The sequence below is a fragment of the Protopterus annectens genome, chromosome 6.part0 (genome assembly GCF_019279795.1).
Source record: "Protopterus annectens isolate FY-2018-M chromosome 6.part0, PAN1.0, whole genome shotgun sequence".
NCBI lineage: Eukaryota > Metazoa > Chordata > Ceratodontiformes > Protopteridae > Protopterus > Protopterus annectens.
In genome coordinates, this window is record NC_056737.1 from 545,973,797 (window position 1) to 546,045,885 (window position 72,089).

The window sequence follows — 72,089 nt, forward strand, 5'->3', positions numbered from 1 at the left end:
ATGTTTTTGTTGAGAACCACCGCATATGTAGGAGTGTCTTGTATAGATGTGGGTGGTGTTAGAGGTATGGTTTTCATAGTGTTTGTGCAGACAACCTTCTCAGTGCCAGATGCACTGGCTTGTGACTGAGACAGCAAGGATTCTAGGTTCTTAATGTAATTGGATCTCTCACATATTGCGTTCCTAGGTGGTAGTAGTAAAGGGTTGTCTGTGTACATAAGACAGTTGCTAGACTGTCTCAGGATGCCCATATCAATCAGACTAACAAGAGAAACCATAGGAAATTTTCTGTCCATGGTTATCAGAATCTGTGGAAGAGAGGTCAGGAATAGTAAAGTGGATACTATCTGAGGAGAGTACCTATAGGTGTGAGTAGGGCCGAATAAAATCAATATTGTAGCTGCAGGTGAGGGCCTCACTTACACAGGAGTGCTGCTAAGGGAAAATATGTAATTGAAATACCTCACAAAAGGTTAAAACAGCAGAGCGGCAGTGCATGATGGACAAACAAGCACAAACCCATGTAAATGCTGGGTTTAAATACCACAAAAATGAAAGTAAAATAGAAACACTAGAATTGACCAACCAACCCTTGTCCCTGAGCTCTTAGCTGAACACCCTATGCAAGACCAGTTCCAACCAGTTTACTTAATCCCACTAAGTGAAGGCAGGCCCTGGCTGACACAAAATGGTGTAGCAGGAAACACTGGAATCACACAAACAGATCTGAATACAGCAAAACCTGTAACTAGACTATGCTAAAGATATTTAAACTCTCTTTAGGTCGATTTAACACAGGAGAACAGATACACACTTAAATATAACAGTAGCAAACAAGATCAAACTGATTTAAACAAATTAACCAATTAACCAATAAACAGCTCAAAATTGAGCCCTATTCCAGCAGTCTTCAATCATACAAGTTCTAACTGCACACTCCTGCCACTAGGGTGCAGGGAAACCCTCTCCAAAAAAAAGATGGCCTCGTCTAGTGCTCAGGTTATACAAACAGAGCTAAATTTAGCAGGTCTCAATCTAGTCTATGCAAAGCTAACAATGCACACCAATTTCAGAAAGAAACAATCCAAACAAGAAGGCACAATAAGCCTTCAACCAGCAATTCCCAGCTCAGAAGGGCAGAATCTACCATCTCCTTCTACAAGAGTGCAAACCACAAACCTTCATAATGTAAAATAACTGGCCTGAAGCCCAAGGGCTTAAACTAGAACTAAGACACTTTTAGAATAACAAACACTAAGGCTACAACCAGCAATTCCCAACTTAGAAGGCTGTAAGTTACCTCGCCTGTCAAAGGAGTGTAGACCACAAACCTTCTTAATGTAAAACAACTGGCCTGAAGCCAAAGTGCTTAAACCAAAATGCTTAATCAGGCTACTAGCAAGCACTAATAAATGCAGCAGAATAAATGCAATTGAGTATTTTTAAGAACAAGCAGCAAAAGCAAAATAAAGTAGGAAGAAATGCAAATACAGTTAAAGCAGATTAATAAAGTGCATTTTTGTAGGTTAAGTGGGAAGAGATGAAACATGATAATTGCAGGTTGAAAAACTAAGGGGGTGAGCCTTCCCAAATGATCTCTCACTACTCAGTCGAATAAGCTGATGAGGTGGAAATGGGAGGAGTATCCAAAATGAGATTTATAGTAGGAGTGGGCAACTCAAAAGCCACCAAATTTAAGAACACAACAAGTACTGGGTGGGTGGGAAGGGGAACTCTTAAAACTCCAAAAGAACAGAAAACTTAAAACAAAACAAATGTAGATACAAAATAGAAGTGATCAAAACTTAAATAAAGAGTTTCAAATCAAAATTAAATGCAGAGATAAGTGATATTCAGAGCAATGCAGACCACACCAACATTTCAGCTAACTACATATATTTCTAAATAAAAGAGCAATGCTCAAGAAAATATAAATACTTCACAATGGTTAGCTGCACAAAACCAAACAGTCAACAGGTAAAAAACAAGCATAGTGCAGTTCCACGGATGATAAAAGATGAAATTCCAAATCCAATGTAGTCAAAAAGTTTAATAAAAAAGATGAACGCTTTCACAATTCAAACAATTGATGTGATCTGAAGAAGCAATTGTTTGAATTGTGAAAGCGCTCATCTTTTTTATTAAACTTTTTGATTACATTGGATTTGGAATTTCATCTTTTTAGCGTTGTTGTCTCACACCAAGAGGTTCTCCCATTCGATTCTCGGCTGGAGCGCCTTCTGTGTGGAGTCTGCAGGTCCTCCCCATGGTCGAATGGCATTCGAATAACATGTGTAGAATGGGCATGCCTTTGTTGAAGGTTGGGCATTGAGCTGGCACCTTGGCACCATAAAAATCTACTGCCAATCAGTAGCGGACTGGAGTTCTTCTGTGGCGACCCCTAGCCGGGAAAAGCCAAAAGAGGAACATCAGCAGTGGAACTGCACTTTGATTGTTTTTTACCTAAAAGAGCAATGCAGTTTTTCAGCTCCCCCAACTAATTAACTGATGCTATTCATAGTTTTCAAAGGAATTATTTGGTAACTATTTTAACTGACCATAGCCAAGAACTCTTAAAATTCCAACAGAACAGAAAACTAAAAAAAAAACAAACAAAAAAATGTAATACCAGACTAAGATACAAAATAGAAGTGATGAAACCTTAAATAAAGAGCTTCAAATCCAAGTTAAATGCAGAGATGAGTGATATTCAGAGCAATACAGACCACACAAACACTTCAGCTAACTACATCCATTGCTTTCCTTCTACTGGCTCCAGGCTTTATAGCACATGAATCTTGCCCATCATGCTGCCTTCATAGATTACATTTCTATTAGCTTGATGTGCACCATTGTACTTCTGTCACTCTGACAATCCTGTCTTATTATCTCTTTTAGCCATCCCCTCATTGCCTTCCTTCCACTGCCCTGGGTTCCATCTGCATTGCTTTCTTCCTCCCTGTTTCCCAAGAAAATTCAGTGCTACTATCACATAGTCCAAAACACCGTAGTCAAAAATGTCAGCTTAACCTCTTCTCTCACTGCCATATAAGCTGTCAAAGTGCTATCCAGCCTACAAGTCTTTCAACATTTATTTCTCATCCCCATCTTTCCTGACAAATATCAACCCATCTGTTGATTTCTGTTTAGTCCTTTAACAATCCTTGGCTGCTATTATGGATGTCAACATCACAAATTTCCTCTTGACCTCCAACCCCAATACAGTTGAAATCTGCCACCCAAGGATTTGGTGCCCTTCACCTGCCAGGTTCCTCACTACTTGAATGCAATACAGCAATACCTTATCTCTCTTCTTGGTTGTCCATAATATGATACTAAATCCATGCCTACTCCTTTACTACCAAATCTTCTTAATACCCACTTTGTGTCCCTACTGCCTCTATACTCTTTACCTCCAAACAGAGTTTGTCTTAAATCTGAAACCCTGCCTCCTGTTTCTCCAGCATAGGAAATTCCCAACAATTTAATTTCTCCATTCTACAACATCCTTGTCTCTCACAACTTCTTGTTTATTTCTTTTAACAAACCCACTGACACAATGTCCCTCTTTATCTAATCTAGACATCCTTTTTTGTAGTATTTCCACTGAAATTTTAAAGACAGGAACAGACACAATAACATAATTAAATAGGTACAAGTATATCTATAAACATATCACAGGACATAGGTCAATACCTAACCTTTTAATCACATGATCAGAGTAAATACAAGGCAGTTGAGTCTTGTGATCATTTATACCTTGCCCCTACCCACTGTCTCATACTGAACCTCCTCTCAAAATCAGAACCAGGTCAGTAAAGCAGGGGTGAATTTGTGAATATCCATCCAAACATCCACTTTATATCTATAGAAGACAAATAATATATCATACTGCTTAATTTGCAGTGGACGTCTATTACACAGAAAGCCATACCTGGCTCATCTAGCAGACAGAGACATTCTCTAAGATGATGCCCTGTATCTACAGCTCTTCATTTGAAGAGCACTCCATATTCTAGCCACCAGATTCCCAGCCTCTCCCCTCACCTCTTCATTGGAAGAGCAAAAAAAAAAAAAAAAAAGAAAATAAAGTCTGCTCTGTATTAAGCATCATAAGAAAAAAAAGACTTTTTCCCTTTTTAAACCAATACACTCAGTTGACTTTTACTGACATTTAGAAATGCCATGACACACTTCAAGATTGCATCCCCTAAACACCTTGACCCAGGATTACTGCCTCCTCCACCCCACCCTAGCTATGCTTCTGATTCCAGAGGTGGCAATGATTCTGCCTCTTTGTCTTGTTTTATTTATGTGCTGATAAAGATTTCAGTCTTATTCTGGTATTCCTGGAACTATTCAGTTTGTGAATATTAAAGATCTTGGACCACTGGATCCCAAATGTCATAGAAAGTGAGGCATACATCTCCCCTCGGTAGTCTATAAGGGACTGAAAAAAGGGCAGTGCTTCTAGTCTTTTCAGGTAGCTTAAGATTTGTAAGCCAGTGATGATCTTAGGTTGGAGTCTCTGGAGCCTTTCTATTTCCTTGATATATGCAGTGAAGTACATCCCAAAATAGCATTGCAATAAATAATTAGTATAACCAATGCTGAATATAGTGGGAAAATGACCAGTCTGGATTTGGAGGATAGCCATATGGTGAGCAGTTGTGCTAAATAAAATGATTTCCTAACTACTGTTGTTAAGTGATAATCAAAAGAGAGGTAGTCAACAACCCAAGAACAGAGGTCTCCTACCACTTTTTTCATTTTGGAGGGAGGTGTTTTCTATGTAATATGCTGGAACAGGGATGGTTTACCAAATGCTACTATATTACACTTTTTAGCATTTAATTTAAGGCAGTTGTTAACACATAAGCTGTTTACAAGTTCTGCTTATAAGGCTTGGGTGTCAGAGGGATACTTGACAATGAATACCAGTTTGCAATCATCCACAAACATGGCTAGCCAATGATTTGGTTTGTGGTCTGAGAGTCGGATAAGTAAAGGCAAAAGAAAAAAGGTTCCATCATGGAGCTTGACAGAACAATACTGATTAATTTCATACTCTTTGATGAGGCACCAGCTCATACATGCACTATTACTGTCCTTTAGCCAATTTCCAGTCAATATTTCCTCACAGAGAATTGTTTGTAATGCATTTGACTTACTAGCTATACTAGCAAGGATTATAATGTTAAAGGCCTTGACCAGGTTGAGATAGACTGTTCATACAGCATGGCAACTGTCAACAGCTTGTGTTACACTTACTAAGAAGTTAACTAGGTTTATTAGACAGTATTAGGTTAACAAAGACCAACTGCTGCATGACTAGCCATATGAGATTTTTAATGCAATAATTAATAAGGTCAGTTATAATATGCTATAAGGCTTTTTTCAGAAACAAGTCATCGAGCTAATGTTCCAGTAATTATAAGGATCAATGGTTGGGCCGCTATTACAAGTGGCATCACCACTGTTGTGCCCAAACTTCAGGGATGAAGCCACTGGCTAAACTCAAGTTATATAATTTAAAGATGGACTCTACCAAGATTTTCTTAATACAGTTTAATAAACAGCCAGGTATTTTATCAGGTCCCATGAAGGAAGGAGTTTTAGTGCTTGACAGCAACTTTAGTACATGATCTTTGGTTATGATAGGGGATCTGAGGACTTCGGGGGATAAGAGGGCTTGGAATAGTCATTTCCAGGGTGAAGCTACAACTGAATTTCTTAGTATGTTGGCAATGTCTACTGGGTCAAAGTAGGTTGTGTCAAGTTAAATGCATTCTGAGCAATGTCAGGCATTATCTCTAAAATCCTACCATAACTAAAGAAAGATTTGTAGTTGTCCTTAGCTTTAAATCTTAAACTCAGTTAATAAGCTGATCTAGAAATCTTAATAATTTTTTATAAGATTTTGGCAACTAATGTTGCCATTGATTTGAAGGTCCTTAGTTCTGCTATATAGTCTTAAGGATTTTGTTATCCTTTTATTGTACAGTTTAATAAGTTCAATTTCATTGAATAATTATATTTTGTGATTATTTTGTGTATTTCTATCTTAATAATAAACATTTATTTTGACACACAACTTTGACTGTATATATGAATTATGTAAATAAAGACAGAACTTCAATTTCCAGATCTTTGTTTACTTTCTGGTTATTGCTAATAAGCCCCAGAGAACTGAAAATTCAGATTTGAGTAGATATCCAGGACCTGGAAAATATCACCATAAGTTTTGTTAATATAAATTTATCAGACCATAGTGTTTGCAGGGAACATCATTTTTTTAAAAGATTGTTGGACTTCATAATCATAAACTATGAGATACAAATTTGCTTTGATCAAGGATTTACACTTCCAACAATTAATATGTACCTTTTTGTTGATAATTTCAATTCTGTGCAGAGTAACAGATGAATTATTTCAGTTCTATGTGCAGCAATAACTGATCTATGTAGACTTTTCCAATATAATCTATAAAATAAAGATGATGCAGTATTTTTGAGGATATTAAAATATGTTTTATTGCAGTTAAAGATTAATAGCTCAGATGGAGACCATCATACCAATAATATTTTTAATGCAAGATTTGAAGTTCTTAATTATATTGTACATTTTGAATAAATATAATTTCTCTGTCTTACCATTTCTTTCAAGATTGTTTAGAATCAAATAAACAAATTGAACTTCTGGGTAGTGGAATGTTATAGCCAACGACGCTATGCCACCTGCCCTCAGGTGGGCTATATATATATATATATATATATATATATATATATATATATATATATATATATATATATATATATATACAGAGAGAGAGAGAGAATAGAACAAGAAACATCTTTATAAAATTATCACTTATGACATTGGCAATCATATATTTATATAAATAAAAACAAATAAACAAGTTCAAGAGGAAAAGTGCTCACGCCAAAACCAATAAACAAAAAAAGAGCACTGGATAACTGTTTCCACCAAGGATCTCTTCTTCTTCTGGCATTTTTCTGGTTTGGGGCCGCCACAGTGGATCACCTGTCCGCTCATGATTGGCAGTGGAGTTTTACGGTGACGAGTTGCCAGCCCGGCGCCCAACCTTCCACAGAAGGCACACACATGCACGCACTCACACCTAGGGCCAATTTAGAGTGTCCAATCCACCTACAGCATGTCTTTGGGATGTGGGAGGAAACCGGAGCACCCGGAGGAAACCCACGCGACCACAGGGAGGACATGCAGACTCCGCACAGAAGGCACCCCAAGTGAGGATCGAACACGAGAACCTCTTGCTGTGAGGTGGCAACCCTAACTACTGCACCACAGTGGCCACCCTACAGTTTATTATTGCACAGCAAGCCACAGCACAAGAAACAGGATTAACGCTGACAAACAACCAGTTTGTTTTCATCTCACCACTTCATCAGATAAAACAAACCCTACACCTTTCTCTTATATAGCCTTATCAAAGAACAATTGAACAATTAAACAATTAAAAATAAAACTCTCTAGTTCATTTAACCCTCCATTGACCTAATTACAGTATTGCGCATGTAAAAAGTTCCTAACATTCACTTTGTAATATTAAAATACATACAAATACATCAAATAAGTGTTGTAAATATTTTAAATAAATATGTAATGTAAATAAATAATACATTTAAAATATTTAAAATATATAAATTACCTATATAAATAAATAGATGCAATCATATTGTTAAAAATGTTAAAATGTTAAAAATGGATGCAGCATGTGACTAAAACACAGGGGTATTATATATAAGTCTAAAGCTTAGCTGCTCTTAACCTCAAGAAAGGGGTGAGGGAGATCATTTCATTCAAGCCCAGCCACTTACTGGCTTCTAACACCAGTTGCCAGTACACCTCTTGGTATTCCAACTTAGTCTCCCAGGGTCCACCCCTTTTATCCACAGGCACCTCATCCACCACAAAAAAATGTAGAAAAAGCAGCTTCACATGTCTGGGTATGTTTGTTTAAGGCATTTTTAATGTAACCCCTCTTAATATCATGAGGTGTTCATATATCCTTCTCTTTAAACTCCTTTTGGTTTTACCTATGTAAAATGCCTCACAATTCCTGCACATTGCAGTGTAGACAAGGCTTTTACTATCACAACTGTAATGTGACTTAGATTATATATATTTGCCCCTGCTACTAATAAATATTTCTGAAACATTAGATATAAAAGGACACTGTTGGCATGCTCCGCACGTGAAAGTCCCAACCTTTTTGTTGACTAACTCCAAATGTTTATTCTCTAAAAGTTCCTTGATATTTCTACCTTTCCTATAAATACATTTCAGAGGAAAATCAAATCTTAAGTTCAGGTCCAATAACTTGGAAAAGTTATCCCATTCCTTTTGAACTAAATCCCTAATAATATGGGAATCCCCACTGTAATCTGAAATAAAGGCATTCACATATTCACCATCTACACTGATGTCAGTATTCCCCTTTTCTACTGTGACTGAATCTTTTGAACATAAAATAGGTGCAAATCTGTCATTTCTATACAAAAGCACTTCATCCTGAATTCTACATATTAAAAATTCCAGATACCCTCTTTCTAAAAACATTTGTTTTAACAAGTCTCATTCATCTTTTCTACAGATTTCATCTTACTACCTCAAACATACTGACCTTTCACTATACCTTTCTTCTGGTAAAATGGATGGGCACTCCTAAAAGGTAAAAAGAATTACAGTATGTCTCCTTTCTATGCATCTTACATTCAAATCCATTCTCCCCTTTCCGAATGTTAACATCAAGGTAGTCAATATTTCCATAACCTATCTTTATGTAAAGCTCATGAATCCAGTACTGTTAGAAATGTATTCAAAAAATTCCAATAGACTCTCCTCACTATCAGTCCAAAACAGACACATATCATCCAGGAAATGCCTGTAGAGTTCCCAGTTATTTTTGAATCTTCCGTTAAACACATATTTCTCCTCCCACCAGGCCATCACAAGGTTGGCATATGTAGGAGCACACATGGCCCCCATAGCCACCCCTTTTGTTTACCGAAAGAACTCACCTTCATAATAAAGGAAATTATTATTCAAAACTAGCTCCATAATGACCAAAAATACATAAATCTCCTTCTTTGTAAATTTATTCTCTTTACTTAAAATTTCTTCAAAAATATCCCAACCAGCCCTATGAGGGATGGAGGTAAAAAGGTCAACTACGTCAATAGTAATAAAAATAATGTTATTTGTCATCTTTGTATCCCTTACACTTCTTAAAAAATCCCAGGAATCCTTAAGTACATTACAAGCACCCACAGACATACTTTTTAACTTAAAATTCAAGCATTTAGCTATGGGTGCAGTAACAGACTGACTAGCTGCTACAATTGGCCTTAAGAGTGGGGGGGGGGGGTTCACATTCTTATGGACCTTGGAATTCCTGAAAATGGATGGTACCCTAGGCTCTTTATTGTGCAAGAATCTGAATGTCTCAGGATCTAAACAGCCTTCAAGCACTAAATCATTTAGCATCACATATATTTTCTTATAAGCTATGTGTGCCTCATTAATAGAAACCCTCACATATTTAGTTTCATCCAACAGTAAATCCATCATCTTACCTTCATACGTAATGGAGTCCATAAGGACTGTACCCCCTCCCTTGTCTGGCTTAATTACCCTTACATACTTATTCTTCCTAATACTGTCCAAAAGTAGTCTTTCTTCTTTGTTCAAATTAGATCTAACCTTATTCCCAAGGACCCTTTCTCTTAATTCATTTTTTAAAACATTTAAAAAAATTTTCAGCTGGGAATGTAATGGGGGATTCCAAGTGATTTTCCTTTTTAATTGATCACATGCCTCATTGTGTCCATTTAATAAAAGCTCAAAATTTTTCTTGCAAACAAACATCTTCAAATCTATTAAAACCTTACTTAACTCAAATTTAGTGTTAGGAACAAATTTAAAACCTTTCGAAAATAGGTAAAAATAGTGGTTGTAACACACAAACTACTATAGTTGAAAATGGTGTGACCTTGACAAGTTAACATAGGCCCTCCCTCATTTATACTCATGTCAGGTTACAAATGACACCCTAAATTACTATCTAGATTTGTGGCATCACCTATCTGCCCCCATTGTTGTTCCACCCCCTCCAGCCGCCCTGATAATAATTTGTTGTAGCCTTGTTCTTCAGCTTCTTGGATCTCCGGGGGGGGGGATAATTTAAAGGTTACCATAACCATTAAATGAAGTTATTTCTACAGAATTAACATTTATATGTTCCACATGGTTAAGATGTCTATAACCTTGTTCTATCAGGCCACCATCATTCTTATTTTTACCAAAATTCACAAAACCCTTTGGTTTGGGGTATTGAATGTTTTGATCATACTCATATACATCCCTGTTTATTTTCCTTTTCTTCCTGTTAGCAATCAATGTCACCTTCTCATCAGTTTCTGTCCTTAAATTAAAATATTTATTTTTCTCTTCATCCACAGTAAACAACAAATCATTCATTAAACAGGTATTAATATGATTAATTCTATCATTTAAAGTCTCTAGAACCCCTTCATTGTGTTTAATAATAGCCCTTAAAATGTCTAAACCACATGCATCAAAAATTTTTATCAGTTCCATATGAAATTCAGAAGCTTCCTCGAAGTTATTAGGGTATCTATATACCCACAGACCTTTAGGTACAATCTTTAAATTAATGCACTCTCCCAAATATGCATTATCAGCATTAAGTGTTTTAAATTTAAAAAGCAAATCATGCAATTTCGTTAAATTATTATTGTATGTGTCAGACTCATCATTAGATACCACAAATCTATCAAACGAAAAATTTTTGTTAAGCCAAGTGTCCAAATTACACTGATTAATTTCAGTGCAATTTAAATAGTTAATAAACAAAAAAAAGAGCACTGGATACCCGTTTCCACCACAAATACAGTTTATTATTGCACAGCAAGCCACAGCACAAGAAACATGATTAATGCTGACACACAACCAGTTCATTTTCATTTCACCACTTTATCACATAAAACAAACCCTGCACCTTACTCTTATATATCCTTACAAGCAAACAACTGAACAATTAAACAATTAAAAATAAAACCCTCTAGCTCATTTAACCCTTCATTGACCTAATTACAGTGTTACACATGTAAAAAGTTCCTAACATTCACTTTGTAATATTAAAATACATACAAATACATCCAATAAGTGTTTTAAATATTTTAAATAAATATGTAATGTAAATAAATAATACATTTAAAATATTTAAAATATATAAATTACCTACATAAATAAATAGATGCAAGCGTATTGTTAAAAATGTTAAAATGTTAAAAATGGATGCAGCATGTGTCTAAAACACAGGATTATAATATATAATTTATTGGTTTTGGCATGGGCACTTTTCCTCTTGAACTTGTTTAGGGGTTTTAACAGAGGATGGAAGGGCTTTTTGTTTCCACGGAGGCTGCTTCAGGTGGAAGCAGCAGTGACAAAGCAATTTCGGACTTACTGAGCAAGGTTTCACAGCTAGTGGAAATGATGACACCAATATGTCAATCATTGCTTAAACCCGCCCATTCAAAGTCACTTCCCAGTAACCAGGAAGTGGAGGCATTGGTGAGGCAAGGAGATGGCATGTTTTCTAATCGTCCTGTTAACCTAGAGAACACTGGACACAGCTCCCTGGTTTTTGGTGGCTTAAAGACACCGGAGGTGCTGCGAGCTAGCAGAATGCAGAACAAATGTAACAGTACTGTTAATTCTGATGTTGGGCAAAGAAAAACTACTCAAGTTGACTGTATTAACTATTTAAATTGTTCTGAAGTTAATCAGTGTAATAAATAATAAATTTGGGGTATATAATGATGGGTCTGATACATACATTAATTATTTAACGAAATTGCATGATTTGCTTTTTAAATTTAAAACACTTAACGCTGATAATGCATATTTGAGAGAGTGCAATAATTTAAAAATTGTACCTAAATGTCTGCGGGTATATAGATACCCTAATAACGTCGAGGAAGGTTCTGAATTTCATATGGAACTGATAAAAATTTTTGATGCATGTGGTTTAGACATTTTAAGGGCTATTATTAAACACAACGAAGGGATTCTAGAGACTTTAAATGATACAATTAATCATATTAATACTTGTTTAATGAATGATTTGTTTTTTACTGTGGATGAAGAGAAAAAGAAATATTTTAATTTAAGGACAGAAACTAATGAGAACGTGACATTGATTGTTAACAGGAAGAAAAGGAAAATAAATAGGGATGTATATGAGTATGAACAAAACATTCAATACCCCAAACCAAAGGGTTTTGTGAATTTTGGTAAAAATAAGAATGATAGTGGACTGATACAACAAGGCTATAGACATCCTAACCATGTGGAACATATAAATGTTAATTCTGAAGAAAGAACTTCATTTAATGATTATGATGACCCTTTAGATTATCCCCCCTTCAACAGATCCGAGAGACTGAAGAGCAAGGCTACAACAAATTATCAGGGCAGCTGGAGAGGGTGGAACAACAATGGGTGCAGATAGGTAATGCCACAAATCTACATAGTAATTTAGGATGTAATTCAGAACCTGATGTGAGTATAAAAGATGTAGGGCCTATGTTAACTTGTCAAGGTTACACCATTTTCAACTATAGTAGTTTGTGTGTTACGACCACTTTTTTGACGTATTTTCAAAAGGTTTTAAATTTGTTCCTAACACTAAATGCGAGTTAAGTATTCAATGGACACAATGAGGCATGTGATCAATTAAAAAGGAAAAGTACTTGGAATCCCCCATTACATCCCCATTTTAAAAATTTTGAAAATGTTTTAGAAAATGAATTAAGAGAAAGGGTCATTAGGAGCAAGGCTAGATCTAATTTGAACAAAGAAGAAAGACTACTTTTGGACAGTATTAAGTAGAATAAGTATGTAAGGGTGATGAAGCCAGACAAGGGAAGGGGTACAGTCCTTATGGCCTCCATTACTTATGAAGGTAAGATGATGAATTTACTGTTGGATGAAATGAAATATGTGAGGGTTTCTATTAATGAGGCACACATAGCTTATAAGAAAATATATGGGATGCTGAATGATTTAGTGCTTGAAGGCTGTTTAGATCCTGAGACCTTCAGATTTTTGCATAATAAAGAACCTAGGATACTGTCCATTTTCAGCATTCCCAAGGTCCATAAGGCCTCTTAAGGCCGATTGTGGCAGCTAGTCAGTCTGTTACTGCACCCATAGCTAGATATTTGGATTTTAAGTTAAAAATATGTGTGTGTGTGCTTGTAATGTACTTAAGGATTCCTGGGATTTTTTAAGATGTGTAAGGCATACAAAGATGACAAATAACATTATTTTTATTACTATCAACATATTTAACCCAGAAAGGGAATAAATTTACAGAGAATGAGATTTATGTATTTTGGCCCTTATGGAGCTAGTTTTGAACAATAATTTCCTTTATTTTGAAGGTGAGTTCTTTCGGCAAACAAAAGGGGTGGCTATGGGTGCCATGTGTGCTCCTACATATGCCAACCTTGTGATGGCCTGGTGGGAGGAGAAATTTGTGCTTAACTCAAGATTCAAAAACAGCTGAGCACTCTACAGGTGTTTCCTGGATGATATCTGACTGATTTGGACTGTTAGTGAGAAGAGTTTTTTTGGAATTTTTTAATACATTTCTAACAGTACTGGATTCCTGAGCTTTACATACAAGATAGGTTATGAAAATATCAACTACCTTGATGTTAACATTCGGAAAGGGGAGAATGGATTTGAATCTAAGGTGCATAGAAAGGAGACGTACTGTAATTCTTTTTTTTACATTTTAAGAGAGCTCATCCATTTTACCAGAGAAAAGGTATAGTGAAGGGTCAATATGTTCGAGGTAGTAAGATGACATCTGTAGAAAAGGATTTTAAAGATGAATGTGACTTGTTAAAACAAATGTTTTTAGAAAGAGGGTATCTGGAATTGTTAATATGTGGAATTCAGGATGAAGTGCTTTTGTATAGAAATGACAGATTTGCACCTATTTTATGTTCAAAAGATTCAGTCACAGTAGAAAAGGGGAATACTGACATCAGTGTAGATGGTAAATATGGGAATGCCTTTATTTCAGATTACAATGGGGATTCCTATATTATTAGGGATTTAGTTCAAAAGGAATGGGATATGTTTTCAAAGTTATCAGACCTGAACTTAAGATTTGATGTTCCTCTGAAATTTATTTATAGGAAAGGTAGAAATATCAAGGACCTTTTAGAGAATAAACATTTGGAGTTAGTCAACAAGAAGGTTGGGACTTTCAAGTGCGGAGCATGCCAACAGTGTCCTTTTATATCTAATGTTTCAAAAATATTTATTAGTAGCAGGGGAAAATATATATAATCTAAGTCACATTACAGTTGTGATAGTAAAGGCCTTGTCTGCATTGTGATGTGCAGGAATTGTGAGGCATTTTACATAGGTAAAACCGAAAGGAGTTTAAAGAGAAGGATATATGAACACCATATGATATTAAGAGGGTTTACTTTAAAAATGCCTTATACAAACATACCCAGACATGTGAAGCTGCTTTTTTTTTTACATTTTTTGTGATGGATGAGGTGCCTGTGGATAAAAGGGGTGGACTATGGGAGACTAGGTTGGAATACCGAGAGGTGTACTGGCAACTGGTGTTAGAAGCCAGTAAGTGGCCAGGCTTGAATGAGATGATCTCCCTCACCCCTATCTTGAAGTTAAGAGCAGCTAAGCTTTAGACATATATTATACCCCTGTGTTTTAGTCACATGCTGCATCTATTTTTAACATTGTAACATTTTTAACAATATGTTTGAATCTATTTATTTATGTAGGTAATTTATATTTTTTAAATATTTTAAATGTATTATTTATTGACATTACATATTTATTTAAAATATTTAAAACACTTATTGGATGTATTTGTATGTATTTTAATATTACAAAGTGAATGTTAGGAACTTTTTACATGTGTAAGACTGTAATTAGGTCAATGGAGGGTTAAATGAACTAGAGAATTTTATTTTTAATTGTTTAATTGTTCAGTTGTTTGTTGGTAAGGGTATATAAGAGGAAGGTGTGGGGTTTGTTTTATCTGATGAAGTGGTGAGACGAAAATGAAGTGGTTGTGTGTCAGCATTAATCATGTTTCTTGTGCTGTGACTTGCTGTGCAATAATAAACTGTAATTGTGCTGGAAACGGCTATCCAGTGCTCTTTTTTTGTTTATAAATAAAAACAAACCTTATTGACATATTTTCATTCTAACCTTATACATCACTTATATTCCATTCAGTCATTGTCAGTCAAGCATTACATAGCTCATTCAAATCCTGCCTTCTTTAAAACCCGATTCCTGCACCAAAACATTATTCTGCATGCATTATTCCCACAAGGCCCATGTTTCTATGTCGTTGACTCCAATCCTTTTCTAAATACACGTTTCCAGTTGTGTTATCTCTGTTACTATATTCACTACTTCTTGAAAGAACACGTTTCCATTTGTGTTATCTCTGTTACTATATTCACGACTTCTTGAAAGAACACGTTTCCAGTTGTGTTATCTCTGTTACTATATTCACTACTTCTTGAAAGAACATGTTTCCAATTGTGTTATCTCTGTTACTATATTCACTACTTCTTGAAAGAACACGTTTCCAGTTGTGTTATCTCTGTTACTATATTCACTACTTCTTGAAAGAACACGTTTCCAGTTGTGTTAGCTCTGTTACTATATTCACTACTTCTTGAAAGAACACGTTTCCAGTTGTGTTATCTCTGTTACTATATTCACTACTTCTTGAAAGAACATGTTTCCAGTTGTGTTATCTCCGTTACTATATTCACTACTTCTTGTTTAGCTGGTTTACACTTTCATTTTCATTTTCTAGTAATTACTTTTTGGCAGCCGCCATAATTAGACTCAACAAGTCCTTACTATATCTAGAAAATGTTGATTCTAAATCACAGTTCAAAAAGTTCATTTCCTTAGTCGCACCAATTTGCTCATCCAGTATTTCTGATAAAGTAGTCTTCAGGGAAATTTTAAAGTTTTTCAACTCATAACACTCCCAAAAATATGCTCCCAATTAACTCTTTCTTCCCCATTACACCTTTAACATTTGCAATTTACCTGATGAAGAATTCTTTGGAATCTACTTGGAGAATAAAAATACCTATGCAAACACTTCCAAGTAAAGATCCCAAATCCTCCAGACTTTTTGCATATTTGGGAGTCATACCGATATTCCCTCATAATTTCTTTGTAAATTGCTTAACCAGTCTCCCTTCCTAATGCTTTCTAACCTCCTCATATTGATTCTTATCATCATGCAATATTTATAATGACTTACTAATTATTAATTTTTTAACATCAGTGTCTATTCTAGATCCTACTAAAAACTCTACTATTGCTGGTCTTTCACTTAGTATCCCCCTGTTTCTTTCTCTTTGCTTATACTCTTATATCAATCCCTGATAGGGAAGGCAATCTCTAGCCTGCACTTCAAATAAATTCTTGGCCTCTACCCATTCTATTACCTTACCCTAATTATTTGTTCCCAATACCTTGGTTCCTTTGCCAGTTATTTTCCAATAAATTTCAGCCTATTGTCTGTATCCCTAATTGCAGTCATACCTATCGGCAGAATTTCCTTTCTCCGTCCATGTGTTGGCTTAGTTCTTAGAATGCTTTCTGCTACTTTATGAATATAATATTCTGTATGGTAACTGTTATTTTCCTTAAGGCTTTACATCCAAAATCTCAGTCTCTCCTTGTATCTTCAGCTTCACCACTGTTTCATCGTCATCCTTTTCCACTTTGAATTACATCTTTCTGCTTCTACTAATTATATTAGTCTTAATTACACAGCTCTGAAATACCCATTCCAAGCAGTTAATGCCAAACTTCCTTGTTTATATACATATATACAGAGAGAACAATCATGTAATTACATAAAATATCCACACATTTAATACCAAAATAATTATAAAAAATGATCTCTTTGCTATTGTCTGAGTGATTATACAGTGCAGTATTCCAGAAAAATCAACACAGTTATGCAGGCTTCTCTGTCAAGATCTAGGGTTGAATTTAAAAAACCCTACAGGGAGCAATTCTCTGTGTAGGAATAGTGTAGCAGCACGAGCAAGGAACATGGATGCTAAGCAATACAGGAAACATGGCTGGGGCATGCAGACACTGTGCAGACTCGGAGGTATCCACAGAATACAAATCACCCCATAAGCTGGTAAAAATCATGGAAATGATGTGAATTTGAGATTCAGCAAGCAGAAAGGCACCCGTGTTGGTGCCATGGCAGTATAACAGATGTACATGGTTACCAACTATGTACCGGAGTATACATTTTAAACAGAGGCTGTAAAATCCCAAATAAAGGCTGTATAGTACACAGTAGGCATGCATATGGTCAGAACTATGGCCAGTGAGTTAAAAAAGTAATGCAAATTTTGAAAAATAAGTTTTTTAATGCATATTTCACATTTAAGTGGCACCCAGTGATGCGCAAATATGCCACTTTGTAAAAAAAGAAATAAAAACTGTAAAATATGAAATTTACACACATACAAATGTATTGCATTATAGGGCCCAGCATGCAGAGTCATACAATGGCAGGCTAGTGGCGGTGTAGTGCAGTGTCCAGGGTATACACAATTAGGTACATGTAAATGAGCCAGGAATATTGAATAGCAAAAAGGGCCATCATGTCCATAGGTGCTAACCATAGCAGGGCTAAAACCGTGTTGTTGTAGGCAGCACAAATTGCTAACACCAAAAGGGGGTGTGTCACAACATATTTAAGTGGATTGGAGTTTAGCGGCACCTGTTTGGGCTCAGCTAAGCACAGTTAAGCAGGGGTATATGTCTGAGGCTACTAAGCTATGTTTAGCCCAGCGGTGCATGTTTTACCTGGTTAAAGAAAAGCTAAGCATGCCCATGTACAGGGCTGGGTCCATACTGTTGAGCAATGTTTATACTAGCACCATGAGTTTGCTCTGCGAAGCACAGTATTTAGCAGTGGAAGAAATTAAAAAATAAACAAATAAAAGGAAATAGCCTGTGAAAGCCAATCGAGTATAAAGGGCTGATGAGTCCTGTTCAACAGACACTGGCCCATTCAAATCCCCAATGATATACCTATCAGGTGGAATGCAGCATAATGAGCCAATCACACAGGCTGCAACTGCAGTACACCATTATAAAGTATGCATACACCCTACAATCTGATTTTACCACATACTCTGCACCATCGGAGTACACACCTGGGAATTTTAACTGACAAAATGATAAGCCCTGCTGCTGCTTTACTACATCTGTATGCGCTAGAGGCTGAGGTCAGGGATGATGATGATGATGCTGACAATAGGCCCAGACTGAGAAGATTTTTCAGGCCCAGGGTAACCTTTCAGGGGCTGCATGAGTTGGAGATAGTAGAGTGCTACAGGGTGGACAGGGACATGCGACAGGAACTCACCAAACTCTGCCAACCTCACCTCAGTCCTAGAGCTAACAGAGGGGAACCCATCCCAGTGGAAACAAAGGAATGTGTAGCCTTAAGAATACTAGTGACAAGTACTTTTAAAAGACCTACTGGGGACATGATGGGGGTCTCACAGGCATCCGCTTCCAGGGTACTCCACCAGTTCCTGGATTTCATGCTGACACATGCCAGGGAGCACATTTATTTACTCTGCATCCCTGAGGAGTGGAAAAGCAATATGCATCTTTTCCACTGTGTAGCACACTACCCTGAGGTACTGGGTGCCATAGACTGCACTCATGTGCACATCAAAGTACCACCCAGTGAGGAGCATAGAGTCTATTTAAACTGCAAGGGGTATCACTCCAACTGCCAGGTCATGTGCAATGCCCAGGAGATTATCATGAATGTGTATGCTGGCAGCCTTGGCAGTTATCATGACTCTCACATCTGGCATGCATCAAACCTGTACCAGACATTTGACAGGGTGGATATCTCGTATGGCCATTTACTGAGGGATGCTGACTATGCACTGGAACCATGGATGATGACACCCATCAGAAATGCACACTCACCAGCTGAAGAGAGCAATAATGAGGCACATGCACAAACTAGGAACATAACAGAGCATGTGTTTGGGCTGCTCAAGTCACAGTTCCACTGCCTGGATATATCCACTGGAGCCCTGCAGTACTCTCCAACCACATGTGCACACATGTTCATAGTATTTGCCTATGTTCATAGTATGTGTCATACTACACAATATGATCCTTTGGAAACAACAGGAACATCACGGGGAAGGGACACAGCCTCCGCACTACTGTCAAGGTCTCCACAGGAACAGGGGGACTCAGAGGAGGAGCCCCCTGAGACTGTCCCTGTAGGCAGATATAGGCATGCCCAGAATGCCCTGGCTTGGTAAAGAGGCAAGGCATAGCATATGCACTGACAACCTAGGGATCCAGTGACTAACACCTCATTCTGACTCACATACATAGTAAAAAGGATACCAACCACACCACACTACCTGTACCTTACCATGTACAGGCTGTGTACTGCGTGCATCTGACACAGTCTGCTCTGAACCACTATCCTCTCAATTGCTGCAGGCAGAAGGTACGTCACTCTTCTTAACAATTGAATGGGGTAGTAGACTGTAGTAGCATATATATGGTATTGTGCATGTATGCAAGAGAATAGAGTGGGCTACTGGAATAGCAGCAGACAACTGCCAGCTATGTGGGACAACAGGGACTCTCTGCCAAGTACTGGCTGCCCCAGAATATGCAGTAGGCCCCAAGCCAGCAAAACCCACTGCAGTATGTGAGGGACATACAAGCAGAGGGGTCTTAGGACAGATGCATGGATGTCAATGTCGGAGTCCCCTACATACCTCACACCCTCTTAGAGCAAGAAATCTGTACTAGCCATAAAGAAAAGTAGGACAAAGGCCCAAAAAGAGGGGCAATTGTTAAATAGTGCACTTATAAACTTAGAAAGTGGATAGAATAACAGGTTTTGCATTAGCATGAATTTTCCGAGGGGTATGAAGTCTGAAACTCAAATGTCTGTCATTATTTTCTAACTTCAAACTGTAATGATCTGCCAGTAATTTGGCAGAAAACCACTATTTATGAAAAAGGGACCAAAAATATGAGGCAAACATCTGGACATTCTGTGAAAATCTGTACAGTTGGGAGGTATGGTCCTCTACCTATGACACACCTATGTTCCCATACAACTGCAATATTATATATATTTGTTAGGTAATAGCAGCCAACTACACATTTCCAGGGCTGTCCCAATCAACTTGCTTACATGTTCCATTTCCACAATATGCAGAGGTCAATGTGCTATGTATGTATGTGTTGTTAATAGTGTCAGGACGTAGACTGCACTGACTGGTGGTTGTCATGGCTTAGTGGGCTAAGTACATGACTGTGGTTGATATGGTTCATGGTTCAAGACTGGCTGTGCCTACTGTTTTGCATGTGAGCTACTCTTATGGTAGGGGTTCTACAGACTGTCCAGATGTCAGTATTTGTTACTGCAGGAAAGCTGGTCAAAGCCAGATACAATGGAGTGACAGGGTGGCCACCGATATGGAGAGTATATAGCTCTGAGTAACCCAGGCAGTGCCTAGTAGAACAGCTGGTTGTGACAAGTCAGTGTAGTGCCAGAATATAAAGGCTGCAACATTACTGTGTCAGTACTATCAACAAGACAGTGGCACCATCCATGCCCCAAGAATGACAGGATTTCTTAGAATGTCCACTCGTATGCCTCATATATCTGTTCTATTTGTCATACCATTGTATTTGTCAGGCAAACAGCTGTGATCTATGCCACTGCAGACAGACACTAAAAGGAAGACTGTAGGTGCCGGACAGCAGACTAACAGCAAAATGTCATTCCAAGATATGTTGTTAAGACCTATTGTTGAAATTCCTATTTCCCATGACTGCATCCCCCCATCTGCATTCCATTGCATGGTTAATTCTATGACATAGCTGGTATAGTGCTGTACTCCTTTGTGAGCAGAAATTCAGTGGTAGTTTTCCTTGGAAATCACAGTCTGTCTTCATGAAGAAAGTCACAGATCTGTTTACCATAGGCAGCAACTTGCCTTTTGTAGGTAATGCTCATGAACAGGTGATTGCCTGTGCACCAATCTGTGACTTACACTTGCTAATAGCATCCAGAACAGCTGGGTTGCATTTTCATTTGCCAATGACATGGCAACACAGTGCTATAATGAAGGCTTTTATGTAGGCCTTCGCCCTTTTCCTGGCCTGTGAGGTGCACATTATTGAGATGTGGGAGCAACAGCATCACAGAGGGTAGGTAAAAATATTGTTCACTCTTTGGATTGATGTGATATGTCCACAGTTTTGCATGCTATGTTTGGCCATTGTTAACACACATTCTGATTCTGTGGAAGTTTACTATTTAACAATATGTGATGGGGTCATTAAGGAGACAGTCAGATGTGAGTGTCATAGATAATTTTTCTCTGAATGTGCATGTTGCTACAGTTGATGCTGGTCTATCAGCTGTGTATGTTTGTAGGGGGAGGCTGTGACACATGTCCCTGTCACCCGAACATTCCCCCAACCTTTTATGTATGGGTGTTGTGTGTATGCCCTGTTCTATGAGTTTGAGAGGTATGGTAGGTCTGTAGCAGGTAGCTGAACATATTGCTGCATGTGTAGCAGGCTGCAGCTGCTGCATTCTGGGCAGGAGTCATACTGGGGATAGTGAAGACACAGGGGGACAGCAAGCTGTATATGTGACTGAGGGAGCAGTGTCAGCTCTTGTGTCACAGCATGGCCAGGGTGGGTGTACTCATAACAGTTCAGGTAAGGCAAGTGCCTCTGGTACATATGTTAAGTAATAGTGCAATACAAAGAGTGTTAGGTGACATTTAGACATGTATTCATATTTGAGACATGTCTCCCACCCTCCAGGCCTTTGACATGGTACTGTGGGTGGCAGTGACTGCAGTAGCAGCAACCAGTTCTCCTGGACATTGCAGGGCTCAGTTATTTCTATGTTGTATTGACAAGCATGTAGTTGTTGTGCATCAAACCGGACTGTGGGCCAGGACTGTGGGAGTACAAATCTCAGACATGCTAGGAATGTAACAGGTAGAGCTACTGAGTCATTATTATGGGAAGTGAAGTTGCAAGACATATGTGCATGCATACAGTGTGTTATGCAGGATTGGCATGAACGTGTTCGGATGGGTATGACATGTGACACTGACCTGCCTGGCATGCTTTTGTAACTTCAATCTGCAATGACTTGCCAGTACTTCAGCACATGGAATAGGTTTTATGACAACCATGCCATAAGCAGGTGGCACAACTGTGGACATTCTGAAACAGTCTGTGCACTTGTCAGCCTACCTGATATTGTAGGCCTGCTCTACATCTATCAGCATGTATTTGGCTGTGTACTGGTTTGGTGTCTGCATCACACTCCCAAGTATGCTGTCATTTATCCCATTATATGTAGAAGTAGTGTGTCACTGGCAAGCAGGATATGTTTATAAAAACACCACTTATTCCCCAAACCTGAGTTGGCCTAGTGGGTTAATGCACTATGCTGTAGTTGTTATGGTCCTGAGCTCAGTATTTTTGCTGATGTGACATCAGTGTAATGCTTGATATATTTATAGAACCCCCAGTTATTCTGCAGAGTTGAGTTAGCTTAGTGGGCTAATGCATTTTGCTGTAGGTCACAGGGTGCTGGGTTCAATACTTGGTGGGGGTATATATTTTTTTGATGTAACATCAGTGTAATGCTTGATATATTTATAGAAGCACCAGTGCTTCACCAGAGCTGAGTTGGCTTAGTGTGCTAATGTACTCAGATTTAGTTTGGAGAGTCCTGGGTTCAATAATTGGCAGGGGTGTATATTTTTGCTGATGTGAAGGGCCTAGTGGTCTAATACACTATGCTATAGTTCAGAGGGTCCTGGATTTGAGACTTGGCATGGGTGGTTATTTTAATGATGTGCAGAACAGTGTCTGAATCAGATAAGGTGATTAAAGCAGTTTTAAGTGGGTTTGTGCAGGTTTGCTCAATGCATCACGATGCTAAGCCATGCTTAGTCCTGCTTAAACCTGTGCTATTCCCACAAAAAGAAAAAAAATGGGTGATAAGAAAGTGCTGAAATGGGGGCAAGCAGGGGGAAAAACAATATGAAAGGCAGGTAGGGATGTGCAGGACAGGTGTAGGAAAGGATCATAGCTCTCCATTTCTTGTACAGCAACAGCTGTGCATGTTGTGGACAATTTGGAATTTGGAGCCTCACATCCCACAAGGAGGGGTTTGGGTGACATAACTTTGTTGATTAATTGCTGGGATGATTGACTGATGGCAGTGTATGTTGTTGAGAAATGCAGAGCTATGTACAGGGTGATATTTTTTTTGGTGGACAGATGCCCTTTTTTTAAGGAGACAGTGGAATGTTGGGGAAGGGTTGTAGGTATGTTTAAGGAGGTAAGTTGGGTAGGAGAGGTTGTGTTTGCAGACAGACAAGGCAGACAGACAGAAGACAGGAGTGGTGTATGACACATGAGGGGGTAAACAACTTGGATGTGGAGGGTGTTTGGGATTCAGAGGACCAAGTGCCCCAGATACCAACAGTAGGACTGAGCCCCCCCCACACATGGGCAGTCACCACTGCCCTTTCATCACCCCAAAGGTGGCTGTACTGGGGTCTGGGTCCAGCCTGCCCCTCTAGGTGCACCAGTCTGCCCTCGATCTGGTGCAGTTGGTCATCCAAATCACACTGGATAACCCTACATACTATGCCTTGGAACTGAGTTTGGATGATGACATCCTCGCCACGCCCATGCCTGGGGGGACGGGCAACATCACCTGAGGTGGTTCCACCCAAGGGTGGTTCAGACCAGTGGAGGGAGCAGCTCCAGGTTTGGTCCCAGATGTCCTGGGACCCAGTGCTATGGCCAGATGAGGTGGGATAGGTGGATCCACCAGAACTGGCCTACCCAAGCTTGCTATGGTGTTAAGGTTTGTCAAAGTGTATCGGTTAGTCATGAACTGAACATTTCAACGTTAGTTATAACAGCATGCATGAGTCTTCCAATTAACCCAGAACAATAGAATTGCATAGCATACAGAATACAGGCATAAATGGAATAACAATCATTACTGTAACAGTATGCCAGTAATAGTTATGGCAAAAGGCCAACAACATTGGTATTTCAACAAGCTATGTTAGTATGCACCCATTATAATATATAACCAATAATTCAACACAAGGCCCGCATAAGGTTTTGAGAATAACATATGTGAAAATGGAACCATACCCGTAGTATAAGTATAATAATTTGTGATGCAGATAAGGGGTGGGAGGAGAGAAAGACATTCCATTACCAACTGTATAGCCTATATCTTTCACAACAGTACTGCTCAATATTCTACAGGTCTGCTCTTACCTTATGTCTACAAGTGCCCTATTGATTCTGTAGCACTTACATACCTCTCAAGCTATCCAGATGGGATGGTATTGGGCAAGCTGTAACACCTACAGGTACATAACTACAGGGGACTATTACTTGTCAAGGGGAACATATATAACTACCAAGGTGTCCTCTGCACTGATGTTGTGTGAGTGTGCTACTGGCATACTTTGTATCTAAGGATTTTGGTAGCAGCGATCACGATCCGTGACAGCATGACACATGAGAGAACTGTATCATGCACAGTACAGAGAGTTTACACTTATCCTACCATCATTGCCAGGCATGGGGTTAGACTATCAGCAGACACTCACAGACACACCAGGCATACAGCCGTACCAGCAGCAGACCATTTAATTTGTCTTATTGACTTGGAATAGTACTGTACTTCATGTTGTTTTATTTAATGGAGTGTTATCATCTTGCTGAGAAATGCTGTTTACGCACTACTACATCTAGACACAGACATTAGTATACTCTTCATATAAATACTACAGACATTTATTTACCTGTAAGTCCTTTTGGGAGAAAAAATCTGTTAACAACACATAACTGTTTCTATAAATAGTCAGTACTACTTGTTTGATAGCACACACAGATCTTAGTATCTGTCCCTGAATTCAAACCCCGGTCTGTGTGTGGTAAAATAAACAGCATAGATATGGCTTATCACACTGAGCTACTGGGCAACTGCTATATGTTGATTGAGTGATATGTATCTAAAGACCACCTGGTGACAAAGTGCGACCTGCTAATATAGACTGCAGTGACAGTTGAACATACATGCATGAGATTTATGCATGACAGAGATAGTAGGTAAACTGTGGGTTAATACTTGGAATGCAGGTCTACACAATTAATCCCTTGTGAATGGGAATATGTGTGATCTGTACAGATCATATCAGGGTGCTGGGTTGCCTACCTGACCCATATACATTTTCAGATGGCATATTTGCAGTCTACAGCTATTACACTTTCATACTTGCCTGCATTAGCATACCTACATTCAGGGATGCATATAGCTGAAATGCAAAGGTGAACACAAGACGATCCTGGGAGAAACACTAGAATACCTTATACAGTACTACTCTAGGTTCAGATCTTAGTGCAGAACAAACATCATTATCGCATTATAACTTGTAGTACAGTTCCACATCTACACTTTAGCGTGACAGTTATTTATTGGCCAACCTTCGTTCACTACAAGGTATTATACCCATGTTTACTTCACAAAACTTGTAATATTTGATTTCTTGAACAACAGCACAGAATACACACAACTGGCAGATGACAGATTTATTGAGGGTGACATGACACAGTGATTAGTATACAGCTGGCAATCTTTATTTTTCTACACTTTAAATAATGCAGGTGTTGGAACACATCTGTTATCATGCAATCTGTGCAGTACTACCTTTATTTCTTCACAATTCTGACTGCATTTGTACTGTATTTTCTGTAGATTAGTAATGTAGTTAATTTATTCAAAAGAAAATAGCTGCTGTAATAATCTCCAAAAAAGAAGAACATAAACCAAACACTGGAGACGGCAGAACAATATGCTCCAAGTAGCAAATCACAGTCATAGTTTGTCTCAGTAAAATATACCGATCCAAAAAACGAGTAGTCTCCAACTTCCAGAAAATATACTCCAGGCAAAAAAGAATAACACGTTTATTAGTATATAGGGCAAGCACTTTCACCATTTAGGCTTCTTCAGGCCAACTCAAAACATTTGTTTTTTAAAAAAGAACACCTTAAATACTACAGGATATGATGACATCATTTCCACTTTCAATTAAAACAAAAAGTGTTCTCATAATTAAAGCGCAATTACAGATGAAATAACTATTAAAAACATTCAGGTAACAATCTATCTAACCTACTTAAGAATAAGCTCCATAAAAAACATCTATCTAACTTAATAAATAAATAAATAAGGAATCCATATACAGAACTCCATGAAAGTGCATACAAAAAATAATAAACTTAATACGTGAACATTCAATAACATATAAAAATAACATATAAAAATAAAAAATACGAACTTCATGAATAACTATCAGAAATCAAATACTCATATATGAGCATTCAACAAACATACATAAGAAAAATAAATATTAAGATATAACAATAATAATTAGTGTATTTAAAATATTTCACTTGCATACATCGCCATAAGCAACAAAATATATGCTTACATATAAATACAACTTATTTCCTTAATGGTCTACCTTTTAGAATTGGCTTGATTGATACCCTATCATTCAATCCTGGGGTATTATCGTCTCTATGCCTAATAATCCATCGACATTCAATCTCTTCAGTTTTATTCCTAATGTCCCCCTTTCTAACATTAGGAAAATTCCTTTGAATAACTTGAAACCTGAAAGTATGTTCTGGAGTATTGCTACAAACATGTTTGGATAGGGCATTTTTCAGAGATTTAATATTAATATCATAAATATGTTCCTTAATCTGGTCCCTCAGCCTCCTGTCAGTCTTGCCCACATAAAAAGCTCAGCATGCTGTACAGGTGGCGAGGTAGACCAGATGTTCGGTAACGCAACTAGCATTAACTTGGAAAACAAACTCTCGTGCAGTGACAGGATGAATAAACCTATTAGTAATATTTATGTATTTACAATAATTACATCTTTTACAAGGCTTTTACAATAATCCATATATACATTCAATGGGCCAGCTTTTAAAGTCTTAGGACCGCAAAGGATCCTATGTAAGTTCATCTTGTTTTTATAAGTGAAGCTGGGCATATCACCTATTAGCTTATATATCTTAGGATCAACCTTTAATATGTCCCAAAACTTGGAATATACATCTCTAACCTGACTAACATCTTGTGTATAATAAATACAAACCTTCACTTTATTTTCATTACTTTCTTTACTCTGATTAATAGACAAACTCTCATCTTGATTCCTAGTGGCAAAATAAGGATATGCACTATTTCGTCGCAATTCATCCAGGCCTGAAAAGCCTGTTAAAATCTCTTCGGTATTGTATGATCTCTCCTCAAATTTCTGTTTGAGCTCAGATAATTCATCCCTATACCCTAAATCAGATGAATGCAAACGGGACAGCCGCATAGCCTGACCTCTAATAATATTTTTAAAAATAAATTTAGGGTGCATACTAGTTCTGTGTAGAAGTGTATTCCTATAACATTCTTTCCTATACACACCAGTGTTAACTAGACCAGTAGTAGTTCTTTCTATATAGACATCCAAGAAAGAAACTCTAGTTTCAGATGCATCTAGAGTAAATTTCAAGTAGCTAGTTAGCATATTTATCTGTTGTAAAAATTCACCCAGCTTAATATCATCTGAGCTCCAAACAAGAAAAAGGTCATCTACAAACCGAACATAAAACTTAACAAATTGTCTAAAATAATCCAATTTAAATGAAAGGCTATTCTCCCAATCAGCCATAACCAGATTGGCGTAGCTATTGGCACATGAAGTGCCCATAGCCATGCCATCTCTCTGAATATAAAATTTGTCATCAAAAACAAAAACATTATTAGCAAGAACTATTTCCATCAGGTTGCACAAAGTCTCAACTTGTGTGACAGTGAAAGAACCATGGTTCTCTAAACATCTAAGTATACTCCCTAAACCATCAGAATTAGGTATGCAAGTAAACAGTGATTGAACATCAAGGGTGGCAAAAATAAGGTGTTCATCTGGAGTAACATCTTTCATACTGTCATGTAACATAATTAAAAATTGTTGAGTATCCTTCAATATATATGCATACTGATTAACCACTGATCTTAATTTAGTTTCTAGATATATGGAGATGGGTTCGGTTACCCACCCTCTCCCCACCACTATTGGTCTCATAGTGGGGCTCCTAGGGTTCTTATGGATCTTAGGTAGACCCTGTATGCATGGAATCCTAGGTTCACTAACTGAGAAGTATTTAAACAACTCATCGCTAATCATAGCTGTATTGGTCATTTGCAAAAGGGTGATAAACACCCTATTGACAATCTTATCTAAATATTGAAGGCTTATACACTTATAAAAGTGTGAATCACTTAAAAGATGTTTCATACTCAAAATATAATCTTTATTATTCATAATAACAGTAGGTCCGCCTTTATCAGCCGGTCTAATAACAATATTGCCATCATTTTTAAGATCTCTCAATGCAAGCCAATGTTTATAGTTCATATTTCCATACCATTTCTTATGGCGATTATTTTCAGCTCTTACATGAAGTTCTTGTTCTACCAACTTTGAAAAAGCATCCACTAAGGGATGTAAAATAGGAACATAACTGCTAGGCTTTCTATAATGTTCTCGTTCAGCACTAGGATTGGAATAACCATAGTTTAATTTTAATTGTAAATTACGTACAAACAGTTTAAGATCCATCACTGAATCAGTGATGTCACTTCTGGTAGAAGGAATAAACGAGAGACCTTTCTCTAAAACATAAACTTCCTCTTCTGAGAGATGTCTATCAGATATATTCCAAATTAATGATTGGTTGCCCTCTCCCACATTTTCTTCAAGGTGGGCCCTATGTGTTCCTCCTCGGCTGCTCTCTTCTTCTGCCTTCCTCGACTCATAGAGCGATCCCTCCCTTTCCTTCGAAATTCTGATATGGGGAAAGGGGCCATCTCACCCTCGCCTACCTTGGTACTAACATTATTACTTATTTTCTTTCTGACTACCATTACATCTGACTGAATATTACCATTGGAAAAACTAAAATCAGAGTTGCTCTCTAAAGGAGTAATATCATCACTTCTATCAATCATTCGAGAATTACTAATAGGATGACTTGCAGGGCTATGAAAAACATCAGGTTTAAGAACATTTTCATTATGAACATCAGCTACAGTCACAACTATATGATGATTTGCTCTAGAACCTGCTGGAAAGTACTAGGAAGCTTTAAACTGATACAAGCACTCAACTCTCCTTGTTAATAAGGAGAAATTAATTGTAGGCACTAAACAGCCTGTAATTGCAAAGTACCTTGCAAAGGTAAGGGAAAACAGTTCTTGTACTTAAACAGGCATGTTCAAGGGACAGCTTCCAGTGATTTCTCCTGTACACCTGGTAAATCTCAGCATACTGGGGCAATGCAGCAACTGCCTCATGTACACAGACAACCCTCTCCTCCGACCACCCAACACTACAACCTGTGAGAGATGCACTTACATAGCCAAACTGGAAGCAAAGCTCTCTCCAGCCAAGATTGTGCTAGACAGTCAAGAGGAGAAGGTTAACACCTGCACTACACCTCAAGCAACACATAGCCCTTCAAAACTCACACCATCAACACCCACACATAGCAACACTAAACCCACATATGTGGAGGCCCTTAACATTAACCTGCTCAAGAAACAAGGACCTCCGAAGCTGAAATGCAAACAAACACCAGTCACAACCAAAGTGACACATAGCTCACAACACCAGTGTGCCACCCAACAACAGCCCCTAAGGCAAGACAACATACCCAACACTTTAGTCATAGGTGACTCTATAGTCAGAAACACTGATGTCCCACTCACCAGGCTGAAATAGGAGAAAATTACAGTCAGCTGCCTGTCGGGTGCCAGGATCTACCACATAACATGTGCACTCAAATCACTCCACAGCAAGTACAAATATGACTCTGTTATTGTCCATGTTGGAGTGAATGACTTGAGATGTACCTCCCTTGACTACATGAAAAGAGACATGGAGGAGCTCTCGGATCATTTGGCCCAGGCAGGTATGACCCTAGCCCTGAGTAGTATCCTGCCTTTACCCAGAATGATACCACAGTATAAGGACAAAATGATTGACTTCAATAATTTGCTAAGCTTCTGGTGTCATTCAAAGGGTATCCTGTATCTGTCTGCCTAGGATGACATGATCGACAAACCACAATGTTTTGCCAGAGATGGTCTGCACCTGTCGTCCCTGGGATTCAGGTTACTGGCTAAAGTTCTTGCCACCCCTATAGTGCCTTTTTTAGGCATGGTTCAAAGGACAAAACCACCTGCATAACAGACACAAGCATGTAAAATCTGAAGGTAATGCTACTCAATGCTAGAAGTCTAAACCTCAAAATGCACTCTCTCGCGGCACTTCTAAAAATGGAGAACATCGATATCTGTGCAGTAACTGAGACCTGGTTCAAGGCTCCAGAGAGCACTCCTGCAATGCCAGGCTACAACTCTTACCACACTTTTTGGCCACCAAACTAGGACTGAAACACTAAAGGTGGAGGAGTGTCCATATTCACCAAGGATATTCACACCTCCAGGCTAGGTGCCCAACACAATGCATCTGAAATTCTTCAGGTGCAACTAACATTAGGTAAGACTGCAATCCAAATTCTAGCTTGCTACAGATCCCCCACCATGCCCCAAGATTCTCACTACACCTTTCTAAACATACTGGAAAATATTAAGATACAACCAAACACCCTAATACTGTGAGATTTCAACTACCCTGCCATTAACTGGGAAAACTACTTGGGTACCAACACCTTTTCCCAATGGTTTTTGGAATTCATAAATTCCAATGCCATGGATTAACTAAGCTAATCACCCTTGACATCCACATCCCATCCCCACCCCCAAGTAAGGAAAGTTCCATTAAAAAACTTCTCCAAAGCCATCTTCATGCTACTCAATTCAGAAGTGACAAACTTCATGACACCCATGCAGACGGGAGCTGAAAGTTCGACTGCTGAATCCTACACTAAGACATTGTACAAGCACATCCACTCATGCATGAATTGTTTCATCCCAAATAGAACCAAGATACTCTCCTCCAAAAAAAGGAAACCAGGCTGGTGGTCCCCTGCCATAAACAAACTATACAACTGAAGGAAGAAACTGTTGCAGAAAAGAGGAAAATCCCAGGATGCAAAAAACTCCCTTACCAGCCTCAGTAAGAAGTTGAGATCCCTCATAAAATCCTCCAAAGCTAGTTATGAAAATAAAATTGCCAAACATTCCAAAGACAACCACAAGGCATTCTATAGTTATGTCAAGAATCTAAATGGCAATGCTCAGGTCTGCTCTGAGCTACAACAGAATGGCATTAAATATACTGATCCCAAGGATATTGCCAATATCCTGGCAGATCAGTTTAGTGCCAACTTCACCCCCTCTCACCTCTTAAAGGGTCCATCTCAGTACCAAAAGATTGCCAAATTCTGGTAATCACGGCCACACAGGTAGAAACCACACTTTCCAAAGCTAAGAATACAGCATCCATGGGACCAGATGACATCCCAGGCTGTGTACTACATGAACTACAAAATGAACTGGCACCTCACCTAAGTGTCATGTTTAATCATAGCCTCACCTCAGGTTTTGTGGCCACTGAGTGATGCACAGCTACAGTTATCCAACTCCACAAGGGGGATCCACCTTGGATCCCGGGAACTACCATCCCATTATTCTGATGAGCCTGATATGCAAGGGCATGGATCGAATTATCATGGAACTTATAAAAAAGACATTGGCAACCTTAAAACACTGGACCCCACCCAGTTTGGCTTCATAAAGGATCGATCCTGTCTCCTGAACCTGACTGACTTCTTCGAATCAGTCTCCAGAGCTGTGGATGAGGGTAAGGTGGTCCACACAGCCTATCTGGACCTCGCCAAGGCCTTCGACACCATCCCCCACTCTGGAATCATAGATAAACTTACTAAGCTGGGCATAAATCCCTACATCACTCGATAGGTTGACAACTGGCTTACTGACAGAACCCAGACTGTAAAAATAGCTGACTCTAAATCCAGCTCCAGACAAGTGACAAGTGGAGTACCTCAGGGTTCAGTCCTAGGACCGCTCTTGTTTGGCATCTACTTCTCTGAAGTACAGACCAACACTAATGGACTCTGGCTAACAAAGTTTGCAGATGACTGCAAACTGGGATCCATTATTGAATCCCCAAATGATGTGGATATTCTACAAAAGGGCCTTACAGAAACAGATGTTTTGTGCCAAGAAATGTATAGTTATCCCCATTGGAAAAACCATGTATCCATGAGTAACCACATAGGTGGCAGTACACATAACACCGTGGTCTCACATTCGATAACCACATCACCACAATAGTCAGGAAATCCTTCTGTGTGACACACCTCATCACTAAGGGCTTTTCATCCAAAAAAAAGGAGGTCATTGTCCCACTGTATTCATCCCTCATTAGACCCATTATAGAGTACGGTGCCCTATTTGGTATGTACCTCACAAGACATCTGCAACAGCTGGAAAGGCTACAGAAATACCTCACTAAAAGAATCACAGGCCTAAAGCAGATGCCCTATGCTGACCGTCTAAAAACACTCCAACTATACTCTGTGGCATATCGTCTTCTCAGAGGCGATCTCTGCTTAACCTACAAGGCCATGTTAAACCCCGAGCTGTTGGACATGCTCCACTTAAAGAAATCCCTGCCCCTCAGAGCCACACGCTTCAGGGATATGAACCTTGTCATCACAATGAACAAAACATGCTGGAGGGATAGGTTCCTGAACCAGAGACTCCCCATACTCTGGAATAGACTGCCCATATATATCAAGCAGAGCGCCTCCTTGGCCCTCTTCAAAAGGAACCTTGACAATTGGATGGGAGATAGGAAATTCTTCCTGGGGATCACGTCAGTCAGCCTGCTACACAGGAGTCCAGGGAAGTAAATACTGTGGGAAGAAATATCCAGGGAATTGTTATGGCTAGGCTTGTATAAGCCCTAGGGCCAATAGCCTTGTACCAACCTATGAACCTATGACACTGTAACACACCCCCTACAAACAGCAACAACAAAAAAAAAAAAAACAAATGGTCAAGCAAAACAATTAATTTTCTATGTCAGTGCCATCCAGCACTTTGACAGTGCAGGTGGTATGTTAAGGACACCATAACACACCCCCTACTAACAAAAAAAAATATGGCCAAGTAAAACAATTAACTTTTGTAATTCAGTGCCATCTGGCACTTTGACAGTGCAGGGGGTGTGTTACACATCTCTGAGTACTGTAACACACCCCCTACACAGATTCAGTAACCATGTACACGGCTCTCCCTCAGTAGCGTGCCTTCATTAATATGCAAGGTGTGCTGCTGAGGGGGGAGCTGCAGACACAGCCATGGTACACTCCATGGAGGGCTTGTACTATTCCTAAACAGAGTTTACTAAATCTGGGGGGCTAATCTCTACCCAGGCTGTCTATAGAGCAGTGCCAATACACAATGAATGTCAACAGAATAGGAGTCTTAGAACTGGAAATCAAAATGATAACCACACTTGCCACTATTGGTGTCCCAAACTCTCCTTTGTCACTGAAGCTGCATAATAAAATTCATAGTCATGTTGGTAAAATGATTACCAGTGTATATGCAGAGTTTGGAATTTAGGGGGGTTGCTGAGGTCAGGTAATAGTGTGTTAGACAGACTCCTGAAATGGCTCATCTACAGTTCTTTGAGGTGAAATTCTTTTGCTTCATTTATGAAAGAAAAAAAATCGACTGACAAAATCTTGCTCAGCTTTTCCAATAGAAAATCATTGCCAGGGCAATTTGTAATAGTCTGTCAGCAGTGATTCACTTGTTACGGGAGATTCCTCTCTTCTTCAAGCAGAAACAAACCTGGAGTTGGGAATATATGTTCAGGGGGTGTGTGTGTGTGTCTTGTCCTCACATCGGCGGTGCAAGGGGGGGTCTTTCCCACCCTGCAAAAATGTTTAAAGTTATATATTTTTTACCTTCTGTCATTCAGATATTATTTTTATATATTTTGGATCATAGGTTTTCTGGTAGATGATAATTCATATTAGAACCCTTCATAATAGTCAGTGAACACTGAAATTGTAGCCAGTGCTAAAGAAACAGGAAGTAAGTGATAAATTGCAAACTAGGGTCAGGAGTTATTGATCTACAAATAGGTAGAACCAAGGTTTAAATAGAAAGAAGCAGCAGAGTATCAGCATTTTATTATTACAAGCAGATGGAAGCAACTAAAAGAAATTAATAATAATTAAGCAAAGGACCACAGCAGTAGAAGGCGGCATTTAAAAAAGAATAATTCATGGCAGCAAAAGAAGGAAACAGAACAAGGAAGGATAAATTAGTTTCCACATTGAATATATTACTGACATGTCAAACATCTCATTAATAACAATATATCAATGTGCAATTAATAAGAGCAATTGCAAGATTTTAAAAACTTTTGATGAAAATGTTCGATAATGGATGATTCAGTGACTGGACGATAGGTTATGTATATATGTAAAAAAAAAAAATCACAGTTAAGAAAGAACTGCGATATGCCTTATTGATACAAAGACATCTGATATGATGTGTCTGGAGCAATGGGTAAATTGCTTGGAAGAAATTTCACATTCACCTGAATAATTGCTCACATATGTACAGATGACATAGTTAGAAACCCCTTTACATGTAAATAGAGAAATAGTTGATTTCCTGGGTTTCCTGGATCTCTAAGAAATACTGGACACATTACTGACACTGCTATTTGATATAACTGGGTAACCACAAGTATGCCTTAAGGTCTAAATGGAGAGATGAAATCAGCAGTGAGTACCTTCACATGGTAGACCCTGTTTTCACAAATCTCACCAAGATGACACTGATACATATACTGTATTTTATATTGCACATATCATGGAAAAAGGAAATTAAAAAATAAAAAAACAGCTAGGAACACAGGCTGCAGAATAAAAAAGTAGTGAATCCTGGGGTACTCACTGATGCCAGAACTGGAAAAAAACACAATGTAGAATCCTCAGGCCATGGGAACATTCTTACAATAGGGTTAAGACAGGCCCAGGGGGTTGTAGAAGGAAGTAGTAGTCCACAAAAAAAGAAAACTAGCAGGCCATAAAGAGACATAATGAGGTCAAAGTGGACTATTCAGGAAAGGAAAGTACTTATGTTTGCTACTACTATACAAGAAGCTCAGAACTGACAGATAGAATATATTTAGTAAAATTAATGGAGAAACTGATGGAAAGAAAAATACTTGAACAAGATAAACTGTTAAAGACTTCAAAGGCAAATTTGTATCCACTAACACGTTAGATTTATGAATGGATAACAGCAGCCATTATCCCTTTTCACAAAGGTGAGCCATCTACAAATCCTAGAAATTACAGACCCATATGCCTCATAGTCTCATATACAAAGTCCTGAAAAGAAATATCATGGAATTGATCAATAATTACAGACATTGGTTTCCAGCAGATTGTTTTCAGGAATGGAATCAGGGGTTTGAATACACTCTGGTATGGGCACAGTATCTGGTTATATTTGGAGTTTACATCACAGAAACAATGTTGCGATGGTGATGATTATTCTAGTACAGGAAGATGTCTATGGTTCTTCCTATACTACACACCCTCGGAGTCTACAAGATAAGATCTTGGCTTGGCACAAATGCCTGTAATCTGACTGATTCAATAAAAACCTTTTGTTGTCTGGATTTGTACTGTCTCTTCTTCCCTCAATGGGTGAAGTAATCTGCTTGATGTGTCATAACTAGACTTCTGGATATTATGCTTCTTAAACATTAAACAATTGAGTCTGAGGTGATGATTATTCTAGTACAGGAAGATGTCTATGGTTCTTCCTATACTACACACCCTCGGAGTCTACAAGATAAGATCTTGGCTTGGCACAAATGCCTGTAATCTGACTGATTCAATAAAAACCTTTTGTTGTCTGGATTTGTACTGTCTCTTCTTCCCTCAATGGGTGAAGTAATCTGCTTGATGTGTCATAACTAGACTTCTGGATATTATGCTTCTTAAACATTAAACAATTGAGTCTTGATGGCTTTATTGTTCTTAACTTTAGGCCTCAATAAACTGGAATTAATGGGTAGCATAATTTTGATTTGCCTGGAAAGTAGTCTTTGAGCAGATGAGCCAAGAATATCATCATTGGGTATGTTTCTGAGATTAAGAAAATTCAAGAACACATTAGTATTGTCACACTTTGACCTTTCAAGTAATTGCTTTGCACTCTGCACTGTACGCTCAGCTAGACCATTTGACTGAGGATATTCAGGACAACTAGTGACATATATAAAATCCTATTATTTTACAAATTTCTGAAACAACTGATTAACAAATTGAGTACCATTGTCAGAAAGAACTTTGTGTGGACTACCATGAACTGAGAAATGACGTTTCAACTTAGTAATAATAGCAGTGGATGTTAGGTTAGGTAGTACATCAATCTCAAACCAAGTTGAATAAGACTCTACTAAAACCAAGTAGTGTTGATTGTTCCACTCAAAGATAACAGTGGCTACTGTTGACCAAGGTAGTTCAGGAACTGGACTTAGCTGAAGTGGTTTTCTTTGCAAATGCAGTCTAGTACTATTGCATACTGAACAAGGAGAAAGTACTTTATGAAGGTCTTTTCATAATGAAGGCCAAAATGCCAATTTTCTTGCTCTTCTCTTAGTGGATACGGAACCTGAGTGACTGCGATGCAAAATCTGGATATATTCTTGTTGTAAGGAAGCAGGAACAACAGTTTTAGGAACTTTGAAAATAATGCCATCTTCCATCAACAATTCATCTCTGTAAGGAAAATAGGTTTGCACTTCAGGTGGCATACTAGATTGCTTTGATGGCCATACAACATTAATGTAGTGACTGAGCTTTTGCAAAATTGGATCAATCTGAGTATGATCTCTTAACTCATCAAGTCTAGTGGGAGGAAAAATTATGCACTGCCAGCACATCAAAGTCAAAATTATCTGAGTCAAGCTGTTCTGTTGTATTTCTGGGCAATCTGGATAAGGTATCAGCCAGATAAAGCAATTTGCCTTTCATATAGACCATTTTGAAGTTGTACTTTTGCAATTTGAGCATCATTCTTTGTAATCTTGCTGAAGCGGAATGCATAGGCTTCTTTAGAATCGTAATTAGAGGTTGGTGGTCAGTTTCAGTCTGAATAGCTCAACCATAAATATAATTATGAAACTTGGAATCTGCAAATACTATTGCCAAAAGCTCCTTCTGAATTTGAGCATACTGCATCTCAGTTTGGGTAAGTGTTCTAGATGCATAAGCTACTGGTCTGCCTTCTTAAAGTATAGCTTCACCAAGACCAAATTTTGAAGCATCACAGGAAAGAGTGACTGTTTTTTTCACATCATAGTATCTTAATGTAGGTGGGGTGGCAATTTTCTGTTTAAGGTCTTCAAATGCCTTCTGGTGCTGTTCCAACCATGACCATGCAACATTTATGCACGTTAGCTCTCTTAAAGGTGCTGTCAACTCACTGAAGTCTGGAATAAACTTGCCTAAATAGTTGACCATGCCTAGGAAATGCTGTAGAGCTTGTACATTGTCTGGTGCTGACATCTCAAGAATAGCTGCTTGCTTGGTCAGGTCTGGTTTCAAGCCAGCACTGGTAAACAAAGGACCTACATATGTAACTTCTGGAAGTCTAAGCCTGTGTTTCAGAGGACTGAGCTTTAAGTTTACAGTATTTCACATGCTCTGTCTATAACTTTCTTGAGGTTTATGTCATGCTGTGCTTCACCATTGCCTCCAACCAATAAATCTACTATTATGGCACAAGGTTAACCCCAAAAAATTTGCTCCATTGCAAGCTGAAAGACTTCACTTGCAGAATTTATTTCGAATGGCATTCTTTGGAATCTGTATCTGCCAAACGGAGTACCAAAAGTGGTTAGAAATGAGGATCTGTGATCAAGCATCACTTGCCAAAATGAACTCTTTGCATCCAAGACAGAAAACAGTGGCATTTGATATTAAGGCTGCAACTTCTTTGACTGTCCAAATTGGATAATGCTTTGTTCAAATCTCTTGGGATAATACATATTCTCATTTCGTCTCATCCTTTTCTGTGAGCTGCTACAATGGACGACACCCATTTAGTTGGTTCTATGACGGGACAAATCACACCTTGTTATATCATTTTATCCAACTGAACCTTAACTTTATCCTGCATAGCTATCAGAACTCTTCTCACTGGTCTGACTATTAGAGTGACTTTTGGGTCTAACTTCATGGAAAACACAACTGGAAGTTTGCCTAACTTGATATCAAAAACATCAGCATTCTCTGAGAAAATGGCTTCAGAAAAATTTGAACTCGGAAATGCACTTACATGATGAACTTATTTAACAAAAGAAAGCAGATTAATTCTCAAACTATCTTTGAGACCCAGTAAAGATTGTACTAGTCTTTGGACTACATAGAATAACAGGTTGTAGCAGTTCTCAGCCAAATAACATGAAAGCATCACTGAGCCTTTGGTTTGAATTTCTTCAACTCCATAAGCAACAAGTTTTGCACTACTGGTCACATTGAGTTGCTCATTAGTTCTCACTTTAGCAAATGTGTTGGCTGATATAACATTGCACTTCGAACCAGTGTCTACTTTAAGCTCTGTGGATTTTCCGTTAATCTGGACAGTACTAAACACTTTGTTACTTGCTAATAAAGTCACTGAATTAACTCTTTCACTAATCACTGATACACCAGCTACATAGAAAGCTGACTGCTTTGGCTCTATTTGATCAACTTGCATCTGTGTGTTACCTTTCTTTACAGCTGTGTGTGGCTTACTTGATTTGCAAAACTTTTGGAAATGGTTCCATTTTTTACACTTGTGACATTACTGGCCAAATACTAAGCACTTTTCTCTTTTAGGGTCACGATTTGCACAATTGCGACAGTTAACAATAAACCTAGATTTGGCTTTTGCTGATACATGCTTGTACTGCACTGAGCTTGCTTCCTTCTTAGAACTTGTAGAAAGTTATGTGGTTTCCCTGGTGAACCAGCAGCAGTTGTGGCAACCACGTGCTTAGCCTGCTTCAATTTGCCATGTGTTGCATGCTATCAGCATTTGCTCTGATGATAACTGAAACCATGCTCTTGTCACTTGCAAGCATACTTGTGTTTTTTCTGTCACCTCATGGATTTGACAAATCTCTATGGCTTTTCTCAATGTTAAATCACTGTCACAAAGCAAAACTTCCTCCCAGTAGCATTATTAATACCATACACAAGCCTGCCCCTTATCAACTTATCTTTTAAGTCACCAAACTGACACATTTTAGCTTTGTTTCTCAGGTCAGTTAAATAAGCTGCAAAAGTCTCCCCTGGTTTCTGATGTCTCATGTAAAACAAATGCCTCTCTAATGTAATATTTGTTTAGGGGTTACACATTTCTCTGAACTTGTGCTTCAAACACTTGGGGGTCTTCCCTTGACTCATCCTGTACAACAATATGATGATTTTCACCTTCTCCTTCATATACTGCTGGTGCATACACACATGAATGCTTTCTTTCTATGGCGTCTGACCAAGGTAGGTTTAGAAAAATGAATGCCCTGGTGCATGCATCTCTATCTGCACAAGCTGCTTGTATAAAACTATCATACTCTTGCTCAAATACTCTCCAATTTTCTGCAGTATTCTGATCAAATACAAGTTTTAGGGGCTTTAAAAATCCATCTGCCATATTAACACATACCAATGAAGGGTTTTGCAAATAAGCACAAAGATACACATGCACATATGCCAGAAACATATGCCAGTATTTGTAACTTTGTCCAATGCCTTTGTGCTTCTGAAATTATACCTTTTGGGCTTTTTGAAATCATGATAATGGACAAACTTGTAGTACCTTTGAATAATTGGACTTTGCAAAATAAGTCTCTCGGGCACTATAATACTCTTGTATTATTATACATAATAATAATTATTTCTCATTTTGTATTGCTAAATTCATTTATCAACATTTTAAAAAGCATTTCAAATAACTTTACAATGCAAATGAACTGGGCATCTCTTGCCCAAAATCAATAAGATTTCAAAGTAATTGCACTTTATGAATAAACTGTACAAGGCACACTGAAATTTCCCCCAAATGGTGGTACATTGCTAGCAACTCTTTACATGGCAAGAAACACTCTCTAATGGCAGCACTTTGTAATAGATACATCCAGCACAAGAAACGTTTCAAAATGGCTATACTTTGACTGCATTTCATGAAATAGTTGCACTTTGCACACAATAAACTCTTCAACATACATGCACAATAATAAGCCTACACTGTATGCACTTTTACACACTTTGAGATACTTTGAATAACTTTAGTTATACCCTTGATACAAAACAAAATCATAGTTATGCCAAAACACAGCACTTTGCCAAAACACATGGTCACCTTCCTTTATTTTTGCTTAATGTGTCCTTTTGCCCTTATTATATTTGTTTTTCTCGTTTAAGCTCTTTTCATGCCCATTGTACTTTTCTTGTGCTCGTTTTACTCAAAACATGCCTGGTGTTGCCTTAAACAAACTAATTTTGCTTTAAACACACTTGTTTTGCCTTAAACATGCTTGTTTTACTTTACTGTTAATCATTTTATCAGATAGCTTTATTTTAAACATTTCCTTTGGTTAACAAACTTTTTGTGCCTTCCTCTTGCTTAATAATGTGGTTTGCGCCCTTGTGATGCCCCATTTTGTCTTTTCTACCAAATAACCAGTTTGTTCTGCTTCTCATTGCCTTTGATTCTTTTTTAGCTTTTTCCGTGCTCATTTCTCTTAGTTTTACCTTCACTGTGGTCTCTACACCTCATGGCTCTGAATATTATTCTCTGAAATCCTAGTTCTGACACCATGTCACTCTTCTACTGTGGACACAATAGAAGAGTCTTCGTGGGTTCTGTTCAAGCAGATTTTTTTATACAAACACATCACTATAGACGTTTACTGACTTTAACTTAAGTAACTTATGTACAAACTAACAACGGCGATTATGCATCTTCACTCCCTGGCTGCTCTTTCAAAATGGCACTAGGGATTACACGTGTCTGGAATTCATACGTGAAAGTACAGTATTTCACATGCTTCTTAAAGATACAACATGTATCGCATGCACTCTGATCTACAGTGATGTTGACAGCTTTCCCAACTGCCACTCAGTCAACCTCCCAGGGACAGAACCATTGTCCTCAACCTGTGAAGACATCCCTGGGTGGGCAGAGGGAGGTTGTGACCATTTCCTGACCTAGGCTATATATGGTTGGGCTGCTCCTGAGACTTCTGGACCTGTGGAAAAGGGAGGACAACAGAGTGAAATAAAAAAATATATATAAAGAGAGAGAGAGAGAGAGAGAGCAGAGACAATTGTCATACCTCTCAACTATACAGATTTTCGCAGAATGTCCAGCTTTTTGCCTCATATTTTTGGTCCGTTTTTCATAAAATTGTGGTTTTCTGGTTTTCTGGCAAATTATTAGCAAATCATTAAAGACCTATGTTAGAAAATAATGACAGACATTTGAGTTTTAGACATCATAACATTCAGAAAATTCATGCTACTGCAAAACCCATTATTTTATCAACTTGTTAAGTTTGGAAGAGCAAGATTTAAAAATTGTCCCTATTTTTTGGGCCTTTGTCCCACTTTTATTTATGGTTTTTGTCCAGATTTCTTGCTCTAACAGGTTGAGAGGTATAACAAAAATTACTCGTTAGTTGCTGTTAAGATATTTTATTGATAGTTTGGAATAATTAGTTATTAACCAGATATTAAAAACTGCAGTATATATATATATATATATATATATATATATATATATATATATATATATATATATTATAATGTAGTTATTATTTGACAACTTCTAATAAGATTGACTCCAAAACATACTAATGGCTGTTTAATTATTCCCACAAAAGTATTTAGAACTGCTATAATGATGTAACAGAAAGCTTTTTTCCCCAAATGGAAGTGAAACTGCTGGACTACCTCTTTTATTTAAACAATACTAATATTATAACTAATATTGTAATACAACTACATTCTGTCAAACAACACAGTCTCCACGGAGACTGATCTCTATTATACCCCTTCTCCTCATCATTAGTAGAAAAATTTAGAAAAGGAAATGCTTACAAAACCAAGAACTACACAGCGGCTACCAATAACAAAGTCTCTGAACTCGATAGATGCAAACAGCCACACTGGTAGAATTGGATACAAAAAAATTTATTATAAAACACAAAGATTAAGCACTTTCATCTGACTATAGCAAGGATTTCTTCAAAATCAGTTAAATATTACAGTAACAATTATGTTAAGGTTTTGAATTTCCTACTAAAGAAGTCATATGTTCTTACTAACCAATGAATTCCCTCGCATTTAAAATAGATTCAGCTTTCCAGATTTAAATAATAAACCAAATACAGATGTAACCATAAAAATAAATAAATAGCTGTCAAACAACATCTTATGTGGTATAAGTACTTCAAACAATATTCATTTTAGTTTTACAATGTTTAACTGTACATTTTTATGTGGTTTGACAGCTATTTATTTTTTCATGGTTAAATCTGTATTTTGTTTAAAAACATAGATAGTGTTGCACAATGTAAATACCAAAAGAAATCCTCAAAAACAGCAACAGAACTGCACAAATACATGGCTAAGGCAGCAAAGAATATTTATTAAAACACTTATGATTTCTAAACAAAGCAGTAAAGACAGGTCAATCTAATGGTTAGCAGTTTCACACACCAAATGCATGCTTCATCAGACCTAACAAATTACATTTCAAAATGTCTTTAAAACTAGTGCTAAAAGTAAGAGAGTCATTAGCTATCTACTTACGTATACCTCTGGATCTTAAGAGAGGCTTTAAAGAGACAATGTCTTTAAGTGCATAATCCTTATCAGATTGGAGATTAATAATCCAGGATGTCTCTAAAATTTCAGTTACATTTTTAATATCACTAAGCCATTTATAGGGAAAAACAAGTCATACCCCTTGAAAGGAAAATACATGATTACTGTTATTCATATGAATATGTCTAAAGAGTGCATTAAAAGATACACATCTTTTTATTTCACTAACATGTTCGCTTATGAGTTCTCTAAATTATTTGTTTTCCCAATATAATATGCTGGGCATACTTTACATCTAGCCAGAAAAATCAAATACTTACTCAAACAGTCACCATATAAATTAAATATATACAATTTACCAGTTGTTGGGTGTTTAAAAGTGTTACCATTCTCAACATATGGACAACTGGCACAATTTCTACATTTGAATGTTCCTACCCTTTGAGAAATTCTCTGCCTTTCATTATTATGCTCATAACATGAAGTATGCTTCAAAGTGTTCCTATTTTAAAAACAAAAAATAGAGCATTACCTACTAATTTTCTTTCTTATCTGCTGTTAATATGTGCAAGTTATGTTTTAGAATATTACACGTATTGGTAGTATCTCATGAAAAAGAAAGGCACGTCCTAGGTTTAGTACTAGTATCTCCTCCAGCTCATATGTCCATCTCCATAATTGTCAGTGATGCCTTACACTTATTAACTGAAAAATAAGGACAGCCCTTGTACAACCTATCCACTCCTTGTAAGGTTAAATTACCATTATATTGGTCTAAAAATATAATTTGTCTTCTAATTCTTCACCAAACAATAACAACAATTGTTTACAAATGTCATCCTCACTTGGTTAGACAAGAAAAATATAAAGCTTAACTTTTAACAATTTTACTGAACGTACAGCCTGGGTGCATACTCTTTCTATGAACTATTTCATTTTTTGACATGGCTTCCTATACAACTGGCTGTTAACTTAATATTTAGATTCCCTTGTGAGCATCTAGAAAATGTATAGAGTCCATGGAGTATTTTAAAGAAAAACATAAGAAAAAAGTAGTATAATGTAAATATCTTCTAAAATTACCTAAGGCTTCAGAATTACCTGTCCAAATCCTACAGATATCACCAATGAATAATTTGTAACACCAGACAAAAAAAAAAACTATGCTATTTAAAACATGCTCTTCCTCCCAATGTGCCATAACTAAGTTGGCATATGAAGTGGCACATAGGATCCCCATAGCCACCCCTGATGTTTGCAAATAATAACAGTTCTTCTATAAGAAGACATTGTACATAGAAAATGTATGTTTCTATTGTGGAGTAGGACTGTCTGATAGAGTGTTCTTGTTAAAGGAATTGCACACTTCTCTGGGTTGGTCTGGCTTCTCTTCCTTATCTCTGAGGCCCCCTTGTATTCTAGTCTTTTAATTCCAGTATATTTTTTGTTTTCAGCAGTAAAGTAAGATATAGGTTCACTATTTAAACTTGTGCAAAGAATAGCTGTAGTCTCTGTAGGAGAACGACATTCTTTTTCTCCTTTTCTTTCTTAAACCTGGAAGGTAACTGCTGATTGTTTTCTGCAGTCGGTGCTTTGATAATTGTTTCTCTGGCTCAACTCACTCTGTTCACTCTCACTATGCTCAGGGTCACTCTGCTCCCCTACCCCCATTCCCACACACCCCCATATAATTTCCTTTATACTTACCTTGCTTTCTCCCCTCCCCTGAATCTCTGCCCTTTTCTGTACCCTGGTCCAGTCCCAACAAGTACCACCCCATATTTACATATTAACCAGGACTTACCTTGCATCTTCTTCACCTCATTTATTCTATATCCTCTACTTGTGGTTACTCCTTTCAATTTCTTGTCTTAGTCTGATTCCTTTAAATACTATCCATGTAAATAATCTACTTATATTTTCCTCCTGCCCAACACTACTAACCAACCTCACTAAGATGCTTAACTTAATCCTAACCTTCCTCTGTATGCCTCCCTTACTTCTACTTTTCCTTTTTACATTCTATAATATTCAACTGACACTTATATATCCTGCTCCCACACAAACTCATCCTAGTGTCCACCCAGATCCACTTCACTCTTTCCTAATTTGCTCTTCCATATTTCCTACTAATACTGTCCTTCCTAGAATTAAAATTCCTTCTATCACCACTCACTTTAGGAAACATAAAATTACGTAGTCCATCTACTACCCCTCTCTCCATAATTACAACATCATCTGTATAACATTATTGCAATCAAGTGATATTAATCCAAATCCTGGCCCAAACACCCCTCTCCTATCATCAGTTCCACTGTACCAAACTCAGGACACTTTACTTCTCCCAACAAACATATATATTTTTACTCTATGAATATTAGAATTGTGTTAAACAAAATCAGTGAATTCCATGCCTGGATATCAAACTATTCCCCTGATATTATCACCCTTAGAGAAACATGGCTAAAACCATATAATCCAATAAGGGCATCGTCCCTCCAGGCTACAATATACCTAAAGTAGATTGCCAAAAGAAAAAGGGGGGTGGAGTAGTCATTGTCTACTCCAACCATCTTACTCTCACATCTCCAGATAAACCAATCCCATCATTTCTGCCTGCTGAAATCCTAAATGCCAACCTCAAACTTAATTATATGAGTCACCATAGCAGTTATTTACATAACCCCATGAGACAACATTCCCTTACTGGAAAATATTCTCTCCTACCTTTCTCAATACACACATAATGAGATCATTCTCCTTGGAGATGTAAATATAAGCTGGCTATCCTTCTGATCTCCAAACTCCACCCAATGTATTAACTTGTATGGTTTTACTCAACTTATCTCAACACCCATCCATGCTAACAAATCTCACAACTCGGGCTCACTTATTGACTGGATATTAGTTGCAGACTGACTCAAATATCATAACCCTGCAATGCTACCTGACTCCCTAAGTGACCACTCTCCAGTAAGAGTTCTAAGATCCTCTCCTCACTTCTCCAGACCACATAGATACATACAATGTTACAAACTATCCAACTTCTACCCTGACACATTTAATTCCCTCCTTTCCAAAATTAACTGTTTTTTTCTGACCCAACTTCCTCTAGATGGAGCAGTACAGTCATTTAACTCAACCTTCCTAAATATTCTTAACTCACTGGCACCTTTGTGCACAGTGCATATTAAATCAAACATATCCCCCTGGTTAAATAAAACTACCCGCACCCTGATGAAAACAAGAGATAGGATGTGGAAAAAATGGGTACAAACCAAGCTCCCCATTCACTTACACAAATATAAAGAACTTAAAAACCTGATAAAAAACATGTTAATAAAGATAAAAAAGACTTCTATTATAACCCCCCTCTGCCCAAAAATCAAATCCAAAGTAATTTTGGCACTCTATAAATGAAACACTCCACCCTATCAACCTTTCATCTCCTAACCCATACCCAACAAATACACCACAAGAAACTGCATCCATTTTCAATTCCTATTTCATTGAATATATTAGGAAGATGGTAGTTTCAGATCTCTCCAATATCAACACTATAAATCTTTCAAACCTCTGTCCTAGTCGAAATCCTACTAATACATTTTCTCTCAAGCCTATACCTACCAGCTACATTAAATTTCTACTCTAGAAACTAAAACCCTCTTCTATATCTGCTAATAACATACCTCCCTACTTCCTTCAGGTTGCAGCAGACTCTCTAGTTATTCCTGTATCTATTCTGATAAACTGTTCCATCTCAGAGTAAAATGTTCCCACTACATAGAAAGAATGATATATTTTACCCATGCACAAAGGAGGTAACTTCACAGAAATATCCAGTTTCAGACCTATAGCTATCTTCTCACTCATGTCAAAAGTATTAGAAAAACGCATACACAAGCAAATCATGCAATACTTACTCCAAGAAAATCTCTTCACTGCTACATAACATGGATTTTGTCCTAAACACATTACCACTACTGCCCTCCTATCCTTCCTCAACACTATTTCTCTTGCTAGGGATAACAATAAACTAGTTGCATGCTTATTTCAAGATCTTTACAAAGCATTTGATGCAGTCTTTCTCTCCCTTCTTCTGAATAAACTGTCAAACCTCAATTTCTTTTCCACTACTATTGCCTGGTTTTCTAGTTATATTACTGATCGACTACAATAAGTAAAGTGTCTCTCTGGTCTCTCTACCCCTCTGTCTGCAAAATGGGTGTTCTCCAGGGATCTATTCTTGGCCCATTACTTTTCAATATCTTTACTGACCTACTCTATACTTCTTGTCTTCAGTCATCCCTTGTCCAATATGCTGATGACTCTACAGTCATAACCACTGCAGATACACTGTCCATTCCTAATTTCTGTTACTCAGACATCCTTTAATTCAAGTTAAAACCTGGCTCTCCAGTAACCTGCTAATCCTAAATTCCCCCTAAAAAAACAAACTCTTACTTTTCCTTCCCAAAAAATTAAACCATCTTAAATCTATTTTCTATATTCCTTCTCTAAATAACACACCTATCAAAGTCGTACCTGATACAAAACTCTTAGGAGTCCTTATAGATGACCAGCTAAAATTTGATTTGCACAGTAATAACTGCATTTAAAAAAAAACATCAAAAAGTTGTCTTTTATACAGAAATAAAAAGTTTTTTCACCAGCAAAGCTAAAGTATCCCTCTGCCATGCATACCTGCTACCAAACCTATTATATAGCTCTCAAATACTCACAAACCTCCAAACTTCTGTCCAAACTAATCTAGAAACCAGCTATAACAAAGTGGCCAGATTTGCAGCAAATCAAAACTATAGATCACATCACTGTCTCTCTCTAAAAAACTTAAACTGGCTAGAACTACCCCATCAGCTTCTTCTCTCTCAGCTTCAGATTATCCACTCTATATTACACCAACCATCATATTGTCCTAACCTATCTCCTCTAATCTCTTTCTACACTCCATCTAGGACTCTCCAAAGCTCTGACCAAGACTTACTACAGATCTATAAACCAAAACAAAACTTGTCATAACCTCTACAGTTACTATCCTTCCTTATCCTGGAACAAACTGCCACTGGAAATTAGGTTTCTCAATAAACTGAAAGAATTTAAAACAACCTCCAAAGAATACATGAAAAGTCATTGGTTATGCCATTGTACTCAACCACCTTAAACTATCTGCCTTTGTTAGGAGAGCCTACTGACTACTTTCTTCTGCCTTTAGTTATTTTTGTTCAGTTTATTTCTGCACCTAAGTTATATTAAATGGCAACTTCACTCTGTAATTACTTTGTATGATTTGACTGTTTCACTTTGTAATTAATCTGAATGATTTGACTGCTGGAATTAAAATGCTCTTGTCTATTATTTTTAAATGGTCTATATTTTATTACTCATTGTAAATCTGTGAAGCTTTTCTCCCTGGGCCTCTGCTGAAAAGGGGCTATTAGCTCAGTCAGACAAACACTGTCAACAAATGCAAAATAAATTGTTTTCTAATATCAACTCAAGTAATTTTATTGTCAAAGATATCATCCTAGTGGATAAAATAATATGTCTGATGATATATTGTCTAATATAATCCAGACTTGTTTTGTTAGGTATAACTGTGAATAATTAATTCACATCTAAGGAGATGAAATAAAAAGCTTCCAACTGCTCACCAGTAGACAAAAAAATCAGAGATTGTCAAAATAAATTGTTTAGTGTCTCTAAGAACTGTATTTGATTTCACCAGCACTGGTTTTAATTGTGCTTCTACATATATTGACAGCGGTTCTCTAAGCCATCCATTCCCTAAGGCTGTTGTTCTCAGGGGTGGGTCATTATGATTTTGTTTACTTTCGGGTAAACCTTTTATTAAAGATACTACCATATTCTCTACATGAAAATACTCATAAAGTTCATTAGAAATGCCCTGTGACATCAAACTGTCATACAACTCATCTTTCTAATGTTCAATAATATTAATTATATATTTTATACTAATTACTTTGTAAGTAGTCTCATCTGGAAACATATCATACATTTTATGTTCACAGTAATCACTTTTCATTAAAACAATTTTTCCACCTTTTCAGCTGATCTAATGGTTAACGTCTTGTTGTTCTGCAGGCTTTCAAGTGATGAATACTCTGCTATAGACATATTATTAAAACCTTTATTTTTAGAGCTTGTGTTACTATTCCTATACTCAATAAGATCCATGTCATATGTTGTGTAGAGAATGATTTCAAAATGTGGTGTAAATTAGGGATATCTTATGTGGTATAAATACTTCAAACAACGTTAATTTTAGTTTGACAATGTTTAATTGTACATTTTTATGTGGTTTGACATCTATTTATTTTTTTATGGTTAAATCTGTATTTAGTTGATTATTTAAAATCTGGAACACTGAGTCTATTTTAAATGTGAGAGAATTCATTGGTCAGTAAGAACATGTGACTTCTTTAGTACGAAATTCAAAACCTTGTAATTGTTTTAATTGATTCTGAAGAAGTCTTTGCTATAGTTTAATGAAAGTGCTCAATCTCTATGCTTTATAATAAAATTGTTTTGTATCCAGTTCTACCGGTGTGGCCATTTGCATCTATCGAGTTTGGTGACTTTGTTATAGAAAATGGAATGCATTGTTATTTACCTGTGTCACACCTATGTGCATAGCTGATGAATACATTTCCTTTTTTTTTTACACTTTTTCAAGCATATCTGATATAATGGATGCCCAACTTAACTAAATAATATCATAGGAATGCTGGAGTAATGCAAAGTTTTAGCAGTAATGACTACTGTGCTTCTTTCATGAAAATATTTTATTTCATTTATTTATTTTTGCTTTTACAAGAAAGTGTTACAGCAGGAACTCAACATTGCTAAGTTGAATTGAAAGGCATAAGACGGTCTGTTGAAGGGTGGGGCAAGGGCTAGCTATTGTTAAATTGACCCTCATAAAACCACTGCCACTCTGTAAGCAATTCTAAATTAGTAAACTACACCTGTCTAGTTTAATCTGCAGTATGCTCTGCAATGCTTACCTGTGTTCATGTGAAGTTAATATGCATTTTACTTTTATGGCATACAATTATTAGTTATTGGTAACACCAAGTAAGTACTGCAGGATGCAATGAGTTAATTTCAGAAATTTAAAGCATACAGGTCATACCCTTGCTGCTTTGGCCACCATGTCCCACAGTATCATGAGTGTTGTAACTAGCTGTGGTCAGCCATTTTGTTAATGCATAAACTATTCTAGAAATAATCATGAAACCTTACCAAAAAGATACAATGTATACATGAGTTTTAGGTGATTTCTACCTAACACTTGGCAGTGTAAATGAATTTAGTCTTCATTTTTTGGTACCATCTCTCCTCAAAGTACTTGTCCTGCACAGACCCTACTGATCTATGTCCATGTTAGGTCTACTAACCATCCTCCTTACCACTCCAGACAACTCGAGTATTTTCTAGGTCCAGTTGTGGATCCTAAGGCTGTACTGAGTGTTCAGCCATCTGCGTTTGCATCTGGGAGATTTTTTTCTTTTTACATTCCCTACCAACTTTCCATTTCATCGACTATTTCAAAGGACAACTCCCCTCTATGTACCATGTTTCAATTTAGACGGCATCACTGATGAGTGCTCTCATTCCCAGGTTAGGGATGTCCATCACTCCCTGCTATTCTGTCATTAACCCATGTAGCTAATCGTACCTGAATCAACTGAGCCATAGTTAGGGCTTTATCCCTCTATGCCACCAGAGCAGCTAACATTCATTTAGTTATTATGATCAGTAAAATCTTAAAAGGCTTACTATATCAAATCCATTTGTATTTATTAGAAATATGCACATATGCATTTCAGTCATGCAGATGCATGTATGCGGGCATGCATACTCACACCCATACAGACACACACACACACACACACACACACACACACACACACACATATATATATATATATATATATATATATATATATATATATATATATATATATATGGGTCCACTACATAATCTCAAAAGTTTGAAATACCGAATTTCAAAATCTAACACTATATAGCTGAAAGCCCTAAATACCGAAAGACCAGAAGCGCAAATTTCAAAATCCCGATGAACGTAGATATTGAAGCAGCGCTTCTGGTGTTACAGTTTGTGGATGGATAGGTGGAATTCAAGTAAGTATTTATGTGTAAGTGTGCTGGTTAGGGGCTTTAGTGTGTGTTAGTGTGTGTTGTGACTGTGATGTGTGTGTGTGGGGAACTGTAAAATGTGTGGGTGTGAGTTTCCCTTGTGTGTCTGTTTGTGCGATCTTGAAGTTAGTATATTTAAGTAGTGGGTGTGTGGGGGTCACAGCCCCCCACTTGAGGGGTGCAGGGGAGCTTGCCCCCTTGCTTATTTGTAGAGTAGTATGATATGCTTGATTGTGGAGGGAAGTTGTACATTCAGGATTTCGAATTTCGTGCTTCTGGTCTTTCGGCAATTAGGACTTTTGGCTATATAGTCTTGAGATTTTGAAATTCAGTATTTCAAACTTTTGAGATTATGTAGTGAACCTATACATATATATATATATATATATATATATATATATATATATATAAAACACACACACACACACACATATAAATATATATATATATATATATATATATATATATATATATATATATATATATATATATATATGGGTCTACTTTGGATGACCGAAACGCCAGTTCACCGACACACAAAACACCGAGACCAAACAACCGAAAACACACAATACCGACAACTCACAAAACCGAACACCATTACACCGACACACAAAACGTAAACTGCACATTACACACAATTACATATCCACTAACCTTAACCCAAACCCTAACCCTAAGGTCCGACTCTACCACACACTTACCCTACCCGCACCCTAACCCTAACTCACTTAACCCACCCCTAAACCTAAAGTCCATCACTATCGCACACTTATCCTACCTGCACCCTAACCCTAACTCACTTATCCCACCCTAAAACATAAAGCCCGTCACTATCGCACACTCACCCTACCCGCACCCTAACCCTAACTCACTTAACCTGCCCCTAAACTACAGTCCGTCACTATCACACACTTACCTTACCCGAACCCTAAGTCCGACACTACCACACACTCACCTTTCCCACACCCTAACCCTAAATCCCTTACTATCGCACACTTACCTGTCCGCTTCCTAACCCTAAATCCCTCACTATCGCACACTTACCGAGTCGTGGTCACACGTTGCCCATGTCGGTCTTTCGGCTGTCGGGATTTCACCTTGTCAATCACCTTCGTTTTCGGTTGTTTGGTCTCAGTGTTTTGCGTGTCGGCGAACTGGCGTTTCGGTCATCCAAAGTAGACCCATATATATATATATATATATAAATAAACATGTAAACACCTTAATATTCATTAATGAAAACATGATTATGGTAGAAGCAATGCTGTCCTATTTGCAGAGTAAAGGCTGGGTAACTTAAACCTTATAGATAAATAACACAGGTGTGGTTACATGTACCTGGAAATTATCTCTCCCTAAGATAATGTAACTGGCTTGTGTAGAACTTTACCAAATTACTGCTTTCAGTCTCTTTCCAATTAAAACACTCATTTTTTTTTCATATGGTGAGTGAGGCTATCGTTCTTGAAGAGTAACTGCATGATATGACATGTAAATGACCAATTGCATCTAAAATCAAAAATCCCAAGCTGTCACTGTTAGCCAGTGGCAGTATTTATAAGTACAGAAGCAGCTTGTAAACTTTCAATAGGCACTTAAGTTTTATGTAATACTGAATATTTTATTACCTGTGCTTTGGAGTTGGTACTGATGACTGATTTGCACATGAGTAAAGGAGACAGGCAGTTGTCAAACAGAACATTTGCTCTCCTGTACATGTACAGATCTCATCACTATGCATAATGACTGCTTAAATGGAAAGTTACACCACTGTTTCCATTCTTGCAAGCATTTTTGTATCCAGAAATTATTGAACTAAACTTTTCTCAATTTACATAGCCAAAGGCTTTCCTCTTGAGGTCTGAGATACTGACAATATGGAAATAATGGACTCGTGGTTATCAATGGATACATGCAAGGTAAAGGAAATTAAAAATGGCAAGATAAATGTAAAAAAAGGAATTCAGTATTATCTTAATGTGAATCACAAGAAAGCATTACCTTGTTAATATGTAAGTTCTCTGACTAAAGAAACTGCAGAGATATGCTAACATTCTCTTGGAGGTAGAGCATTAAAAATGCGGTATAGAAATAAAATTTTTATCCTATTTTAAAGTTATCAAGCCCTTGCTTTTTTTAAGAGTCTACATTCATTTTATACTGTTTGCTGTCCTGACCTTTATATTTCCTCACTTTGACAAACATGCAGAATAGCAGTCTAAATTTGAATTGTATTACTTAACAGCACTTCATTTAATTATTATGACACAGACTGTATTTTTAAATGAAGAATGACGGAAAGTTTTCATATATATATATATGTATATATATATATATATATATATATATATATATACATACAGTGGATATAAAAAGTGTACACACCCCTGTTAAAATGCCAGGTTTTTGTGATATAAAAAATGAGACCACAATAAATCCTTTCAAAACTTTTTCCACCTTTAGTGTGACCTCTAACCTGTGCAATTCAATTGAGAAACAAACTAATCTGTTAGGGGAAAAAATATAAAAAATAAAAAAAGTACAATAAGCTGGTTGCATAAGTGTGCACACCCTTAAACTAATACTTTGTTGAACCACCTTTTGATTTAATTACAGTATTCAGTCTTCTTGAGTAGGAGTCTATCAGCATGGCACATCTTGACTTGGCAATATTTGCCCGCTCTTCCTTGCTAAAGCCCTCCAAATCTGTCAGATTGCAAGGGCATCTGTTGTGCACAGCCCTCTTCAGGTGATTCCACAGATATTCTATTGGATTTAGGTCTGGGCTCTGGCTGGGCCATTCCAAAACTTTAATTTTCTTCTGGTGCAGCCATTCTTTTGTTGATTTGGATGTATGATTGGAGCCGTTGTCATGTTGAAAGGTGAAATTCCTCTTCATCTTCAGCTTTCAAGCAGATGACTGAAAGTTTTAGGCCAAGAGTGACTGGTATTTTGGAACTGTTCATAATTCTCTCCACCTTGACTAAAGCCCCAGTTCTAGCTGAAAAAAAGCAACCCCAAAGTATGATGCTGCCACCACCATGCTTCACCGTGGGGATGGTGTTCTTTTGGTGATGCAAAGTGTTATTTTTGCGCCAAACATACCTTTTGCAATTGTGGTCAAAAATTTCAACCTTGGTCTCATCAGACCATAATACATTTTCTCACATGCTTTTTTGGATGTGACATATTGTTTTGCAAATTTTAGCTGGGCCTGGATGTTTTACTGTTTAAGCAAAGGCTTCCATCTTGCAACCCTATCCAATAGTCCAAACATATGGGGAATACGGGAGATTGCTGTCACATGTAGTACACAACCAGTATGCGCCAGAAATTCCTGTAGATCCTTCAGTGTTGCTGTAGGTCTCTTGGCAGCCTCCCCAACCAGTTTTAATCTTAGTTATGTCAGTAGGCATGCTTTCATATGCAAGTCAAAAAACAGACCATCTAAAAGGAATGTGATGCATATCTATTATCAGCAACCCCTTGAGTATGCAGCATTCTCTTCAACACTGCTTTAGACTGGCCCACTGACAATGGTTCATCCAATAGATGTTAAAAACACAACTTTCAATCTCTCCTCAGACAACCTATGCCATGTTAAACCCAAAACACAATATTTTTTTCTTGCTTTGAGGTATGGCTATCTGCTACTATTTGCCTAAATGATCCATTTTAGAATGTCATGCAAGCGATAATGCCCTCCAGGGTGTGTGTTATTGTGTAAATAATGCACCCTTGCAAGGGCATTATTTACACAATGACAAACATCCTGGAGTACATTATTGCACTTGGAAGATGGGCTGTCTGCTAATTTGTTTTGTATTTGTTCATTTTTGTTTTCTTTTTAAATAGAGAGAGGGATTTTAAATAGAGAGAGGGAGCTTTGAGCAGCTTATCTGTCCCTGGAGGAGTAGTTTCAGCCCAGAAATTAGTAGTTTATTGGCCATTTTGAGCTAATTTCTATCTCTTTCATTTCCCTGCTATAAAACCCGCATTTGTGCGGTTTGCGTGCCGGGCAGCACTGGTTAGCTAGGGTATAACTATTCCCGGCTCCACAAAGTCTGCTCCTCACTTTTTCCATTGGAACTAGACAAGCTTTTAACTTAAGCACTCAAACCATTCACTTCTCATCCCAGCACTTGCTTAAAACGCATAACAAGCACTAATAAACCTTAGCACTAGACCCCCCCCCCATACTGTAGAGAAGGACAAAGCTCTCTATTCAACCTTACCAGCCAATCAGTAAAACAGTTCACTGTACCTATCCAGGCATGTCCAAAGGGCAGTTTCAGGTGTAGTCTGTGGTCTAACTGTTGAATCTAGGCATTTTGAGGCAATATTACAGCTGTCTCATGCACACAGACAACCCTCTCCTCCTTCCATCAAACACTAATACATGCAAGAGATGCAATTATCCAAACTGGAGGCTAAGCTCTCTCAACCCAAGACTGGGCCAGGCAGTCAAGAGGAGAAGAGAATTACTCGCATCACACCACCAGTCTCACATAGACCTATGAAACCAGCACCGGCAAAAAACACACATAAATACATGAAAACATACTCAGAGGCTCTAAATAAAAATCTGCAAAAACAACAGAGACTTCCAAAGCAGACATCCAAGCAACCTCCACCACCCAACACAAACCATGAAACACATACTTTACAAAACCAGTGTGCCACACAATCACAACCCTTAAGGCAAAATAACATACCTAACACACTAGTAATAGGTGACTCTATAGTCAGGCACACTGATGTCCCACTCACTAGGCTGAACAAGAAGGTTACTGTTAGCTGCCTGCCAGGATCAGCTACATTACACAAGCACTCAGGTCACTCCAGAACAAGTACAAATATAACTCTGTCATTGTCCATGTTTGTGTGAATGACCTGAGCCATACATCCCTGGACTACATGAAAAAATACATGGAGGAGCTCTCTGATCATGTAGCCCAGGCTGGTATGACCCTGAGTAGCATCCTGCCCTCACCAAGAATGATACCATGGTATAGAGAAAAAAATATCAGTTTCAACAACTGGCTAAGCTTCTGATATCATTCAAAGGGGATCCAGTGTCTGTCAGCCTAGGATGACATGCTCGACAAGCCACGCTGCTTCACTAGAGATGGCTTGCACCTGTCACCCTTAGTCTTTCAAATACTGGCCAAGGTTCTTGCCACCCCCATAGTGCCTGTTTTAGGCAAGGTTCAAAAGACAAACCCACCGCCGTAAATAGCACAAGTAACAAAAAACTGAGGCTAATGCTACTCAGTGCCAGAACTCTAAACCTCAAAATGCATGCACTCGAGGCACTCCTCAGTATGGAGAAAATCAATATATTTGCAGTAACAGAAACCTGGTTTAAGGCTCCAGAGAGCACCCCAGCACTACCAGGCTACAACTCATACCATACATTTCGGCCACAAAACCCGGACCTAAATACAAAAGGTGGGGGAGTATCCATATTCATCAAGGATACCCACACCTCCAGGTTAGTGGCACAGCACGATGCTTCAGAGATCATCCATGTGCAACTAACAATGGGCAAAACTGCTATTCAAATAATAGCTTGCTACAGATCACCCACAATGTCCCAGGACCCCCACTCAGCATTCCTGGAAACACTGGGAAACATAAAGGTCTCACCAAACACCCTGATATTGGGTGATTTCAATTACCCAAACATTAACTGGGAGAACTACTCAAGTACAAACTCCCTTGCCCAACATTTCCTAGAATTTATAAACTCAAACACCCTGGATCAACTGGTCAACAAACCACCAGAGGTAACAACATATTGGACCTGATCATCACCAACATGGGCGACCAGTGTTCTACACCAGAGGTCAACCCCTCACTGGTTAGATCTGACCATAAACTAATTACTCTGGATATCCACATTCCTCCACCACCCCCGGTCAAAGAAACCACTGTGAAAAACTTTTCAAAAGCAAACTTTACATTACTTATGACCGAGGTGGGGAGTTTCAAAGCCCCCATGCTAAAGGATAATGCTATCCAAGCTGCAAAATTCTTTACTAATGCACTCTACGGGCACCTACAAGAATGCAAGGATTGTACTAACCCAAACAAAACCAAGACTCACTCCTCCAAGAAAAGGGAACCAGTCTGGTGGATCCCTGCCATAAACAAGCTATACAATAGAAGGAGGAAACTAGTACAGAAAAGAGTAAAATCCCGAGAAGGGATGACATCCCTGATCAGTATCAGCAAGAAACTATGTTCCCTCATAAAATTATCCAAGGCTAGCTTCGAAAGAAAAATTGCCATGGACTCCAAAGATAACCATAAGGCATTCTTTAGCTATGTCAAGAAACTAAGTAGCAATTCTCAGATCTGCTCGGAGTTAGTGCAGAATGGCACAAAATACACTGAATCAACCGATATAGCCAACATCCTGGCAGACAGGTTCAGTGCAAACTTCACCCCTCTCTCACCCCCAAAAGGGCCCATAACTATGCCAGGAGAATGTATTGCCCCTGAAATCACAGACACACAAGTCAAAACAGCCCTCTCAAAAGCCAAAAACACAGCATCAATGGGACTGGACAGTGTCCCAGGCTGCGTCCTGCATGAGTTCAAAGATGAACTAACCCCTCACCTAAACACAGTGTTTAAACTCAGCCTCTCCACAGACTATGTGCCCACAGAGTGATGCACAGCAATGGTTATTCCGCTCCACAAAGGTGGAGCCACAATGGACCCCAGGGACTATCACCCTATAAGCCTGACTAGCTTGGTCTGCAAAGCTATGGAGTGCATCATCATGGATCTCATTAACAGAGACATTGGAAACCTCCAAACACTGGACCCTACCCAGTTCAGCATTGTTAAGGGCAGATCATGTCTCCTAAACCTGGTGGACTTCTTTGAGACAGTTACCAAGGCTATAGATGAGGGAAAGGTGGTCCACACAGCCTACCTACCATTTCCCACTCGGGTATTATAGACAAGCTCACCAGCCTGAACATAAACCCCTACATCACGAGATAAGTTGCCAACTGGCTCATGGACAGAAACCACATGGTAAGAGTTGCGGGAGCTAGGTCTGACTCTAAACAGGTTACAAGTAGCATTCCCCAGGGCTCAGTCCTAGGACCACTCCTGTTCGGCATATACTTCTCAGAAGTACAGGCAAGCACAGGAGGACTATGGCTGACCGGGTTTGCAGACGAATGCAAACTAGGGGCTATAATTGACTCTCCGGCTGACACAGACATCCTCCAAAAAGGTCTCACTGAGGCAGATACCTGGTGTCAAAACCATGGCCTCAAGCTAATTGCCAAAAAGTGCATAGTCATCCCCTTTGGAAAAAAAACAAAAGTACCCACAAACTATCGCATAGGTGGGAGCCCCCTACATACGGAAGATGTAATAAGGGATCTGGGGACCCAAGTAGATAGTAACCTCTCCTTTGATAATCACATTGCCAAAGTGGTTAGAAAATCCTTCTATGTGGCCCACCTAATCACAAAAGGGTTTGCATCCGGATTGAAAGAGGTCATTGAGCCCCTCTACGCATCACTCATCAGACCCATCATAGAGTACAATGCCCCATTTGGGATGTACCTTACAAGACACCTTCAACAACTGGAAAGACCACAGAAGTAACTCACCAAGAGGATCACTGGCATCAAGCAGATGGCCTTCGGGCAGATAGCTTAGTAACTACCTATGAACCTAATACTATATATATTATTTTAATATTTTGATGTAAAATAGTGTCTCCACCTAATCTTTCAAATTTGTAGTAGTATATGCAATTGCTGGAAGAAGTATTTTACACCCAGAATATAAGTTTGGTGCTTACTTAATGACTACAGGTACACACACACTTACACACATTCAGAAGTGCAGACAGACATACTAACATATAAACAAAAACGTACACATTCAAAAATACAGACAGATTCATAAACTCATGCATATAAATAATGAAACACACACACAAACACACACACACGTGCACACACACGCACACACACACACACACACACACACACACACACACACACACACACACACACACACACACACACACACACACACACACACACACACACAACTACCACCAGTTTCAAACTCATGTTATTACAAAAAAACAATTCAAGGTACTACAGCTCTATCATCCTACCCACATCCAACCTTTCCTTTCTTACATTAACTGTCTCTGATTTTGCAAATATTGCTGATGTTTAACTATAAAAAGACATAGACAGACATACTCAACATCCCACAACCCTGACCAAACCTGAGAACCACCTCCTTTCCAGCCAAACATTGCCTCAAGTATCTACTTCCTCAGGTCTATGAATGTCACAGTGCTAAAATTATGTTTAATCCTGTTTGCGTATTTTAATAGTGGTCTCTATGCACACCACCAAAGACCCATGCCCCCCCGCCATGTTTTATTGCTATATGTCTGCAAAGCTTTTAGTTTGCTCTACTCCACCTCTCTCCTCATTATATTTTCTCTTTTGTTTCCCCCTACTTATACACCCAACTTTGCCCTCCCCACTTGCAGTCTCTCTGTTGTCTCCTCCACCACTTTCTGCTCCTGTGAAAATACTTATTTTATTTCTACCTACCTCTACTTCTAATCCTCTGTTCACTCTTCCTGAATGCATCGCCACTGTTATATTATACCCTTTCGTTCTGTATCTCTGTAGGCAATAACTGTACTCTCCCCAATCTAGTGCTAGTGCTTTAAATAATTTTAATCTGTTTCCCAGCTCTAAACTAATGTTTTTGTTTATGTTATGCTTTGCTCTGCACACTCGATCCCCCCCCCCAATGTCTATTATTCCTGACTCCGTAAGTTATTTTCTTTTCTCTGCAAGCAGTTAAAATCACTCACTGTTTCTCTGTTTTTTTGGGGGGATTTTCCAGTGATCTGAGACTTGGTTCAACCTGCTCCATTCACCCTCACACTTGGTCTCACTCTGCTCACCCTACCTTACCCCATTCCTTCCCACCCCCACCTTCATTTGACTAATACCCTGTACACATTCACCACACCCCTTACCCTCCCATCTACAACCAACAACCTATAATCAACAAACACTTCATCTTACATCCAAACAACCACTCCTATTTACATGTTGCACTTCCTATCTCCCACCACTAGTCTAAACCTATTGCCTTTGCCACACTATGTTTGCTTCAAAGCTATATATTTCCAAAAGTTTAATTCTGCAGTAACAGAAACCTAGTTTAAGGCTCCAGAGAGCACCCCAGCACTACCAGGCTACAACTCATACCATACATTTCGGCCACAAAACCCGGACCGAAATACAAAAGGTGGGGGAGTATCCATATTCATCAAGGATACCCACACCTCCAGGTTAGTGGCACAGCACGATGCTTCAGAGATCATCCATGTGCAACTAACAATGGGCAAAACTGCTATTCAAATAATAGCTTGCTACAGATCACCCACAATGTCCCAGGACCCCCACTCTGCATTCCCGGAAACACTGGGAAACATAAAGGTCTCACCAAACACCCTGATATTGGGTGATTTCAATTACCCAAACATTAACTGGGAGAACTACTCAAGTACAAACTCCCTTGCCCAACATTTCCTAGAATTTATAAACTCAAATACCCTGGATCAACTGGTCAACAAACCACCAGAGGTAACAACATATTGGACCTGATCATCACCAACATGGGCGACCAGTGTTCTACACCATAGGTCAACCCCTCACTGGTTAGATCTGACCATAAACTAATTACTCTGGATATCCACATTCCTCCAGCACCCTCGGTCAAAGAAACCACTGTGAAAAACTTTTTAAAAGCAAACTTCACATTACTTATGACCGAAGTGGGGAGTTTCAAAGCCCCCATGCTAAAGGATAATGCTATCCAAGCTGCAAAATTCTTTACTAATGCACTCTACGGGCACCTACAAGAATGCATGGATTGTGCTATCCCAAACAAAACCAAGACTCACTCCTCCAAGAAAAGGAAACCAGTCTGGTGGACCCCTGCCATAAACAAGCTATACAATAGAAGGAGGAAACTAGTACAGAAAAGAGTAAAATCCCGAGAAGGGATGACATCCCTGATCAGTATCAGCAAGAAACTATGTTCCCTCATAAAATCATCCAAGGCTAGCTTCGAAAGAAAAATTGCCATGGACTCCAAAGATAACCATAAGGCATTCTTTAGCTATGTCAAGAAACTAAGTAGCAATTCTCAGATCTGCTCGGAGTTAGTGCAGAATGGCAAAAAATACACTGAACCAACCGATATAGCCAACATCCTGGCAGACAGGTTCAGTGCAAACTTCACCCCTCTCTCACCCCCAAAAGGGTCCATAACTATGCCAGGAGAATGTAGTGCCCCTGAAATCACAGACACACAGGTTAAAACAGCCCTCTCAAAAGCCAAAAACACAGCATAAATGGGACCGGACCAGTGGCGGCTGGTGACTTCAAATCACAGGAGGGCTGCAGGAGACAGCTGAATGGGTGGGGTCAAGGGGAGGGGGTGTGGTCAACCAGAAAGGGGAGGAGCTATGCACAAAACCACAAAAAACTAACTTTAATTAAATACGCTGCCCTGGGTGGCAAACCATCAATATGAAAGTCCAATCAAGACAAAAATAAGTGTAGAAGAATAAAAATATTTCAATGCATTGGCTGCATGACAGCTTACTTAATATCTAGATGGAAACAAAAGGTTGTGAGGCATGAAAAAATAAATTACTTTTTAAATACATTACTGGAATGCCAGTCAAAATCAAGTATAAGAAAAACCAGAAGCACTCAACTCAAACCACTTCTCCTTGCACTGCAGTCCTAATTATAATATATTCAGCTTTATTAAAGTACCAAGTAACATGCTGAAAGTAGAAATCTATGTGATGCCCCCACTTGTAAAAATGTTTCTTATCCAAAAAAGACCTGCTGCCTGACAACTTGTTTCATGGGGAAAACATGATAAAAGTAAAAATGAAAAGCAAACAAGAAACAAGCTCAAGATACATTGCTTAAAGGATTACTGTACAGGTTATGGACCACACATGATTGGCATTCTGTTTAGTTTACGGTAAAGTCTGTAGAGATGACTGGAAGTCTCCAACAAGTGTAATGAGCTTTTTAAAATAATGGAATCCTGTCCTTTAATACCCAAGGCTTATACATTATCTAGTCAAGTATTCTCTGCATGGCAACAACAGAAAGGCTTTCAATGTTGGCAATTCTTTAACAGTATGCTTATTAAAGCTTACTTGCATCTTACGATCTCAGACAAGCTTACCTTATGGTCATTAAAGCATTACTACTTAAAAACACAGAGCAACAGGCACTTTGAGTAATAAGCATAAATCAACAGTACAAAAGTATGACAGAAACCAGACCATTCTGCAAAATCAAGGACAGATGAAAAGCCACTGTAGTACTTATGCAGTGTGTCCTCCCCATCCAAGGTAGATACAACTACTCCTTGCCTTGCTTGGACACATCCAGAGTCACTACATGGGGGAGTGGGGTGCAACAAGCATGTCACAATTTGAAATCTCTCTGGCTGACTGTGATGGCCCTGACACATTTGTCATACCTCTCAACCTCAAGAGCAAGAAATCTGGACAAAGCCATACACAGAAGTGGGACAAAGGCCCAACAATAAGGACAATTTTTAAATATTGCTCTAATAAACTTAGAAAGATAATAGAATAGGTCTTGCATTAGTATGAATTTTCTGAAGGGTATAAAATCTGAAACTCAAATGTCTGTCATTTTCTAACTTCAGTCTTTAGTGATGTCACTAATTCGCCAAAAACACAATTTTATGAAAATGGACAAAATCGTGATGCAAAAATATAAAATAGACACACAATACAGCTGCTACCTGTCAAAGAAGGGACACTTTAATATTAGTACTGCTACCTTGAGCAGCTGACAAAATATAAAAGAATCTACATGCATTTCAAGTAATCTATAACTTTGATTATTACAGTTATTTCTTAATTGTAAACCCTCCATGTTTTCTTCCAAAATTGCTATTTTTGGAGGGATTATAAGGGGAAGAGCAACATTTTGAGCCAAAAATTGGGGACAGTTGAGAGGTTGGCTATGCCTAATTCTATAAAGCAATTTATTTGCATGTACCTCTCAACCTGTTAATGCAGTAAATCTGAACAAGGCCAAATATATTGGGGCACATATAAACAGTACTAAAATTGCTCTTGTATAAATTGAGACAGTTGATAGAACAGCTCTTACTTTAACATGCATTTTTCTGAAGGTTATGAAGTCTGAAACTTAGAGTGACTTCTGGCAAATCATTTAGGAATTAAAACTACAAATTTTATGAACAACAAACCAAAAATAAGAAGCAAAAATCTATTCATTCTTTGAAAATCTGGACAGTTGGGAGGTATAGTTCAGCTGGGCCTGTCTGAGTTTGCTGCCCTTCCCCCTGACAAAATAATGGTTGAATGGAGCCTCTGCAGCCATTCCAATGAACCATTATACTTGGCTATTTCACTCCATTTACCATAAACACTAATGTGCATACTGCTTTACTTCTATGATGAGTTGGACTTCATTTGAAAGTTTTATTTTGTATTTTACAGCACAAACACTAAGTCATCTGTTAAACAAAGCAATGCAGTCTCACAATGAAAACTTAGCATTAAAACTTCTCTGCCCTTGAAACTCACATTCATTGAAACAGCATTGAAACCCACATTCAAAGAAAATACATTTTGCCAGTGGCAGATAAAGATTAATTTTGGGCTGTTTTCGAATCATAGGCTCCTTGCATATGAAACATACATGTGCTCTGATACACCTTCCTCATTGTACTAAAATTATATTCCTTGTACAATACAGTACACTTGTTACAGGGTGTTTTAAATTTGTTTTGAACATTTTTCCAGTAAGCAATGAAACAAACCATATGCACCCATAATGGCAAAACTGCCCAGTTGAGAACATTTATCATAAAAAAGTCTACTCAGACTTCCACAGTCCACCATTATTAGTAAATATACACAATTCTACAGTCCACCATTATTAGTAAATATGCACAATTCCACAGTCCACCATTATCAGTAAATATGCACAATTCCGCAGTCCACCATTATCAGTAAATATGCACAATTCTACAGTCCACCTTTATCAGTAAATATGCACAATTCTACAGTCCATTATCAGTAAATATGCACAATCTCTGAAGTCAGTCATCTAAATAATTCCACATTAAAGAAATCTGTAACTAATGAAGCGGTTGCTGCTAGCAATCACCTTCATATTTCACGGTTTCATCGAAAAATAAAGTGTCTGTTGCCCCTCAGGAATAAATTGCCTATATTACATTAAAAAAATGATAAGCTAGTAATAATATTGCAAGAGGAAATGGATGGCAAACTGATAACGAACTCATAGTTAGTATCTTCACCAAGGAGAACATTCTCAGTACGGCAGCATCTACCCTTTGTGGGAGTAGAACCCACAACCTTCTGCATCAAAAGCAAGTACACAGCCTGTTGTGTTATAGTATTAACTTGGCAAAGCACTAAACTTCTATTCCCCTGCAGCTCTCAGTTCCTTGTAAAATCTACTCAATACTCAAGTGCATCTCAACTTCGCAGCTCAAGAAAACTGGAAAAAGCCAAAATGTATTGGGGGGGGGGTCAAAAGCCCCAAAACAGGGACACATTAAACATTGCTTGTATAATCTTGGAAAGTTGATATAATAAAATATTGTGTTGCCACCATATATTTTACTGCCAAGGTCCCTGAGCAAAAAACAGTCAGAGTAACATACCACTACGCCACATCAGCTGCTTTGTAAAAGAGAGGAAGACTGAAACTTAAGTGGCTATCATTTAGTGAATTCAGTTCTCACCATAGCTGTCAACCTCTTAGTACAAAACACCTGGACAAACCCAGTAATGAGGGAATACAGTCCTCAAACATATTCAGTGAATTCAGTTCTTGCCATAGCTGTCAACCTTAGCACAAAAACCTGGACGAAGCCAATAATGGGGGAATACAGTCCCAAAAACAGGGACAAATTTAAAATATTCATCTTATAAACTTCGAAATTTGCTAAAAAAAAAAAGGTTGTGCTACTATGTATTCTGAAGAACATGAAGTTGGAAATTCAAATGCCGGTCAATTTTACTGCGGACAGAACAAAAACAATTTTCAGCAGAGATGCAGGGATTAAAACTGCAGACACATCTTTGTAAAATGGCAGGGCACCAGAGCAAATCCACACAAACACAGGCAGGAGATGCACACTCCACACAGAAGCCACCCCAACCAAGAATCAAACCAGAAAACCTATGGCTGTGAGGCAACAATACTACCACCGCACCATCAATTATGCAAGGAATTAAACATTCAGAAACCTGAAGTCTGAAATTCAAATGCCTGTCAATTTTACTGCGGACAGAACAAATACAATTTTCAGCAGAGATGCAGGGATTAAAACTGCAGACACATCTTTGTAAAATGGCAGGGCACCAGAGCAAATCCACACAAACACAGGCAGGAGATGCAGACTCCACACAGAAGCCACCCCAACCAAGAATCAAACCAGAAAACCTATAGCTGTGAGGCAACAATACTACCACCGCACCATCATTTATGCAAGGAATTAAACATTCAGAAACCTGAAGTCTGAAATTCAAATGCCTGTCAATTTTACTGCGGACAGAACAAAACCAATTTTCAGCAGGGATTAAAACTGCAGACACGTCTTTGTAAAATGGCAGGGCACCAGAGAAAATCCACACAAACACATGGAAGAGATGCAGACTCCACACAGAAGCCACCCCAACCAAGAATCAAACCAGAAAACCTATAGCTGTGAGGCAACAATACTACCACTGCACCATCAAATATGCAAGGAATTAAACATTCATAAACCCTTAAGTCTGAAATTCAAATGCCTGTCAATTTTATTTAACATTTTTTAATCAGGACAGTCTGACTTGGAACAAATAAACAATTTTCAGCAGAGGCCCAGGAAGAAATAATGCAGACATGTCTTTGTAACATGGGAGGACACAAAAGCAAACCCACACAAACACAGGGAGAAGATACAGACCCCACAAAGAAGGAACCACAGCCAAGAATGAAACCCAAGAACCTGCAGCTGTGAGGCAACAATGCTACTACTACACCATCAAATAGCAAGCATTGCAACATTTACAAACCACAGATATTATGAGGAACAGATCAGATCGAATATGAGGCAAAAATCTGAAATTTTTTTACAAATGGTGGTGGGTAGGGAACTCAAGTCTTTAACACCTGCATACAGGGTACAGGGTTCAAGCCTGAGGTATTCCCTACCACACCACCATAAGCACCTGGGGCATTTACACACACACACACACACACACACACACTCCAGTAAAGCATAAGCACCATACACACTCCAGTAAAGCATAAGCACCATACACACTCCAGTAAAGCATAAGCACCATACACACTCCAGTAAAGCATAAGCACCATACACACTCCAGTAAAGCATAAGCACCATACACACTCCAGTAAAGGCATAAGCACCATACACACTCCAGTAAAGCATAAGCACCATACACACTCCAGTAAAGCATAAGCACCATACACACTCCAGTAAAGCATAAGCACCATACACACTCCAGTAAAGCATAAGCACCATACACACTCCAGTATAGCATAAGCACCATACACAAACTCCAGTAAAGCATAAGCACCATACACACTCCAGTAAAGCATAAGCACCATACACAAACTCCAGTAAAGCATAAGCACCATATCCAGTAAGGTAAAAAGCAATTAAATAAAGGTAAAATGCACCATACACACACAAATAAACATTGTAAATTAAAAAGCACCTTACCTGAATATATCCAGCTAACGTACATCCTTCCTGTGCAATACTGAAAGACCCGCGAGATCCCTAATGCTCCTTCCCATGTCCTGCTGCTGCTCTTGCAGTCCGGACGCGACCCATAATCCTGGCAAGTCCGTGCACTTTAAAAGTGCACAGACGTCTCCTTGTGTCCCCCTATGGGGACTGCCGTGACCGACAGTAGTCGGGACTACTGCGCATGCGTGAAGTCGTATTTTTATTTTTCTTTCTATTTTTTATTTTGAGGGGGCTGCAGGGGCTGCAGTCCGGCAGCCCGATGCCACAAGCCGCCCCTGCCTCTTTAACTTCTCCCTTGCACTCTTTTGCTGTGATAGTGCTATTTGACTTTTCAGTTCTTGCAATACTGTTCTATGGAGTACTGCTTAGTGACTGGGCATGGTATTAGAAAAAAATAAACAACATGCTAGCACAATTGTTTTTTTTTGATTTTTCTCCTTAACTGTTCCTCTTATTTCTTTTTTCTTTCGACTGTAGTTTAGTTGATGGCTTTGTAAGAGTTCCATTGGAAAGACCCTGCAGAGCTGGGTATGAGTTCCTTTACTTGTACGAGCCAGATGAGGTCTCCATTTATCTTGTGACTCTGCATGTGCAGTCCTCCTTACTCCTTTGCATTCCAGATTGGCTTTGGAGTGGTCAAATTGCCCCTTGATTTGGTCACAGCTGGCATGCTAGCTGTTGACACCCATCAACAGAACTCTAAATAAGCCTGGGAACTCAGGGGTTAGGAGTGCAGCTTTTGTTATAGTCATCATGTATTTCTAATGTAATTTCCAAAGACTGAAATGGATAACAGATTTTCAATTAGCATGCAGTGGTGGCTCGTGATATCGGACTGCAGCCTCCCCCCCAACTGTGATCCACAATGGTAAACTCCTGAAAAGCTTACAATGTTGAATCCAGACTGCTGTCTTACCAGCCCAGATTCAGGAAGAAAGCAGCAGTCTGCCGATGCTCCAGAAGTCTATTTACTGTTAACCACATAGACTGGAAGGGTATTGGACTGCAAGGTCTGCAGTCAATCTCAAAACAAGTCCAGGAACAGGAACCTGGAACTCTGCATTCCAACTTGCATGGAGGAGCAGACAAGATAAACTGTGCAATCCAGATAAAACAGGGAGGATTTACTTACTTAGATAAGTATCGATTATTTAGAAACAGCATTCCAGATGTAATGTGTGTGTGTGTGTGTGTGTGTGTGTGTGTGTGTGTGTGTGTGTGTGTGTGAAATGCCATACTGGTGGCTAGACAGAACTCAGGATAACCGTTGATGGCAGTTAAAGAATACCTTGCGCTTGAACCCTGTACCTTAGGTGCAGGTAGCAACAGCCTGAATTCCCTACTCACCACCATTTGTGGAGTTTTTGCAGATTTTTGCCTCATATTTTTGTTCTGTAATATTCCTCGTAAATTCTGTGGTCTCTGAATTTTTAATTCCTTAAATAGTTAATGGTGCAGTGGGTAGCATTGTTGCCTCACAGCTAGAAGTTCACTGGTTTGATTCTTGGCTGGGCTGCCTTCTGTGGGGATTCTGCATGTCCTTTATGGGTTTGCTGTGGTGTCCTCCCATGTTACAAAGACGTGTCTGCAGTATTTCTCCCTGTGTCTCTGCTGAAAATTTGCTTTTGTTCAAAGTCAGACTTTCCTGGTTAACAAATGTTAAATAAAATTGACAGGCATTTGAATTTTAGACTTATATTCTTCAGAAAGTACCTGGTAATGCAAAACCTTTTATTCTAGCAATGTTGTAAGTTTATAAGATGAATATTGGAAATTTGTCCCTAGTTTTTGGGACTGTATTCCCCCATTATTGCCTTTGTCCAGGCTTTTTGTGCTAAGATTGAGAGCTATGGTGAAAACTGAATTCAATGAATATGTTTGAGGGCTGTATTCCCCCATTACTGGCTTTGTCCAGGTGTTTTTTGCTAAGACGGTGACAGCTATGGTGAGACCTGAATTCACTAAATGGTAGCCATTTAAATTTCAGTCTTCCTCTCTTTCACAAAACAGCTGATTTGGCATAGTGATATGTTGCTCTGACTGTTTTGCACAAGGTCCTGGGTTCAAGTCTTGGCAGTAAAATGTATGGTGGTAATACAGTATTTTAGTCTAGCAACTTTCAAAGATTATACAAGCAATGTTTGAAATGTGTCCATGATTTTTGGGCTTTTGTCCCCCCAATACAGTTTGGATTTTTCCAGATTTCTTGTGCTGCAAAGTTGAGAGATGCAGCTGAGTTTTGAGTAGATTTTACAAGGGTCTGAGAGCTTCAGAGGAAGAGAAGTTTAGTGCTGCTGATGCTAACTCTGCTTGCATTACTAATAGCACAACAGGTAGTGTACTTGCTTTTGATGCGGAAGGCTGTGGGTTCAACTCCCACAGTATGTAGAGGCATTGCTGATTTTGTACTGTGTTGTAAATGGGGTGGATGCTGCCGTCTTGAGAATATCCTCTTTGGCGAATATACCTAGTAACTATGAACCCATCCGTAATCAGTTTGCCATCCATTCCCTACTGCAATATTACTAGCTTATCATTTTTTAACATAATATAGGCAATTTATTCCTCAAGGGCAACAGGCATTTTATTTGCAGATGAAACAATGAAATATAAAGTTGTTTGCTAGCAGCAACCTCTTCATTAGTTACAGATCTTTTTAATGTGGAATTATTTAGATGACTTTTACTTCTGCAGAGATTCTGCATATTTACTGATACTGGTGGACTTTAGAAGTTTGAGTAGACTTTTATGATGGTAATGTTCTCAGTTGGGCAGTTTTGTCATTATTGGTGCATGCATTTTGTTTTATTGTTTACTGGAAAAATGTTCAAAACAATAAATTTAAAACACCCTCTAACAACTGTACTGTATTATAGAAGGAATATAATTTAATATGATCAGGAAGGTGCATCACAAAACACATGTATGTTTTGTGTGCAAGGGGCCTATCATTTGAAAATAGCCCAAAGTTAATATTTATCTGCCACTAGCCAAATGTACTTTCTTTGAATGTGGGTTTCAATGCTGTTTCAATGAAAGTGATTTTCAAAGGTAGAGAAGTTTTAATACTATGTCTGTTGTCATTGTGAGACTGCATTGCTTTGTTTAGCAGATGTATTAGTGTATGTGCTGTAAAATGCAAAATAAAACTTTCAAATGAAGTCCAAATCATCGTAGAAGTAAAGCACTATCCACATTAGTGTTTATGGTAAATGGGGTGAAATAGCCAAGTAATGGGACATTGGAATGGCTGGAGGGGGGAGGCTCCATTCTACCATAATTTTCTGAGGGGGAAGGGCGGCAAACTCAAAGACAGCCCCAGCTGAACTATACCTCTCAACTGTCCAGATTTTCACAGAATTAATAGATTTTTGCTTCATATGGTTGGCTTGTTCCTCATAAAATTTGTGGTTTTCTGGCAAATCATTTAGGAATGAAGTCACTAAATAATGACAGACATTGAGTTTCAGACTTCATAACCTTCAGAAAAATGCATGCTAAAGCAAGGCCTGTTGTTCTATCAACTGTCTCAGTTTATGCAAGAGCAATTTTTAGTACTGTTTGTATGTTCCCCCAATATATTTGGCCTTGTCCAGATTTCCCGCATTAACAGGTTGAGAGGTATGTGCAAATAAATTGCTTTATAGAATTCAGTATATCCAAACCTCTCAACTGTTAAAGAATTGCCAACATTGAAAGCCTTTCTGTTGTTGCCATGCAGATAATACTTACATAACTAGATAACGTATAAGCCTTGGGTATTGAAATGCATATGACAGTATTTGTAATAAAGGACAGGATTACATTATTTTAAGAAGCTCATTACATTTGTTTGAGACTTACAGTCATCCTTGCAGGCTTTACCTGTAAACTAAACAGAATGCCAGTCTATCATGTGTGGTCCATAACCTGTGCAGTAATCCTTTAAGCAATATATCCTGAGCTTGTTTCTTGTTTGCTTTTCATTTTTTACTTTGATCATGTTTTCGCCATGAAACAAGTAAATAGTTGTTGTCAGGTAGCAGGTCTTTTTTGAATAAGAAACATTTTTACAAGTAGGGGTATCACAGAGATTGCTACTTTCAGCATGTTACTTGGTACTTTTATAAAGCTAAATATAAATTATAATTAGAACTGCAGTGCAAGGAGAAGTGGTTTGAGTTGAGTGCTGCTTGTTTTTCTTATTGATTTTGACTGGCATTCCAGTAATGTATTTAAAAAGTAATTTATTTTTTCATGCCTCACAACCTTTTTGTTTCCATCTAGATATTAAGTAAGCTGTCATGCAGCCAATGTATTGAAATATTTTTTTTCTTCTACACTTTATTTTGTCTTGATCAGACTCTCATAATGACGGTTTGGCACCCAGGGCAGTGTATTTAATTAAAGTTCCAGTTGTTGTGGTTTTGAGCATAGCCCCTCCCCTTTCTAGTTGGCTGCACCCCTTCCCATTGACCCCATCCATTCAGCTGTCTCCTGCAGCCCCCCTTTGATTTGAAGTCCCCAGCCGCCACTGATGTAAATGCTAAACTGTAGTACAATAACACTCGAAATACATAAGTAACAAATGATAACACAGAGCTGATGACATTTCATTAGTTCATGTTCTCCCTATGTAAATGGTGCACATCTATTACTTCATAATACTGTGCATGATCACAAGGAATAACTGCGGACACTACCATAACAGCAAATAAACAACACAAGCACACAAGAAATTGTCATAA